Genomic DNA, 72,089 nt, shown 5'->3' with positions numbered 1-72,089 from the left:
CAGTGCATACCTAACCCAGTCATCATGAAACTGATTAGGAAAATTGACAACATTAGACAAACCCTTGGTCTTCAGAGGCAGATATTCTGCCTTCAATTGATCGTTAACACAGAACCCCTTAAACTCATTCCGAATGAATTTGTTTCCAATTTTTTCAAGCTTGCAGTCAATGTAGGAATGAATGTCTTCAACCAATAACACACCAGAGGGCATAGATGATAAGGCACCAGTCATGTCGATCTCACCGACTTTCATCAGATGCAACTTGAACTCAGGTTGGGGTTCTTTGATAGATTCAACCAACACATGAGTCGATATCAGTGCTGCCATGATGACCTTCAAACAAACTTTTCTCAAATGGGGTTTGAATACCTTTTATTATAAATAGCAATCATCACCATCACTCTGCTTGAACATTCCGCACAAAAATTACTAACAAGATCTCAATCGCCTTTGATCGTGCAAGAGCTCAAGAAAGTTCACAATAAATCAGTGTAAATGAAAATGTGTTCACATTTATTTATTATTTCAGATTTATCAGCGTAATGATACAATGGTTAGTTTTGAAACTTACAACTTAAAATACACCAATTTGCCTTTTACTACTTGTTTGTTACCGATACCGATACACAAACAATTAATTTACAAGGCATTTCTCAAACAAGAACTTTAGTCTAACTTTTATGCATCTCAACTATGCTGATAGACATAACTTTATATTGGTAAAGGGGAAAAAAAAATTATTTATTTTTTTAGCATATGTGCTCCCCCTGGGCATTGGTATGCCTAGTTAGAAGAGGAACTGTCATCATCGATGGATGATGATGATTTCAGAATGACCTTCTCCTTCTTTTCTTTCTTCCTTCTTGATCCATGTTTTTTTCATTTCATTTCTCACTTCTTCAATTGTCTTCTTTCCTTTCAAGTCATTTTTCTCTTTCTTCTTGCTAAACCAGTTCTTGTCTTCAAATTGGTTATAGGATCGGTTCTTGCACTCTCTGGCTAAGTGACCGATCTTATGGAAATTAGAATATGCCATACCAGTTGTCCTCCATGGTCCTGGATTATTTCTTTGGCCCATTCTCATTCTGCAATTTTCTGCAACATGACCAAAATTACCACACGTGGAACATGTGGCATTGAATTGATTATTCCTTTTATTAGGACTAACCAGTTTGAATGGTGATCTTGATACATTTGACTTGATCCCGCATTCTTTAGATTTGTGTCCAAAATTATTGCATGTGAAGTAATGTCCATTAAATCTTCTTCTATTTGACATAATGCTAGATTGTGATCTACACTCATAAGCAGTGTGGCCATACTTATGACAATTATGGCAGTAACCATCAAAGGTAAAAATATTCTTTTGACTAACCGATTTATTTCTATAGATATTAGTCTTATGACCCTATTTACCACAATGATTACAAGAGGATTTAAAAAACATCATACCTTTCACTTCAAAATGGTTCCTTTTATCATCTTTCATCTTTTTAGATTTAGACGATTCTCTAGTTTCCATAGGATTTGTATCAGGGTAACCAAGACTGATTGTTTCTTTTGTTCTTTTTGAGCCTTCAACTATTTATCTACCTTCTCAGAGCTTTCATTGAATTTCCTCAGCTTCTCATTTCTCTCATTTTTAGTTTTCAACTCACTCTTGAGTTGTTCAATCTCTTTCATCATCTTCTCCTTTTATTTTGTGTTGTCATGCAGATGCTTATGTATGCATTCATTATCCTGAGTGAGAATTTGGATTTCTTCATCTTTCTCAATCATGATTGCATCATTTTCTCTCAGAGCATCTTTAGCAAGTCTTCTGGATCTTTCAACTTTTGACAGATCTTCTTCTGCCTCCCTTTTCTTGCATTAACACTTTTGTTGGCTTCCAATATCTTAGTCATTCTTAGGGCCTAACCTTCATGTTCTCTTTTGAGATGTGTGATTTCTTCGGTCAGCTTATTGTTATTTTCCATGAGTTCTAAGACTGCTTCTTCAGCTTCTTCAGATCCACTCTGTTCAGAGAGTTGATCTATGATGTCCTGACTCTCATTTAGTTGTTGAGCTGATTTCTTTCTTTTTGCAAGAGATCTTCTCAGTCTCTCTTTCAGCTAAGTAATAATTTCATTTGCTTCATCAATCTTCTTTTCATACTGGTATTCTTCCATGATCTTTATCCTCAAGCTTTCAAGCTTCACTTCAAAGGAATATGGCTCTGATACCAATTGTTAGTCCCAACCGGTGCTGAGAGGGGAGGGGTGAATCAGAACTATATTGATTTTCACTCAATTAAAACTTTTACTTTAAGTTTGTACTAACTTAACATTCATCAATATAAATAATTACTACAGAAGAATATGCATGCATGAAAAGATACACAGTGACACCAAGATTTATCTCATGGAAACCCAAATGGGAGAAAACCACGGTATGAGTGGGAACTCAAAAAAATTGTACTTTTTTGGAGTACACCCGGTGAAGGGCCATCCCTATTAGGAGATTACAAATACACTATTAGGTGCCACCCGATTAAGGGATTTTGATTAAGGCCTGTGAGTGCCTTTACCTTGTTAAAGGTAGCCTTGTTTAAGGTCTTAGGATCATAAATTAAGATGACACCCAGTTAAGGGATTTCTTACAATCAGACCTGTTAAAGTCCACTCTATTAAGGGATTTTAGTTGCAATGGTTAGAAAGAAACATAAAGATGATCTACTGGAGTAGGTACTGATAACTTGATCAGATCGCACTGAAAATTACACTATATCTGTATCGATTGTGTCTGCTCTGCATAACACCAGTTTCCTGAATATACCTTTGGCTCTACACTCTATTGATTTACTGATCCTTGGCTCTACACTCTGCAGGTCCTTTGTCACTTAGCTCTACACTCTGTTCTACTCCCCCTGTGTTTACTTTCACATGTTCACTTTTCACATAAAAAACAACAACCTCATCAAAAATAAGTTATGTGAATTTATTATCCTTTCAATCTATCACCAACTTTCCCTCCAAAACATTAGATTCAAAATTCTATTACCACACCATAAATCACGCTCCAGAAATCATTGTAGGAAACTCTGTCAAAATGATCATTCATGCTGATAAGTCCATCGGTTGACTGGAGAAGACTACTCGTTTAACTAGATGTTAATTGAACATTACCAAGTCTGTTGATTATAGACTCTACTGGTGTACCGATCAAAATCTACCTAGCTGATTACCTTCTATATATTGATCTGTTCACTGTTTGGCTGGTCTGCTCACTACTTGTCAGTTGACCTCCTGTGTGCCAGTCTACTCATTGCTTAGTCGGTTAACCTTTGTATACTGATCTACTTACTGTCGATAGACTGTGAAGACTTGGGAGATGATGTTATTAACAATAACAACCATATCATTCACTGGACAATCATATCATTCATCGGTCATATAAAATGCACCAGAATACCAATATAAACCATGTGTCCATCAATCAGGAATTAGTAAGATAACAACAATAGAGAAAAGAACAAAAATAACATCATCATAATATAGATCATCCCATGGGATCTCATATCGACCTTGTATGGATAAATCCTCCTCTGAACACTCGAAGAAATCACACAGTCCGACAACACCATCATCACAATCAAAAGTAACTCAGGCGCCATGAATGGGTATATGCAAAATGCACCACACATCTTCCAATCATGGCCCTCTTGGCCGTAACTTTTGGCAAGTGCAATATATGATATAAACCTAAATGTCTGATCAAAGCAGTCTCCTCATCGATAAGCTCATAGTGATGCTTGAGACCATCTGGCCTCATCTGCCTACCAACTAGGATAGAGTAATGTGCCTACAAGATGAAAAACATGAAAATATCGGATATTATATTCACATGACAAAAATCAAATCATTATTGGGAAGAAAATACAAAATATCAATTGTGAATCAGATATAATGCATACAGTCAAATGCAAAATGTTTAACACAAATGCAAACCAATAAATTCAAACGTGCACCATTAATATCAATCATGCATCATTAAGATCAAGTGTGAATTATTAAAAACAATTGTGCATCACAAAACCCATTTGCAAGCCAAATTAACAAGTGTGACTTATTTCTCAAATCCGCAATCCTTTTTGGAATAAAGTTTGGAACAACATCCTGATCCCAAAAGTCAACATGTTCTTTTGGCTTGCTTCCTATAATAGTATCCTTACTATTGATAATTTAATTCGAAGGGGCTTCAATTTCCCTAACAAATGTGAGCTTTGTCAGAAGGAGGAGGAATCAGTTGATCACCTATTTTTTCATTGCTCCTACACTTAGGAAATCTGGTGTAAAATATGGGAAAAATGGAAAATTAATTGGGTCATGAACAAAAGCATTAAGGATATAATATGGCAATGGAATTTTCCTACCAATTGCCAAATTATTAAAAACCTATGGTCCTTGACCCTCCCCATGATATGCTAGAGCATTTGGAAAGAAAGGAATAACAAGATATTTAGGGAAGAAAAGTGTAATACTCAGGTTGTCTTTGAAAAAATATGCAGGGCTATAAAGGAGAACATCAACATCCCTCACAAGAATAATCAGCAATGGGCTATTATAAATTTGAATGATATGGAAAAAGGCATTATTACTGAATGGAACCTGATTGATAAGGTCTACAAAGTGGATAACAAGAAGAAGAGAGAAAACATTGTTTGGAGGTTCCCTGATTATGACTGGATAAAGGTTAATTTTGATGGGGCTGCTAAAGGGAACCCTAGAAAGGCTGGTGGAGGTGGAGTTATCAGAAATGCTTAAGGAAGGTGTATTGCTGCTTTTGCTTCCCCTTTTGGAATCCAAAACAACCATGTGGCTGAAGCTATGGCCATGCTTAAGAGCCTCCAGTTAGCCCAGGAATTCAAATTTAAAAAAATCTGGCTTGAAAGGGATTCCTTAAATATTATACAAGCCCTCAAAGGGATTAGTTCAGTCTCCTGGAATATTGCTAATATTATTAAAAAATGCTAAGGCTATCCTTAATAACTATGTTAGCATTATTTTAACCCATACTTTTAGAGAGGGTAACAAGGTAGCAGATATCCTTGCTAATGAAGGGGTTAATTTGGAAAAGGGGATCAAATATATAGGGGAAGACCACATTAAGTGGGAGATTAAGGAACAATTATTTTTTGATCGCCTTAATGGAGCAAGGAAATATTATGATTGAATTCTGGGGAATGAGTACCAATGACAGAGTATGGAGGTGGATGAACTACCAGTCGATGAGTGCTTCTAGACATCATTACCAAGAACACATGTGTGCGAGAGGTAAGTGTAATAATAGCTAGGTTCATATGAACATGAAAGACAATTTCAAATTTGTGAAAGTATCTTTTCAAGGAGAAACCAGAAACACAGAGTTTTACTTGTGGGCTGAGAGCTGTAACATAGGTGATTGTGACCTGAAAAGTAGAATGGGAGGTAGCCTTAACAGAAATGAACCATCCAGGTGTGAGCACTATAAGAGTGAAAGGAAGGTGTGGAGAAGGCTCCACCAACATGGGTTCATGGATTACATGGAGAAGCTCCATGGTAGTAGAAGCTCTGTTTCTCAGGGGTTGGCAAAAAGCTGGAGCAATAACAGGGCTACCCTCTTTGGGGAAATATGGCACATTGATGAAAGCCTGATATCGGAGGTAATGGGGCTCAAGATGGAGGGGACCAAATTCTATAGGGATAGAAAGTACACCACTGAGGCCTTCAAAAACTTCCCTAAGATGGAGGACGCGAAGAGCAACCTAGAGAAGAAGGATAATATCTCTTACTTCACCCCCCAACAGGTAAAACCTTTCTGGCAAAAAATTCTTAGGGCATTAATGGAATATTTAACTGTGGATGGTAGGTTTATGGAAATTTACAATTACCACTTTGCCATCCTAAACCACTTCTGCCATGGGGTGAAAATTTCTTTGCCCTTCTATCTTGCTTCTTCTCTGAATGAGAGTTTGGCCGACCACATTAAAAAACCCAGCTCCTACCCTCTTGTGCACCAGGGTCTCATCCTGTTGATTTATGAATATATGAAGAATAAGAATAGGGCAACAAAGGATGACCCTTTAATTCTCAATGCTCAGACTTCTGAGAAAAGCATAGACTCTGGTTCAATTGAGGAGACCAAAACCCCTTCCCATAGAAAAAGGAAGATTAATGTGCAGGAAGAAACGAATGTGCTTTGTGAGGAAGAAGAAGGAAAAAATAATGAAGAAATTTCTGAAAAGGAGATCAATAAGGAGGAGGAGTATGGGGAAGGAGAGGAAGGGGGCACTTCTAAGAATTGTCAACATAATATTGTCGGCTTGGAAATTGAGAAAGAGGCTCTGAAGCCTAAGGAAGATGAAAACCCTAATGAGGAGGAGACGGAACAAAGCAAGGATTCTGCGGAAACCATACTGAATATCGCCCGCAATTGCACCCTTGAATTCTTCAACTTTCAGAAGTGGGTGGTGGAAAACATTACCAGCATGCAAGGTAAATAGAGGGAGTTGGAAGTTAAGATCAACAAGTTGATCAACATGTCTGATTCTGGGAAGCAGCACGACGAGATGGAGAATAGTGAAGTGGAGGAAGAAATGGAAATGAAAGACTGGCAGGAGAAAGACTTGATTAAAGGCGACCTAAAACACCTGGAGGACGTCATCAAAATTCTGAAGGAACAGGTGGAGGAGGATAAGGACAATGTTAATGCTCGGATGGCTAGAAATGAGAAAGCCCTGAAAAGCCTTATGGATCATAGCCTCCAGGTTCTAAAAGTCTCCTCCCAGAACATGAATGCACTGGTGAACCACCTGGAAAAGAAAAACTAGGAGAAGGACCTTGTGGTTATTGAAGATGCTCTTACTTCCAGCCTAAAACACCAAACCTCTAGGTGTAGAACTAGGCAGACTACGGCGGAGAAGGAAATGAAGATGAAAGATAGCCAGACTGCTCAGGAAAATACTGATTTGAGGGAAGTGGCAAAAGCTATGATGCTTTTGGTACAGGATGCAGAAGAAACCATGAAGAATTTCTAATTGTTGTCTTTTGTTGGGCTTGAGGCCAATTTCTTGCTGGCCTTTTACTGTCCTTTCCTTTGTTGCTGGTCTTTTTGCTGGTGTTTTGCTGTTGTTGTATTTTGTTGCTATATTGAATATCTTTCTTATGTATCTGTGTTTCGGGTCCCTTAAAACCTGTTTTTAATTAATCAAAAACAAGTGTGACTTATTAAAACTCATTTGCGCATTAATATAATCAAATGCAAATAGAACGATACTCAATTGTGCATAAACTAAAAAATTTTGCTCTGACATAAATGAATTTTTTTTGGAAAAACAAGCAAAAATGAGAAATTTTTTTGGAATGCGTACCGAGCCTCTAGTGTTGGTCAGTCTCTGATATGCATGCACTCGATTGGACAAGTGCAACCTCACTCTGTGGTCTGCCATCTTTCTCCAAAGTCACTGGAAAGCACTGAAATCAAGAAGATCTCCACAAATCAAATGAATGCAAATGAGCAAATTAAAAGGGCTAATTCACTATTTATAGCAAAAATTAGGGTTTCTACCTCTCCAATGATCGTGGTCTAATTGAACTTCAGCGCACTTGTAGCACAGTCAAATGAACTTGAAAATGTATGAAAATTCACACAATTGCTCATTATCATGATATTGAAAAATGGTCTCAGTTTCATAATTTTTTGACCACTTTTTCCAAGGGGGCATATTTACACTATAAAGCGTCACTAGGGCATACTCAGGTAGAAATTTTCTTTTTCTTTGAAACAATGTCATTTCGACATTGTGTCAAAGAGGGGAAAATGTAGATATTGAAAAATATCTTTTTCATCATGTACTAATTATTCATCCTAATTAATTAAGTAGTTCTTTCATTATTTAATTAAGCTAATTATTCTTCTAACCTGACTCAATCATCATTCCTCATCTTACTCATTATTCAATTCCTATTCTCTAATTAATTAATCAATTAACCCTATCTCAAATATTAATTAAATATTATTTATTTAATTAGTTACAATTAATTACTTAATTAAATAATCTTTATTATTTAATTAATCACATTCCTAATGTTTAAAAAAATATTTTAATTATTTAAATTAACTAATTTATTCCTCCAAATTCCCCAAAATCAAATTTCAAATAATTCCATCTAATTTCATTTCCCTCAAATTCGAATTTCAGTTCATTTCATCTAATTCCAAATCAACAAATCTGAATTTCGGTTAATTTCATGTGCATTTCAACATTCGAAAGTCCAAATTCAGATCCAAATTGAAAATGAAAATCAAATTCAATTTCAAAATCCTACATCACATGTTGAAATCATAATTGATTGATCAAATCAGTTGACTAATCTATTAACTTTTCAATCACCCTTTTTCACTCCAAATCACCTTTTCTAACTAGTCAATCAATTTAGTCAACTAGCTAGTCTATTCAATGTACTGGTTAATCAATTGAGTTCACTCTCCAATCAATCTTGTTAACAAATCAATCAAATGAGTTAACAAACCAACCAAGATGAGTTCATTGATCAATCAATCTCAGTCAACTATCAATCAGGACTTGAGTTCAAATCCTCACCCCTTCTATGTTGAAAAACTATATAAACAACATCAAATTCTCAAATCAATCTAGAATCTATAATAATAGAATCATAGAATTACAGTCTTCAAAATAGTTGTCTATCTATGCAAGAAATCAATGCAATACCTGAGAGCCAATTCAACAACAACTAAGGAGAAGAGCAATGGAAGCTTTCTCAAATCGATTGAGGGAGTCTTAATTAGATTCATTTATTCAATTCAATTGATTTTGCATTATTAGATTGTTATTTAAGATTAATTCTAATTAGATTAGAGTTTGTGATTTTCTCTTTTAATCTGATTGATTGTGATGATTTTAACCCCAAGTACAATAATAATATAATATTAGTTACAATATAATAATATAATTAATTTTTAAGTGGAATAATGAACAAATATGATATCTTTCAGCATACTTTACCTATATTCTTCTAAAGATAGGTATGTTAGTTTTTATAATTACTCATAAATATTTATTGTTCACACTAGAGATATTTGTAGAAATATTGAATTGAAGGCACCAAAAGCATCAAGTATGCATAATATGCATGTTTTTTGAGAGATTAGAGTTCTTTCCTTCCAACATGCCCATATCATATCATTGGTGGTTCCCCCACTAGTAGAATAATCATTAACAAATAGAAATGAAATCCTTTTATAGTGCACAATACTTAGTGATTTGTTTATATGTCTACTATTTTATTGTATGTTAGTGAAGATGCAAAAATCAAGCTTGAGATCTTATGAAAGAAGACCAACACTAGTACCTTCGGGCCTAATTTCCAATGGCTCATTGTCAGAATTCTGACAAATGTAACCGTTGAAAACTCATCGTCGGTCTTCCCGACGATGCCATTTGCATTGGTAGTTTGATGACGTTATGAACTCTTCCGACGACTACTATGTTTGCTCCTACGGCAAAAAATGTCATCAGATTATGGTCGGAATTTCGACGCTCTCCCACTACCATGAATCGACGACTGTCCGACAAGGAAGTGACGTCAGACATACAACATCCTTGTCGGATGTTTCTTTAGTTGTCGTCAGAATTCCGACGGTATCAGATACAGCGGGTCAGACGGCTTGGCCATCAATGCATGAAAGCATTGCATGAGTTCTACTTTTAAAAATTGCATAAAACATTTTTAATTTATTTCATTCAGTGTTATTTGCAAAAAAATATTATCAATGACATTTTCATTTCTCCAAGAATTGTCTAGGATCTTTCCATTAGATAATATGTAACATCCAATGACTAAATCTTTTCCTTACAAATTCTTATTTTATTTAATTATCATCTAAGCGTGAATTATAATTTATATCTGTGAGGAAGAAGAAGATACAAGATGAAGACTCATGTGCAAGTAAATTTTGTAAAAGAAAGCAAGCAAGCATTATCTTGAATGACATGAAAACAAGCTCACCAGCTGCTTAGAAGAGAGCAATTGGAGAAAAGCAGAGGAAAGTGTTAAAGGGTGATAAATACATAGAGAGTGTGCAATACAAACAAACAATGTCTGAAGTGTGTGATGTGACATCTCTAATTTATGTCCCAAGGGACTAATTGGTTTTGGAGTTCTTGGGAAATCTATTGGGCCATGCTTGCAAGAAATCAATGTGTTCATGCAAGGACCACCTTTTTTCTATTATGAGAATGATGCTTTTGCACCGAAGGATATTTGGAAGGCAGTATCCGAAAATTTCTATAGTGCATGGAACCAGAGTTGGTGGACTCGAAGAAATTTTCAGCTTCTAGAAGACCAAGAGGTTATGTACACAATCTCCCAATAGAAGGGTGATTTCAAGCATTACCTCTCCCCCCCATGACTATTTAGGAAGCACTTCCTTAGACAAAGGACTATTGGCCTCCATGGGATCAAAGAAAAAAATTGAATTGCATAGACTCTAGACGATGTGGTGGTGTCCTTCATGCAGAACTCTGCACTATAATTGAAAAATCATGAGGGAAACTGCAAGATAGTGAACAAAAATACATTCTTGAAAAGTGTGAAGAATGGAACTTGGTTTGGGTGGGGCCAAGTCAGGTGGCTCCTCTAGAGGTTGACGAGATAGGAATTATATTAGGATTTGAAAAACATCACACTCGTGGAACTTCATGTGCGACTGATCAATTGCGTTGTTTGGGTAATGCATTCCAAATAGATATAGTTGCATACCATTTATCTGTCTTGAAAGCATTTTATCTTGATGGCATTAAAGTTCTTTCTCTTTTTTTGGTGATCTCTAGAGCAGAGGTTGCTTTGCATCAACCTGGGATACATTTAAGTTGTGTTGTATCTGCAGAAATATGTATCTAAGGTCGATGCAATGCGACCTCTGCTCCACCAATACCAAAAAATAGAGAAAGAACTGATTAAGGATGTTCATTGTCTTAACATTATTATTTTGTCATTGATGTCAAGAAATTGATTTTCTGATTCAGTATGATGTTTCCATATCTTAAGAAGTATGTTTTGAAAAGAGTTAAGATGTCGGTAAAAGACACAGAAAGAATGTAATGAATAAGGGGAAGAATAAGTTATTCAATGGGCAACTATTACCGAGTTAGACAATGATGAGATCATGATGTTTAGATTTTTTTGATATCCTACATATGCTATTGTTTGTAAGGTTAATACTATACTATGTTACCGAGCAAAGAACCTAGTCGGTAAACCCTAAGGTTATTGCTATCAGTTAATGAAGGTAGAATGTCTACCGAGTAATAATAGAATGCATTGAATGTATAAAAGCATTATTTAATGAAGGAAGCTGATGAGCTGGAGTTGATTAAATGATTGGTAAGTCATGCATAAAGTTTGTTAAAGAATCTATCGCAATAGAAGATCGGCAGGAAGATCTACAGCTCAGATTGAACCGCAATACCTTAGCACAAGTTCCAAGAAATGTATGCAAGTTCCAAGGCAAGGTAAAACATTTTCAGATCAAAGGATACATTGAGCTTGGTCGAGTTTGAAGATCCGATGGCTATGATTGATCATGGGAAATGTGATCAAGGAGATTAATAGGTTGGCAAATTGTTTATAAATAAAGAACTGTTGATAAACAATGTATGCGGGCAAGTCTATGCACAAGGATGCTACATAGTGATTACCAAGCACAGAAGCTTGAAGATCTATTTTGATAACAGAGTATAGAGCCCAGCAAAGGGAAAAGATAAGTCCTATGACTAAGATTGTATTGAGAAAATAAGAATCTGCTTTAGCATTTGTAGATGTGAAGTTGCAGATATATTTTATTATTGTTATTTTGTGAAGTGACAAAAAATCTCTTAACCGAGTGGACTTAATAGTCTTATTTATAAAACACTCTAGCAAGGTGACATTCAGATTGAGTGTTTGAAATCCTTTAACAAGGTCACCTCTAACAAGGTGAAGATCCCAACAAATCTGAGGGAAATCCCTTAACCGGGTCAAATCTAGCAATGTGTTTGTAATCTTTAATGGGATTCGCTTTTAACCGAGCATACTCTAGAAGAGTATATTTCTTAGTGGGTCCGAAATCCCATAGTGGTTTTTCCCTATTTGGGTTTCCACATTAAATCTAGTGTTATATGTTGTGTGATCTTATCTATTTATGAGTCTGCATGCTTTACAGTTTTTCTGATAAAGTTTACCGAGGTTGAATCTATTGTTTTTATGGAAGATTAAGTTTGTATGATTCACCCCCCCCCTTCTCATCTTGTTAGCTTGGCATCTATACTAATCATATTAGTATTAGAACTATCAATTGGTATCAGATTTTTGGACTTCGGGAGAAAATTTTTAAAGGTACTTGAGGCAAATATCCAAAGATGTATAAGAGGGATGCACCAAAGTTGAACAAGTCTAGTTTCTCTACATGGCAGAAAAGGATGAAGCTGCACCTATCAGGAGTTGGAGACTATGCTGTATATTATCTGGAGAATTATTTCATCACATCGAGCACCTATCCATTGATAATGGAAGAGATAAAAGAAAAGCAAGAACATATCCAAGCAATGATTGAAATAACATCTGCATTGACCGACTCAGAGTTTAATGACCTAGAAGGCTGCAATGATGCAAAGGCAATGTGGGATAAGCTCATATCTGTATATGGTGGAGATGAACATATTCAAAGAGAAAAAGTGGATAGTCTAAGAGGACAACTTGAATCTATGAGGATAAATCAAGGTGAGAACATAACCTAGTACAGTACAAGACTAAAGGAGATTGTCAATCAAATCAAGGGAGTAGGTGGAATTGTTGAAGAAAAGGATGTAACAAGTAAGTTTTTAAGAATCCTTCTACTAGCTTATGCAATCCGAGTCTCTGCAATCAATGAATTGAGGTATGTACCCAATATGCCAGTTTCTCTAGATGCTACTATTGGTAAGATACATGCATTTGAGTTAAGTAACTTTGATAACAGTGGGTCATCGGTAAATAAAGTTGAGTTTGCATTTAGTTCTTTCCATATTGATGAATCTGATGATTACAATGATAGAAAGTATAAGTATTCTGAAGGGAATCACAGTGGAGCAAGTGAAAGATTTCGCAAAAACATGGAGGAGGTACACAAACTGTATGAGAAAATCAAAAAGCAAGAAGAGTTTGAAGCACTATTAGCCAGAAGGTTACCGAGAGGAAAAGGTAAGTATAAAGGAAAGTTACCATTGAAATGTTTTAACTGTGATAGAATTGGACATATGGCTTCTAACTATCTTGACAAAGAATCTAGTGAAAAGAGAGAATACCAAGATGACAGATAGAAAGATAATCATTATAGAGGACACCGAGACTTCAAGAGAAGAGATAAAAAGACATGCCTAATAGCTAATGAGGAATCTAATGATGATAAATCAGATGACACTGATACGGAGGAAGTTGTTTATGTGGCTATCAAAGATGGATTAGATGAAGAAAGGTATGAAGAAAAAGTTTTAATATCTCATATAAATACTAATGATTCTTGGATCATAGATAGTGGATGCTCACATCACATGACAAGTGATAAACACAAGTTTGTTATATTAGAAGATTATGATGGAGGCTATGTGAGATTTGGTATGTTACTACTTATCAAATTGCCATTAGTTTTTATATTCAAAGTCATACTATACATTCTAGTCGGTTAGCACTACCGAATCATGCAGTCAGTATACACAAAGAAGTCGGTATGCATAGTCTAGTCGATTACAGAGGAAAAGCAGTCACAGAATGCAGTATACATCGAGCCGTCTACCAAGTATCTTTTTATGTCTATCAAGCAGTAAAGATGACACAGCGAGTTGATATACACCGAGTGAAACGTGTTACTAGATACATTGAACCTGGACATACATATGAAAACGTGTTACAAGATCGAGGCACATCTAACCGTTATCACATTGGAAATTACACCAGAAGATTGTGTATGATTTTGAGGTCATCTAACCAATGAAATAATTTGCATGGTTATTCATTCAATAAATCATGTTTGTAAGATCGAAGCAATGAATTAGATCACCATCATAAGAGATCTATTTATACAGCATGAGTTAAGTAAGTAAAAATGCATGAGAGAAGACTGTTATAGAGACACAGAGGTCACTGAGAAGGTTTTCAGAGAACAGTCGAAGAACAGAGTAAACAAAAGGGTTTACCGAGTTACTATATGGGTTACCGAGGTATGCTATAAGCAAGGTAATCTTATTCTAAGCACATAGAATCTGCTATAACATTTCAGATGTAAAGTTGCAGATATTTGTAATGATTTTATTGTAATATTGTGAAGTTGTAAGAGATAAATCTAACAGGGTAAAAGACACTAATCAAGTCTATAAATTGTAAAGCCTCTAACTAGGTGCAGCATTTAGATTAAGTGTTGTGAAATCCTCTAACAAGGTAGATCTAATAGATCTTGTTACTCCTAACAAGGTAAGCTATCAGAAATAGCTAAAATGTAGCTCTAATTGAGCATCTTTATTATTGCAGTAGTGAAGTTGTGGGTGCCATCCCCATCACAGTTTTTTTCTCTAACCAAGAGTTTCTGCATAACCAAAATATGTGTTATGGAGTGAATCATGTATGATTGGTATCTATTTATTTTAGCTTTATTTTATGTTGCTCCACTATTCAGTTTATGCATAACAATAAAGTTATTAGTTGAGAAAATTTTTGAAGTACTAATTCACCCCTCCCCTCTCAGTACATTAGCTTTCCATATTGGGCCTAACAATTGGTATCAGAGCTTTAATCTTGGAAAAGGGTTTAACTACCTAAAGAAAAAGATCTTATCAATGGAAGGCTATAAACAATCTCGGAGGATTGTATATCTGTAAGAAGAGCTGGATCATGCTAATCAAGTGATTACAGACATGCAAAGGCAAATGCAAAAATATTTGAAAGTAAGAAGAAGATTATCTGATGACTTGCATGACTCTTAAGAGTTAGTGGAACAAATTGAGACATCATCTGAGAACAGTATATCTAAAGAAACTGAAGAAATGATTGGAGTATTGAAAGAAAAGAACAAAGCACTGGCTGATCAAATAAAAGCAATGAAAAGAGAACAAGAACATTTTGGTACATAGATGACTGAAAACCTAGATGTATTAAGGACAACCGAGGATAAAGTAAGAGATCTACAAAGAGAGAAACAACAACTTGAAGTCTTGGTATTTGATAAAAATGATGAAATCACAAGATTGACTGGGATTCAACAAAATATGACAGATCAACTAGGTTATGCACATCATGAAGCAATTCTGAAAGATGATGAGAATCAAGCATTGAAACTTGAAGTATCAAGATTGACGGATGAACTTCAAACAAAGAAGAAATCAAAAGAAACATTGAAGAAGAATTATGAAGCATCAAAGATGTTGGATGAGCAATTGAACACAAGACGACCCTACAAAGATGCAGGACTCGGTTACAAAGGAAAAGACTCTACCGAGAAAGGAATTCATACTACCAAGAGAGGAGAACCATCAAAGCAAGATGGAAACAAGAATAACATCAAAAGGAAGAAGCTTATTTGCTACTATTGTGGAAATCAAGGTCACACTGCCAACATATGCCAAATCAAAAAAGGTAAGCAATCGAATGTCACTAAGTCCAATGGTTATTGTTACAATTGCAATAAATATGGTCATACATCTAATCAATGTAGGACAAAGTCTGTTAACAACTATCAGAAGGCAAAATTCAAAGGGTTTTGTAGAAACTGTAGTAGATATGGACATAGTACCGAGAAGTGTTAGCTTAAGCAAAAGAACCACATTTGGTCTGCACACCAAGCAAATACTAAAGGTTACCGAACTCACCCAGATCCTTACCGACAATATGCAGCAGTACCATGGGATTACAATACAAGGATATGGTGTGAATGTTGTGGAAGATATGGACATATAAGTGCCAATTGTTTTATAAGGTTTGGAATGAACAACCGAAGATCATGGAGAAATCCTGGTATGGCATGTTTTCACTATCACAAAGTTGGACACTTGGCTGGAGATTACAGAGATCAACCTAGAGAAGACACTGAGGAAAAAAAAGAGAAATTAAAGATGATTTGGAGAAAGAAGGAAATCATGTTAGATGAAGAAAGCACCTTACCTACCAAGTTGGGTGCACCTATTCCAAATTAATCAGCAAAGGTATGAAGGGACTGCATTCTTTGAAGGTTAAAATCATAACAGTTCCTATTCTATTATGTACTAAATTCAAAATCTGCATAGTCAAGATGCATTAGTAAGTTTGAAATTCTATCAAAAGTACTGTATAGGAAACTTGTTAAGTTGATGTATACAGGAAGCTTGTCAAGTCAGTAAATGAAGGAAATTTGGTTACTCGGTTAAAAGGAAACAAAAAGGAGGAAATCGGTTAAAAGGTGAACCAAGTGCATTTAATGTTTTACCCTAACCCACACAGAGCCCGATAAGGTATTTTGTGTACTTAAAGGTATTTTTGCGGTCATTTACATTCACCAAGTTTTCGAGAAGCAGAGCAGAGCAAATCAAGGTGATCAAACCTCCTTCAAAGTGAAATTTAAGGTATTTACATCAAATCTCATCTCATTACTAAGCTGGTTTATTGAACGTATTGAGCATTATTATCTGCTGAGTGTGAAGCATCTGCCATTTGTTAAGTTCTCAAACCCTAAGGTTTCTATGTCAATTTTTATCTAAATTTTACTTGAAACCTACAATGGCGCCCAAGATCCAAGATCCCGTAGTTGTCAAAAATGTGGAGAAGCCCTCGCTGAAATATTCTTTGACTCCCAAAGTTGCCTCTGAACCAGATGACAAAACTACCTTTTCACTCATCCCAGATCGAGTCTTGTTAGTTGAAGATGTGAGATTCTTCACCAAATGCCGTGTTGAAGAACTCGGTCATGTTGAGATCAAAGATGCATATGATGAGCTATGCACTGATGGCAAAATGGATAGCAAGTATGAACACATCAAAATCAAGGGATTGACTGAAGCCCTAACCTACCCTCGTGTGTTCAAACCCCAGTGGGTTAAGTTTGTTTTGAGTAGAATTCATGATGATTTCATGTGGCTAGAAGAGAAACCATTCAAAATCACCAAGGAAATCATTCATGTGATCACCGGTTATCCTATCTATGATCATGCACGAGCACAAAAGATGATATCATAGAAGGAGTTAATCAGTTTAACCGGAGTAGAATCTGACTACAGAGGACTAAAATTGAACAATGTCACTGATGTAGAGCTTAAGTTTGCTATTAGAGTAATTGGTTGCTGTTTCTTCCAATCGGCAAGGGAAAACAGTGTACCCTGTGCAACAGTTGACTTGGCCTATAAAATTGTGAAAAAGGGAATGAAGATTGACTTGTGTGAAGCATTATTGAAAAACTTGTTTGAGAACCTGAACACAATAAGGAAGCCAAAGAAAAACAACTCGGCAAATACACTGAAGTTTGGTTCACTTATTGTATGCATGTTTTTCTATTATGAGAAGTTCTTTCCCTCAGTCGGTAAAGTAGTTTGGGAGCTACACCAACCAATCACCCATCAAATTAATGACTTTATCAAGAAATTGGGAGATAACTTTAATGATATCATGGATGACTACTTCAACAAATTTCAAGAGAAGATGCACAACAGGTACCGGATTCCACCACAGCTGGTAGAAAAATATAAGGATGATATATGTTTTGAGGTAAACACTGATTACTGTTATGTGAGTGCTATAGAACCAAGGACTCAATCTTTTCCACCAATGGGTTATGAGATTGACTATGATATCACACAACAACAAATTGATGCCTATCTTTCATCACCAAGGCATGCTACTGAGCTAAGATATGGAACTTTTGAAGAATTTAAGGAAAAGGTTAAAATGAGCATTGTAGTACCCAAAGCTACAAGGAAGGCTACTAAGATGATTAAGGCATTGACAGAGAAATTTGGAGAAGAATCTACCTCTACACCTATCAAAGGCACTCTTGCAATTATTGTAGAGGAATTAAAAGCTCAAGAGGCAGCAATAACATTAAGTACTGCCTAAGGGTAAAGTGTTAAAAAGAAAGAAACAAGACACTTCCAAGGCCTTACCGACTCCACCAACAAAAAGACCTAACACTAGAGCATCAGTTGCATCACTGAGTAAGAGACAAAAGAATGTTACTGCTCCCAAGGTAACCAAGACCTACAAGAAATCTACTCGGAAACTCATTTTGGAAAAAGAGTCTAGTGATACAGTGTCTGAGGATGCAAACAAATTCCAGATTGTAAAAAGCCAGAAGGTAAATATACATAGTGTAGAAAACTTCTGTGCAAATCTGAAAGAACATGGTGGATTCAGTTCATTTAGATTTGTTAAGTATGAAACCCGGAACAATGATGAGAAGAGACAAATTGAAGAAGTTGTCATTTGCACGCTTCTAAAATTCTGGTTAATTCCATTAGAACTAGCAAAGTCACTTCTAGATGAACTTTATGTGCATATTGATAATAGGTGGAAGTATGCAATGGACTCAGAGAAACAAATTAGAGAAAGAAGTCTAGTCCATCTATTTCTTGATATGTCTGTAGCAGAAATAAAGGAGCATTTGACAACCTACAATTCAAGGTTTCTTGTCAAACAAAGCACCTTAAAACTGGTGAATGGGCTATACATTGAAGTAGAAAAAGAGGCAAAAGCAAAGTGGCGGGAAATACTCAAACACAAGGATGTCGGTGAACAATCTCAAATTGAAATTGTTGATGTCACTAAGCATGATCCCGATGTCACCAAGCAAGGTCCTGATGCTACCGAGCAAGACCCGGTTGACACTATCCAAATTGATGAAGATGTCATGGATACAGAAGCACTGGAGCAGGAAATGATAGAAGGCACAACCTTTGCAAAACTTGTATCTAGTGAATCAGTTTTAGAAAAAGTTTAGCCTTATCCACTGATGAAGTCACCTATCTCTACCGAAGCTCCTAAGGACACAGATCAAGGTACCAAAGGTCACAAGTCTGAAGCAGCAGAAGATACAACCAAAGATCAGACATCTCAAGCACCATCAAACACTGCCAATGTTACAGCTAAGACCCCTAGCACTGAGACACCCAAGGACACTACAATGGCTACAGGAATAGACCAAAGTGTTGCATCTACCAAGCAACCTACCGAGGGTCAGCAAGCCTCCAAAGTTGTTGTCTTTGTCCACCTGACCAAAGGTAAAGAGAAGAAGGTGAAAAAGCATAGTTTTAAAGTTGATCTAACTAAACCGATAGTGTTGCCCAATGTGGATATTTCTAAATTAAAAGGGCAAGCACTTACTAAATTCGGTGAACTATGGAAATCAAAGGCCAAACAAGAAAAACAGATGGCCATTCAAAAGAAGAATAAAGTACTACAGAAGGTGAAGACACTACTGACCGAAATGCTACCATCAGCTACAGTGTCAACTGATGCAGCCATCCACATTCAACTGGATGAACTCCTTAGTCAAATAGAAACATCCAGAGTCGATGCATCTGAGTACTTGAGCAAGCTAAAAGACAAAGAGCTTACTGCCAAAATGATAGAAGAAGTGCAGAAATCCATTGTTGTTGGCAAGGTAAAACTTGTATAATTTATTGTCGAGTTGTCCCCTTAACTCAAGCACATTCTTTCATTATTTCAGAAACTCTGCACATTTTCTTTATTCATTAAAGACATCAAGAATAAAACTGATGCAATTGAGAAAGAGATCATCAATCTCTCAAATAAGTTGACCCTAGCGCCAAATTCTATTCAGAATTTTTATACAAGGTTACAACAGCTCATGGCTCAACAGTTAGAACTTAGAAATGAAGAGCATAAGATCAAGATGGACATAATGACACTCCAGACATTATTCCTTCCTCATCTTTCATCAGTTCAAGAACAGATCAACAGAGCCACTTACCTCTCTACCACACAAGAGGAACACACTTTAGATGGCTTAATTTCATTATTGGCTGATATTAATGCACACAATTGTTTAATGGATAGTGTAAAGGATGCACTCTCTGTCGCCCTCACCGAAGCCCAGAACAAGTATAAATCTAGTTTTGATCAGTTACTACCCCTAGCTAGAAATTAAGTTTTTGATGTTTGTCAAAAAGGGGGATTAATATTATGATACTACATAGGGGGGGTAATACTATATTTGGAGAGTGACACAAGTTTTTGGCAACACAGTTTTGAGTATTGTATACAAGGGGAGTATACCGAATAGAGTATACAGAGTATGCAGAGCAAGCATAGCACACAAGCCACAGAACCGAGCATGCAAAATCAGAGTTATGTACAGTATAATGACAAGGGGAGTATATCTAATTATACTATTACTTTGACTATTGTATATATTGTCAAGTATAGTCATTTTGCATATATATAGATTTTTGAGTTATGACTTTGAAAGTAGTTTTTGTCAAACATCTCAACTAATGTCAAAAGGGGAGATTGTTACTACTTATCAAATTGCCATTAGTTTTATATTCAAAGTCATACTATACATTCTATTCAGTTAGCACTACCGAATCATGCAGTCGGTATACACAGAGAAGTCGGTATGCACAGTCTAGTTGGTTACAGAGGAAAAGCAGTCACAGAATGCAGTATACACCAAGCCATCTACCGAGTATCTTTTTTATGTCTACCAAGTAGTAAAGATGACACACCAAGTTGATATACACCGAGTGAAACGTGTTACTAGATACATTGAACTTGGACATACATATGAAAACGTGTTTCAAGATCCAGGCACATCTAACCGTTATCACATTGGAAATTACACCAGAAGATTGTGTATGATTTTGAGGTCATCTAACCAATAAAATAATTTGCATGGTTATTCATTCAATAAATCATGTTTGTAAGATCGAAGCAATGAATTAGATCACTGTCATAAGAGATCTATTTATACAACATGAGCTAAGTAAGTAAAAATGCATGAGAGAAGACTGTTACAGAGACACAGAGGTCACCGAGAAGGTTTTCAGAGAACAGTCGAAGAACAGAGTAAACAAAAGGGTTTACCGAGTTACTATATGGGTTACCAAGGTATGCTATAAGCAAGGTAATCTTATTCTGAGCACATAGAATTTGCTATAACATTTCAGATGTAAAGTTGCAGATATTTGTAATGATTTTATTGTAATATTGTGAAGTTGTAAGAGATACCTCTAACAGGGTAAAAGACTCTAATCAAGTCTATAAATTGTAAAGCCTCTAACTAGGTGTAGCATTTAGATTAAGTGTTGTGAAATCCTCTAACAAGGTAGATCTAATATATCTTGTTACTCCTAATAGGGTAAGCTATCAGAAATAGCTAAAATGTAGCTCTAACCGAGCATCTTTATTATTGCAGTAGTGAAGTTGTGGGTGCCATCCCCACCGTAGTTTTTTTCTCTAACCAAGAGTTTCTACGTAACCAAAATATATGTGTTATGGAGTGAATCATGTATGATTGGTATCTATTTATTTTAGCTTTATTTTATGTTACTGCACTATTCGGTTTATGCATAACAGTAAAGTTATTAGTTGAGAAAAGTTTTGAAGTATTGATTCACCCCTCCCCTCTCAGTACATTAGCTTTCCATATTGGGCCTAACATGGTAGTGATGCACCATGTCCAGTAAGAGCTAAAGGATCCATAACACTTCTTGACAATGCTAAATGTAATGATGTTTATTGGGTTGAAGGATTAAAATACAATTTGTTGAGTGTAGCACAACTAAACAACACAAGTTACCGAATAGAGTTTCAAAAAGGAATTGTCAAAGTTTATGACAAGCATGGAAAGTTAGCTGCTACCGGGACACAAACAAAAAGTAACACATTTCACCTTGACTCAACTCAAAATAAGTGTCTATATGCAAAGATAGATGATACCTGGTTATGGCATAAAAGGTTTTGTCATGTAAATTTTGATAATCTGATCAAAAGAAGTAAGAAGCATCGAGTAAGAGGGCTACCGAGTCTTGAAAAACTTGAGAATGCTATGTGTCGAGGATGCCAGATGGGAAAGATGACAAGATCAAGCTTTACAAGTAAGTCCTACACTTCTAAGGGAATTTTAGATCTTGTAAATACTGATCTTTGTGGTCCTATGAAAGTTCAGAGTTATTATGGTGATAAATATTTCATATTATTTGTGGATGATTATTCAAGGATGATGTCAGTAATGTTTTTAAAAGAAAAATCAAAAGATTTTCAAATGTTTAAATGGTACAAGGAAAGAGTTGAAAATGAGACAGGAAGACAACTGAAATGTCTTAGATCAGACAGAGGAGGAGAGTTCACATCTGATGAGTTCAACTTGTTCTGCAATGATTATGGTATTAAAAGACAAGTCTCTACACCGAGAACCCCACAGCAAAATGGAATAGCTGAGAGGAGAAACAGATCTATTGTGGATTGTGCCAGAACCCTGATGATTGAAAAGAAAGTGCCACAAACATTTTGGAGAGAAGCAATAAGCACAACAGTTTACACCCTGAACCGAGTACAACTGAAGAAAGGAACTTTGAAGACACCTTATGAAATCTGGTATGACAAGAAACCCAATGTGAGTTATTTTAAAATCTTTGGAAGTAGATGCTATGTACACAAAGATGATAGAAATGGTAAGTTTGATCAGAAAAGTGAAGAAGGAACATTTCTTAGTTATTCTTCTAGAAGCAAAGCATATAAATATCTGATCAAATCATCTAACAAAATAGTAGAAAGTGCAAATGTGAAAATTGATGAATTTACAAACAGAAATGATGAAGGAAACTCCAAAGAACCAAAAGATTATGAAGGATTTGTCTATGTTCAACCGAGAAGTCCTACCGAGATGACTACTGAAGGAAATGAAGAGAATATCCAATTACCGAGTGATGAAGAAGAACATACAGAGTCTACCGAACCTGTATAAGCCAAGTATGTCTGAAGGAATCATGCATCAAGTCAGATTATAGGAGATAAGGATGATCCAGTGATGACAAGGAACAAACTGAGACAAAATACATGTCTGATATCTGAATTTGAACCAAGGATAGTGAAAGAGGCATTTAACAGTGAAGATTGGATAAATGCTATGATAGAAGAGATTGATCAAATCTAGAAGAATGACACATGGACACTGGTCCCAAGACCGAAGGACAAAAATGTAATTGGTACAAAGTGGATTTTCAGAAACCAGCTAAATGAAAAAGGTGAGGTCATTCGAAATAAAGTAAGACTAGTTTGCAAAGGTTATGCTCAAGAAGAAGGAATTGATTATGGCTAAACTTTTGCACCTGTGGCAAGACTTGAAGGAGTAAGAACATTGTTGGCATATGCTGCATTCAAAAATTTCAAGGTATATCAAATGGATGTCAAATCTACATTTCTGAATGGTATATTAAAAGAAGAAGCTTTTATTGAACAACCTAAAGGATTTGTTGAAGGAGAAAATAATGATCAGGTATGCAAATTGAACAAAGCTTTATATGGTTTGAAACAAGCACCTAGAGCATGGTATGAGAGATTGCATTCATATTTGATCAAAATTGGTTTTATAAGAACAAGTGAAAACAACAATATGTACATGAAGAATGTTGAGAATGGAATACTGATCTCAGCCATATTTGTTGATGATAATATCTTTTGTGGAAATGACTCTCTATGCAAGAACTTTGGAAATGAAATGAGCAAAGAATTTGAGATGTCATTAATCAGTGAGATAAAGTATTTTATAGGTTTACAGATACTGCAAATGAAAGATGAGATTTTCATTACCCAATCCAAGTACATAAAGGAAATCTTGAAGAAATTTGGTATGGAGGATTCAAAACTAGTAAGTACTCCTATGACTACCAACTGTAAACTATCAAAGAATGATGAATCTATATCTGTTGATGAGACACTTTACCTATCTATGATTGGAAAGTTGCAATATGTTGTTCACAGCAGGCCAGATATAGCACATGCAGTAGGAATAGTTGCAAGATTCTCTGCAGATCCCAAGGAAACATACATGACAACAATCAAAAGAATTTTCAGATACTTAAAAGACACTGAAGATTATGGCTTAGTATATCGGAAAGGAAATGTCTTTGATTTAAAAGTTTATACTGATGCTGATTGGGTAGGCAACATTGATGACAGGAAAAGCACAAGCGGAGGAGCTTTCTTTTTAGGAGAAAGACTAGTGAGTTGGCTTAGCAAGAAACAAGGATGTGTTTCACAGTCAACATCAGAAGCTAAATATGTTGCTGCAACATTGAATTGTACTAATATAGCATGGATCAAACAACTATTGGAAGGTATAAATGAGCAAGTTACCGAGCCAGTAACCATATTCTGTGATAATACTAGTGTCATAAACATTTCAAAGAATCCTGTGATGCACTCTAAGACAAAGCACATCTCTATCAAATATCATTATCTTAGAGAAGAAGTTCAAGAGAGGAAAGTGGTGTTGGAGTTTGTTAGCACAAAGGAGAAAATAGCAGATATCTTCACCAAGCCACTACCAAGGGATACTTTTGAATATCTCAGAAGTCAGTTAGGGGTCCTACCCCTATCTTCCATTCACTGACCGAGTTCGGTGAAAGCATCAATTCGATGACTCTACAAAATATCTTTTAAGAGTTGATGCTAATTTACACACTTTAGGAAGTTTTCTAAAGGTGTGCAGGAAACAATAAAAGGGAACAGGAATTGAAGACAAAATGCTCAGACCGAGACTAAGTAGATACATGACAGCAAGGAATTCACTTCTAAGCGACAAAAATTATGTTTTAGTTCTTTTCATTTTTGGCATTGTTGTCAAAGGCGGAGAAGACTAATGACAGGGGGAGAGCATTTCAGCATTTCAGAATTTCACAGCAATCTGAATCATTTAAAGTCAAATCAATTGGTTTTGCCATCAATGCCAAAGGGGGAGATTGTTGGCATTATAACAGATAAGGGAGATTGTTGGAATTCCAATTACAATAAGAGATTGTTGGTATTTCAATAACGATATTGAGAAGGTTGTTGATGACTATGGATATAACTGATTAAGGATGTTCACTGTCTTAACATTATTATTTTGTCATTGATGTCAATAAATTGATTTTCTGATTCAGTATGATGTTGCCATATCTTAAGAAGTATGTTTTGAAAAGAGTTAAGATGTCAGTAAAAGACACAGAAAGAATATAATGAATAAGGGGAAGAATAAGTTACTCAATGGACAACTATTACCGAGTTACACAATGATGAGATCATGATGTTTTGATTGTTTTGATATCCTACATATGCTATTGTTTGTAAGGTTAATACTATACTATGTTACCAAGCAAAGAACCTAGTCGGTAAACCCTAAGGTTATCACTATCGGTTAATGAAGGCAGAATGTCTACCAAGTAAAGTTTAGTATTTACTGAGTTGCAACCGAGTAATAACATAATGCATTGAATGTATAAAAGCATTATTTAATGAAGGAAGCTGATGAGCTGGAGTTGATTAAATGATTGGTAAGTCATGCATGAAGTTTTTTAAAGAATCTATGGCAATAGAAGATCGACAGGAAGATCTACAGCTCAGATTGAACTGCAATACCTTAGCACAAGTTCCAAGAAATGTATGCAAGTTCCAAGGTGAGGTAAAACATTTTCAGATCAAAGGATACATTGAACCTGGTTGAGCTTGAAGATCTAATGGCTATGATTGATCATGGGAAATGTGATCAAGGAGATTAAGCGGTTGGCAAATTGTTTATAAATAAAGAACTGTTGATAAACAATGTATGTGGGCAAGTGTATGCACAGGGATGCTACATAGTGATTACCGAGCATAGAAGCTTGAAGATCTGTTTTGATAATAGAGTATAGAGCCCAGTAGAGGGACAAGATAAGTCCCATGACTAAGATTGTATTGAGAAAATAAGAATCTGCTTTAGCATTTGTAGATGTGAAGTTGCAGATATATTTTATTACTGTTATTTTGTGAAGTGATAGAAAATCTCTTAACCGAGTGGACTTGACAGTCTTATTTGTAAAACCCTCTAGCAAGGTGATATTTAGATTGAGTGCTTGAAATCCTTTAACAAGGTCACCTCTAACAAGGTACAGATCTGAGGGAAATCCCTTAACCAGGTCACATCTAGCAATGTGTTTGTAATCTTTAACAGGATTTGCTTTTAACCGAGCATACTCTAGAAGAATATATTTCTTAGTGGGTCCGAAATCCCATAGTGGTTTTTCCCTCTTTGGGTTTCCACGTTAAATCTGGTGTTATATGTTGTGTGATCTTATCTATTTATGAGTCTGCATGCTTTACAGTTTTTCTGATAAAGTTTACCGAGGTTGAATCTGTTATTTTTATGGAAGATTAAGTTTGTATGATTCACCCTCCCCCTCTCATCTTGTTAGCTTGGCATCTATACTAATCATATTAGTATCAAAACTATCAACATGAACACACTAATTTCCTCCAAGCATGGCCCAATAGGTTTCCCAGAAATTCCAAAACCAGTTAGTCCCTCCGGACATAAATTAGAGACGTCACATCACACACTCCAGACATTGTTTGTTTGTATTGCGTACTCTCTATGTATTTATCACCCTTTAACACTTTCCTCTTCTTTTCTCCAATCGCTCTCTTCTAGGCAGCTAATGAGCTTGTTTCCATGTCATTCAAGATAATGCCTACTTGCTTTCTTTTATGAAATTTACTTGCACACGAGTCTTCAACTTGTATCTTCTGCTTCTGCACAAATATAAATTATAATTCATGCTGAGATGATAATTAAATAAAATAAGCTTTTGTAAAGAAAAGATTTAGTCATTGGATATTACATATTATCTGATGGAAAGATCCTAGATCCAATTCTTGGAGAAAGGAAACATCATGGATAATCTTTTTTTCAAATAACGCTGAATCAAATAAATTAAAAATGTTTGATGTAATTTTTAAAAGTAGAACTCATGCAATGCTTTCATGCACTGACGGCCAAGCCGTCTGACCCACAACATTATCCATAATATAAAAAATCACCATAATAGGCTATTATAAAGTATCTATACAAAAATATGAAAGAACATTAAATTACCATTACAAACCAATAAACCATAAAATAGTGAAAATACAATCATAACCAAAAAAATTATAAATAGCAAGGGATAAATAAAAACTCAATAATTTAAAATTATTGAATTCACTATACCACATTACAATCCACTAGGTATTCAACCTCTATGCCCATCGTCTGAACACATTTTAAGCTATCCTGATGCCCGATGAGACTAGCGGGATAACTCGCATCGATCAACAAGAAGAGAGGTCATCGACTTATGTTATCTCGATGAGTACAAAAAAATCAGTGACAACACAAAATCATATTTAAAACATCTCCCCCTTTGTCATTTATGGAAACACTCATGAAACCACCAAAACACCAATATATCTCTCCCCCTTTGACATCAAAGATAAGGACGTCTCTTCATCATTTTACAAACTCCATCAATCTCTACAAAATTTCTTCCCCTATCTTCATCATCTCCCCCTTAGTGTATTAACAAAACTAAGAACCAAAATTGTGCTCCAAAAATCTTCTACTCATCTACATATGTTTGTACAAAAACAAAAAATTCTTACCCACAAAAACTAAGTAGCTTGCATGGCAGGGGGCATAATGCCCTTGCAAATGAAATTGAGTTGATACCAAGAGGTCTTCCAATCTTCTTACGTAGAGGCCAAAATATTGCATTGACTTTAAATAATCAAAAGAATATCCTCTACCTCCCTAAAGTTATCTGAAACCTTCACCACCAAATCAAGCTTCTAAGAGTCTTCAAACAGTCTCACCATGCTGGTGAGTTGCAAGTCTACAACATCTCTCAGATGATCAAACCATTTCTTAATTTTGTTCTTTTGATTAGTCAATGGATTTAGTTGCATGTACAAGTTTTCTATTTGAAGCCTTTCGTTTCCTTCTGCATCATTCTTCATGTCTAGAGTATTGGATAGTTGTACAATTTGTGATGCTATAATATCTATGTGACCCTTAATGTCCTTAGTATATTTAGGCCATTGCATTTAAAACATGTATGCTGCCACTACATCCTTTACACTTTTCTAAAAAAAAAATTATGCTTTCTTGTAGTTGGATATGTGTTGTTGCACATCTAATCACCAAAACTTCTAGTCTTTTCTCTTCCACCTTCTTCTCTACATCTTTCGAAACTTTGGCTTCCAATTTGAAAGAACGTTCCTTAAATCCATTAAGAATCAATTTTATTTTCTCTGCACTTGACAAAGACTCATCCAAAAATACTTCTAGAATTCCTTCATGAAGGACTTTCACTGCATCATTAATAAGTTATGAGCCCTATATTTGAGACTTAATAAAATTCTTGTGAGTAGAATGGTGAAGTATATCACCCAAACAAATCATATGCAAGGGAGACAATCACTTAAGGTCCATCTGATCTTGAGACATTGATGCCCACTTTAGCATGTCCCATCCTAAATATTCCCTAGGCATGTTTTGCTTTGTGCCCACTTTGATTCTACTCACATCGTCTTGAAATCTGCATTTTCAACTCCTTCCTCAACCTCTGTTCAATTTTAAGTCCTCATTGACAAGACTAGGATGCCTTAGGTGCCATGGTACTCTTTATTGGGACCCAAAATAGGACCCCTCATTTCTTGCCTCATGTGTGCGAAAAAAACATTAGTTTCATGTCAGTCGGCTCCAAAAATTCAAACATTTGAAGGGGTCTACCTACAATTCAAGTGATCTCTTGATTATAAAATCAATTCAATTCCAAGTGAACAAGCAATCAAGCATTCATCAAGCATTGAAGGAGAATTCAAGTTAAAGCACAACATTCATGATCAACATTTTGCAGGACATCCTAAAGCCTTGTGTGAGGATTCAAGAAAGATTCATCAAGGTATCATGTTCAATTTCAAGCATTTTTAGATTAGATCTATCATTTCCCTCAAAAGGAAAACATTATACTTCAAGGTTAATTCACAAGCCGAGGTTTGACCTAGGAAAGCCCCCATCAACAAACCTATTTTTGTCATTTTGTGTGTAGGAAATTGATTCAGGAGTTACATGTGAAGAATTTGGTAAATTAAATGATGACAATCAAACTCAAATTTGATGGCATGAAAAGCAGAAGACTAGGCCAGTTCACACCTCCTACTACCAGGAACTTTTGATAGCCTTTTGATAGTAGATTTTGTGTACCATCCTAATGCAAAAAGCATTCATTTTGTCTACATTCAACAGGTGGAGGATCTGGTTAATCTGCATCTCCTAGTCCCAACACTTCTACTTGAACACTTTGTCATAGGAGAAGAGATATGACTTCTAGGCCTACTAAGGAGATGCTTACTATTAGTCATATGATAAGAGAAAAGAGAAGAAACGTGAATACTACTAGCTAACAAGTTGTGTAATGTTGGGTGATTCATTCTACATCATGGATTTCAATGGCTAGCAAGTTGTGTTATGCTAGGTGATCCATGATAGAGAAGATTAACAAACAAAACTATTTGTTCGCAAGGCAATCCAAAAAATATACTACAAAACGGTTGTTGTAGGGACACTAAACAAATAACAACAATAATAACCAACACTTGCAAATGTGTAAACAACAAAAATGATCACACTAGCGATCCATGTTATTCCAAGTAACCTTTAATGAATCTCAAAAAAATGATAATCATGCCCTAGGGGGCACTATGTAAGACAACACTTCTAGTTTGAGGATATAACATAAATGAATTAACATGAGAAAAAAGGAGAGCTCATATGCCTCCCCTTAAGATGTCAACATACCTCTAGGTTGATATCTTAAGGTAGATAGCAATCAAGGATAAGCACCTTCAACACCAAGAAGATACCCTTAATAAACATACATGCATTCCAAGATAGGATGAAAGATCCTTGTACATGCCTCATTGCTATAAGAAAGGAAGAGATAGTTGTAAAAGAGATATTTTTAAACAAGTGTAAAGGGATCATTTTAAAGAGGGAGGAAGAGATATTTTCCTAAAGATGTCTACCTCCAAAAATAGAGGAGATATTTAATAAAGATATAATATTTTAAATTAAGAAATAGGCAGGAGATTAAGAATACAAACCTTCCATATTGCTAGGAAATGGTATCCTTGATGAATGATTGCACACTTTCTATCACTAAGGAGAGATCTTTCATAAAATACATATCATTTCAAGAAAGAAAGATGTCCTAATCAAGGAACACACACGTCCAAGCAAGGAGCGAATTTGGATTGAGGACAATTCTATGCAAGAAAGGATATCAAGTTATAAAAGATAAAAATCAACAAAGGTAAAGTGGATCCTTAAAAAGAGGAACAATTGACAACTATTATTCTTGCTCCACAATGTAAAGACAAGAAGAAGTAGTCTATTATGTTACCTCCCAAGTATGATTGCACATGAAATTGTACATAGTACCATGAATGACAATGAGCCCCTAATAGGTAATTTTGTCCTAATTTTGTTTATGGTTTTTTCTTCAAATTTTCAAGGGGAGAGTAATAAAGTTGTCTTTAAGAAACTCATACAAAATTATCTCTTATTGTGATTAAAAGTTGTTGGAAAATTCATAAATATATTAGATAATGGGGGAGGGGATGTCAACAAAGGAGGAGGATAGAAACCTAAATCTTCTTCAGAAAAATGTAATGTATATTTCTCATGAACCTCCACACTTCATTGCACACATCCTAAATCATGTCCATTGCATCCATGTTTATAATTAATGTGGTATTTAAATCATGTCTAGAGGAGTGTGTTCATTCATATTTTCAAAGTTTAAAGATCCTCAACCATCATCAAGACATGTTTTGGAAGAAGAGGTTGGAATAGATTTAGAAGAAGCTTGAATAATTGACACATACAACTCCCTTGAGACTTCATATTTGGATAGAGGGACTTTATATCAAATTAAGGAAGACATGAGAGTGATATATGTATTAGTGTAATTATTATACTTTTTGAATATTTATCCTTAGTATAATATTGGAAATAGTATCTTATACTAACTAGGGAGTCGTAATTAGGATATTATTTTCCCTTTTTTAGTTGTTGATCTCATTATTTAAGACACAAATGATTTTCATCATTTTTAGATATGAAATAAGAGGAATTTGAGGTTGCATCATCATACGCCCATTTTCTAAGGACTCTTGCCAATTGTTTGACATAATGTTAGCAAGCTAAACATTCTGAATTTGAGTCTAATTTGGTGTTAGATCATCATAATTTGATTGTGTATGCATTCTTGGTTATCATTCTTTCACTTGCAGTCAAATTGTAGTTGTACATTTATGAGAAATATGTGATGGTTCATCTCTATACCAAACTGAAAACTTCTGAGACAATAGTCTGCATAACATGCAACAGTAGTGAACAACATAACACACAAATTTGACAGCGAATATTCCTTGTTTTTCAGTCATCACTGGACAAGGGATATTACACAATCATACTAAATAAATTTCAAACCCCATAATTAGTATAGAGAACAACAAATTTGGACTCAAGAGATTCTAGAGTAATTTTTGAGGTTAAATGAATCTATGAACAATAGTTTAAACATGAATAGTGTTTATTTACACAATGAATATTATTTGATGTTGTGATTAATGTCTTAGGCATGGACAATGTTTTAGGTGTGAATAATGTTTTCAAGTATGAATAGGTTTTTTTGGTAATAAAGAGATTTTCTAGGGGCTATGAATAATGGTTTAAGCCTTGTGTAGTTTTTTAAGGCTTTTTTTGCTTGCCTAAAGGAATACTTTCATGAAAATAGACATCAGTTGGGAATATGATATCCAAATTTTAAAAAATAAATAGACATTGGAATGTTGATTCTATGATATAAAACATCTTTAAAACATGTACCCCGGCAATTGCAGCTACAACATGTGACCAAATTCCTCTATTATTTATCCTATGATAGATGTTCATACCTTGCTCCAAAACTTCCAATTTCTCTGAGGCAGTTCGTCAAATAGTCGATGTGCCATTTCAAAGCTCCCATTTTCGCACAGGCTGGGGGATGTTGACAAAGCTTTACACCTGCACCCAGGCCAATGGAGAATCAGAAACATCACTATCTACAGGTGCAAAATAGATGGGTGACTGATACTAATAAATGAAAGAAGGGGAATGAAGCCTATTGGTCTTTAGCCCTCGAGAGCATGCCCCTATTCCACGAGCCAACATTGCTCCCATTTTTTGCACAGGCTGGGGGATGTTGATAGAGATTTACACCTGCCCTATTCCATGAGCCGACATTGCTCCCATTTTCGCAAACCCTATTCCATGAGCCGACATTGCTTGGAGCTGGCATTAATCGGTCAAAACGGTTCACGTGCCTCATCCAAAACCTGGAGTACGCTTACTCTGGGAGGGAGTACGCTGCTAGGGTGGCAACATGAGAATGGGAAGAGGCTGCGAAAATGATGTTTGAAATGTCTTGGTCTTTTTTTTTTTTAAGTAATGCCCGCGGTCGTTGAAATTTTGACGAAGGCAGACACTTTTTGTAAAAAAGAACAAATTTCATTGCCAATTCCTTCTCTGTCAAAAACAGATATTGAATTATCGTTGGAAACCTCCATCATAATTTTAGGCCAAATGTATTAGTGCAAGTTGATTCAACATCAAACAGTAAAGTACCTACAAGAGAAACATGCATGCAAAACCAAAATAAATAAAACACACACATGCATTAACAAGAATTTGCCTTCATTTCCTTCCTACCAACCAAGATCTTGTGTTTTTAAGATTTTGATCTCAGAGCACTGCACACAAGAGGCTATGATGAATGGATATTTGAAGAATGATTTGAAGCTACACAAGATAAATGTAAGATAAACAAAATATGTGAGATTTGATCAAGAAAGAAAAATGCAAGAATGCATGAAAGATCTCAAAAGATGCAAACAATGGATTAACTTGCTAGGCTTAGAAATGAGGAGGAGCAAGGTATTTATAAATGTCCTCAGGGAGAATCTAAGTTGTAAGACAAATGTGGAATAAAAGGTCGGTTGTGGAAATGTAAATGTTTATCCCATATTGATTAGGTGGATGCAATTGATGGAGGTGAACTATTATAAATAGGGGATGCATTGGGTATGCAAGAGATTTGGAAAATAGATGAATAATATAATATATTAATGGATTAAATAAATAATAATATAATATTATGATATAATAATAAAAAATGAGATAATATATTGATGAATGAATATTATAATGTAATCAAGAATAATAATGGATAATATATTATGAATGATGGATAATAAGAATATTATATAATAAGGATCCACCTGATAATGGGAAAAATTAAGTCTAATTACGAGGACATTTAAATGGGAATTTTTATGTGTCTACAATTAGAATATCACATACTCCCAATTGCAAGGGGCGCCAAACTGTGCTTCTAATACAAGATATGCATACCCTACATCCAAGATAAATTTTTACTTTTGACCTTTCTTTCAATAGTACAAGTTCTCCACCATTAGACTAATTCAGATATACAAACTAACAAACACCTAATTGAAACTTTTTTATTTGTTTTGAATAAAAATAATAGGTTTTAGTGAAGCATCCTAGTTTGGAATGAAAATATGAGACATTAAAAATCCCTTAGCTTGACAAATAATAAGTTTCAAGGTCCTATTCCACCCTAGGTGTTTGAGCTAAGCATCTTCAATTCTTAGATTTGAAAATTGCCATCATTATGGTTTGCTTCTTCTTCTTCTTGTCATATAGTTTGTAATAATGAAATCTTAAATAGTTTGAAAGTGATTTTAGAAAATAAAGAAATTAATAATTTTCTAGATGCATCTCACTTGTCTGTATTTTGCAATTTTCATGAGTTTGGAATAATATGTGTTAGTGCATGTTATGATTTTTTGCAATCTTCAAACATAGCTTTTTCCTTGTTTTATAGGTGTTGTTGCCCATTTTACTCTTGTGTTTGGTTAAAAAAATGTTTCTTAGATTCTAAGCTAACTAAGGAGGATATCAAGCTTTCAATATGTTGTTTCCAGATTTGTGGCTTTTCTCTCTTTTGTTTCCAATTCCACCCCTCTTTTCCTCTATTTATGCTTTCACAGAGGCTTTATATTTTGTAAATTCATTCATTTGTAAATCAATGAAATAGTTTTACTCTCATTCTTGCTCTCAAATTTTCTTTCTATTCTATAAGTTTACTTCTTTGTTTCTAGATAGATCTTACTGTGTTGTGCAGGTTTAGATAAAAATTTACATGGTATCAGAGCACACAGGTGCTGGAAAGAAGAAGCATTAACAATCTTTTGTAGTTTTTGAAGATTAAATTTGTTTTAGAATAAAAAATTTTATTGTCTTGGGGGTTGTTTGTTAATTTATTTTATGTATTCATGAACTAAAATAAAGTTCCAAAAGAGGGTAATTCAAGTCTAGAATGGGAAAAAAATATCATCCATCTGTCATCACTTTGGAAGAAGGAAACTACAAGTCTGGGGATGATGAAATCCTAAAGCATTGTCAATGGATTCATCTATTACCATATTTGTATGGACTTATTCCTAAACCAAGTACTTGCTGACAGAAATTTGAGTGGGAAGGTAGAAATGACCACGTCTTAGGATTAATTGGTTTAAGTGTTGGGGACCACACGTCATGGGCTCTATCACACATTGAGTGCCCTCACACTCTTTGGAACACTTTATGGGAAACACATGGAGATCCCATTGAACCTCCATTTGTTGGCAAGAGACACTAGGTAAAAACACAATGTTGTGTCACACCTTTATATAGGAAGTGGCCAACACAACTAAAACTGTTTAACTTCGACTGCATATAAGTGACATTTCTAAATTGAATTTCAAAATGATGTAAACTAATCAAACATAGAAATATTAATGAAATTTATGTTTGTTAATTTTTAATTTTATTTTTTTAAAATTTTATATTTTTTTTATATATTCAAAGACAATTTTTTTATTGCTGAAAAATGTTGAAAATCAGGGGTTCTAGTCGACATCACAAAATAAAATGAAAATGAACTTATTTTTTATTTTATTTTAACTTTCCAAATAGAGGACATAGATATGCAATGTTAAAAAAAACTTAAATTTTGATGTATATTTTTCTTGCAATAATTTTTTTAAGTCCAACATAGCTCAATTTGGTGGTTTTCATTCAATGTCACCTTTTGTCTACTAAATTTATGATTATCAAAAAAAAAAATTATACCCTTTTGGAGAAGATTCTCTCATCTAGTGAAAAACATATTTTTTAATTTTTTTAAATATCATTTAATTTAATTCTTTAATTTCTAATCAGCTTCTTTTAAAACTTAAAAAACCTAATCACAATGTTTAATCAATAAAAAATATTAAAATTAATTTAAATAATAAAAAACATTATATGTCTAGATTCGTGACTTCGAGCTCTACAAAAGTGTATTTTTTTATTTTTGAAAAAAAATATTCTACCTAAAGAAAAATTAAGTAGAAGTAAAAAGTTTTAGAAATACAGACAAAATAGGTGATTTTGTTGCCACATCACATGCCAAATAGGTGAGTCTGGCTGAACTCAATCCGACTGGACTGAGTTCGACTGAACTATTTTATTTTATTTTTTTAAATCTAAGCTCAAGAGAGCACAAAAGGGGGATAATATAGCCAATAGTTTGGCTGAACTTAGTTTAGTCGAAGTCTTGGCGCCATTTAGGAGCCACACCAACGACATGAGGCACCACATGGCTAGGTGGTAGTCTACTTCGACTACCTCCAGTTAGCCCCAAGTGAAACACAACTTCATTCTTTTGCCTCACTGCACAAGTTATCAGGAGTTGTCATTTGATGGCAACTCAAGTTAGTGCACCCATCCGCATTGCATGATGTGATCATACCGAAAGTCAATTTGAAGATTTGTTCAAGTGCGGCAAGCTAAGAATAGAGCATCTGATAGTGTTTAGTATTTGGGTTGGTACTTCCTTTCAAGTTAACTTTTTTTGTTGCAGATGTCAGGGAATCTTGATGAATGTCTGGACTACCTTATTCCAAATTTTTGGTCTTCGATGATGATTGGTGTGCAAGTTAGAAGCTTCTGAGTATTGGTTTTCGATTTGACAGTACAAAACTATCGACTTGTGTAGTTAATCATTGTGCGGATTTGTTGAAGCAGTTTTGGTGATTGGTTTTGTGATCCAGGAGGTTTGGGTGACACTTGTGGTCACATGTGAACAATCATTTTGGTCTGCATAAGCATTGGAGGTTGGATTTTGCCGACAGGTTGTACATGTTTGAATAACGTTCTTAGTCTTCATGAGTTGACTAGTGATAGATTAGTTTCTTGTTGCAGATATATATAATCAATGTATTTGATCATTTTGGATGTGTGAAAGGCATCAGTGATCGATTATGCGCAGTTTCACATGTGTAGGTTATAGATTTGTGCTCTGGATCTTTGACAAAATAGTGTAATAGAGAAATGAGAGATGAAGTGTATGAAATCCATGTGTTATGCCTAACTAAAACTATAATCAGTCATTTGTAGATGTTATTCTTCAGTTCAATCACTCCAACGATCTTTTGTAATTGAGTTGTAGGTAGTGAGCCTCCCTTTTGAGAAGTGAGCTTTAGGCAGTCTGCCTAAATGCATGTGCATTCCCATTGTAACATTTTTATCCGAGTATACTCATTTTGTGGGTCCATCCCCACCGTGGTTTTTCTCCTAACAGGGTTTCCACATACAAAAATTGTGGTGTTATGGTTTTGTGGTTGTTTTTCTTTTGTTCTTGCATCCTTCTCTTGATTAAATTTGTTAAGTGCTTAAAAGAACAAGTTAAAAATAAAATTTGCAAAACACTGATTCACCCCCCTCTCAGTGTTCCTTATTTCCAACACCATTCCCAGATAGTCCAACTATAGACATGCTTCTCTCCCTTGATAGTGATGATGATTCTATGTATGATGACACTAAAGAGGAAGTTGCTTATTGGAAGTGTCTTAATTGTGTTGATTACGTAGAGACATCTCCTACTGCTTCTCTTCTTTCTACACCTCCAATATTGGTAACTATTGAGTCGCCTTTACCTACTAGTTTGACAGAGGTTTTGGCTTCTTTGAATGCTACCTCAAAATCTCTTCAGTAGGTTCATTCTTATCTTCTTGATGAGTGAGATATCATCCTATCAGACAGATATCATTTATTTGTTGAATCTCTTCTTGATCATGATGACAATATTGAGGACACATCTCATCCCTCCAATGTCAACTCACATCAAGATGCATATTCTTTTGGTTTGGATTCTCTTATTCTCTCTCAACCACTCTATGCTACTATCTTACCACATCTTGATTCATATCTAAATAAATCTCACACTCCAATGGTTACTGTTCTTGAGTCTTGTATGGCAAAGTCATAGTTCAACATGAAATTGGAGAAATATGAGTATTTTTTAGAACCATTCATCTTGATTTCTTCATACACTTTACTTTAGTGGGAATTCAACAGTTTGGCAGCTCGAGGTGTTTATCTTCCAAAAGGAAGACGCATCATTTGTTGCAGAGGAACCTACTACAACATTCACCATGCTACATTATGTATTGACATTATTTCTCTTCTTTGCAGAGGCACAAATGGGCCTTATATTTTCATTTTTTGTTTCAGTGAGACCTTCTTGGGGTGAAGAACATTGCACCATAAAAGATGCTATGTAGAGCTAGTGTTTTTTTTTTTGCGGGGGGGTGTTTGTTCCCACTAAGTTTTCTCTCTTTCCTCTTTCCTTTCCTTAGGATTTTGTTCCCACATGGTAGTCCATTATGTTTAATTTGGGTTTTGGAATTTTAAAAAGTTTTATAATTTTCTAGATGCATCTCAATTGTCTGCATTTTGCAATTTTCACGAGTTTGGAATAATATGAGCCATCATGAATTTCACATCGCAATCTATTATGTTTCCCATCAAATTATTGTCACGTGGAAATCACATGGAATATTGGGCCGCAATAGACCAAAATGTACGAAATTTAAAACACGCTAGCCTTTCATGACAAAAAATTCACTGAGGGATATTTAATAAAAGATGTTTAACTCCATTCCAATATTCACTTTACTCTTTACTCTATTTTCTTTCTTCTTTCTTCATCATTTCAGAAAACTTAGATCCAAATCCAAACTGCTCTTCCACTTCATTGCATATTCATCCTTACCCAAAAGCCTATTGAGGTGTTAAATAAACTTTAATAGTGTCTATTGAGATTTTGAAGAAACTGTATATTATTATTAAGATTATTATATTTAAATTAATTTTTATTTAGATTTGAATTTGTAATGGGAGAATGTCCTGATATATTTATCTAATGATAAATGGTGTAATCTTATATGAAGTTGTGTTCATTCAACTAACTTTAACATATCTTATACACACATATACATACATATTTAGGTCCTTATCTTTAGATGGAAATACTTTAATATATTAAAATATATCCCACATTTATAACACATTTACAGCCAACATACAACAATTAGCCATTAAGATTTGACAATTTTCTTTCCTAGAGTCATTTCTATAGTTGCAAGGTCATTCTCTAGTATAGACTAATCCTTTTTATTTGTGTAGCATAAAGTACACTTTTAGATGATGTAGTCTTATGTGCAAGTATTTTAATGCATTTAATTATATTTATTTCACATCTCTCATCTTGCAACCATTCTCTCTCATCCTATAGAATTAAAGAGTAATAAAGAAAAAAATTCTTGGATTTTTTGATGCACTGTAAAGAGTAAAGAATATATGTATTATAATGATATTATTTGTTGTCTTTGATCTTTTTATAGTTTCTGAGATTGACCTAGGAGAAATTGTCTCTTTGAGACAAAATGACAACCTTTCAAAGCGTTTTTGAATATTTCTAATCTCCCAATCTTTAGGAAGACTGTAGTAAACAAATATTCATTAGTTGAAAGATAAAGCACAACCAAATTTGAATTTGGTTTAACAATCAAAAGAAAGTCAAAAATATAATTTTTTTTGAATATGAAGTAAAGCTCATATGGTCATATAGAGGATAACACAAATAGAGGACATAACCACAATTAGATGATGACAACACAATCACACTATATTATACTAATTATAATTTCATACCTTCTAAATTACTTGCCTAAATTCATTATGTTAGTTCTAGAATTTAACTTTTACCAATAACATTAACATATTGTATAATTTTATTTTCTTGCACACTTAGATAGAATAAGTTATTATTTACATTTTTGTGAGCCTAATATACCTTCACCTAAATCTTCTAATTGTAGGTTCCCTAATTATATTTTTCCAACCTACCACTTCAACACTAAAAAATTTTAGTTTACATTCCTTTTTCTTCTAAATTTAAAAAAAAATCCTCAATTTTTTATGGGCCCATCCCATAATCCTAGCCTTAGGCTAACCCATTCTTCCATCTTATTTATCCAACCTTAATATTATTTGATGTATTTTTTCCTAACATCTCATTTACCATTCTTTACATGTTATTATCCACACCTTGCTTGATGAATTTTCTAGCTTCCATAGTTTCCCATGGAACCTTTTATCTCTTTCTCTAGGGAACTCTTACATTCATTATCATGGACTGTAATTTATTTCACACCTAATTGATTATTATTGGGTACTCTTTGATTATTTATTTTATCTATGATATAGATACACCTCCATGTTCTAAGTATAAGATCTTGATTGCTTATCTAACCTTTCCTTCTTTATTGATCATATTCATGTCTACCCATCTATGTTAGAAGGAATTATAACATTTATCTTCATCACTCATCATGACAAAAAAATATTATAAAAAAAATTATGATGTACCAATTATATAATATTTTCTTACACTTCTCATTCCATTGTAAATCCTTCTACTATCCGCGTCATGTCTTTGTTTTTTGAACCTCCTCTTGCTACATGTTCAATACCCATGGATCTTTTAAAGAGTGTTGAATTCAAATCCTCTTCAATCACTACCCTCGAGAATCCTATTATTACAACTAATTATATTCCTTCACCACTAAGCACTCAAAGTTCTAGTGACAATCTTTATTTTATTCCTTTTGGCAACTCTACTTAAAGTGATAATGGGTTTCACTTTTGTATTGATTCTTTCTCATGGAAAAATGAAACCTCCTCCTATTCTTCCCCTTTTTCTTTTTCTCTGAAAGATGAATTCCACCTTGTAGATAATATTGAGCATGCTATCATCATTGATCACTTAACATCGCATTGGTTTAACTTCCTCTTATAGTAGATATTGATCACACTTCTTTAATTCTTTATCCAATATTCCCTCTCTTACATTTGATTTAAATTCTCTTCTATATTTGTACCATTACCATTATATGTCCTCAAATTATTTACATCCTACCCCTTCTATTCTATTTAATTTCCTAGAGAAATTGCCATGTACTTCTTGTAAGTTACATCCTCCTATATCCAATTTTATTAACAAAAAGGCCCATCCCAATTGTTTCTCTAGATTATACCTCTCACCCAACCCATGAGATGTCACTCACTACCTCTTTCCAACCCACATGTTACTTTTTCATCCTCTTCACCAACCTTATACTCTAGCTATATTACAAAATATAAATACTTTCTTCAAATTTAGATGATTACTTTATTGTATGATTACTCCTATATCTATATTTCTATATTATCCATTTTCCATTGGTATTGTTTCACTTCCCTCTTGTGTCTATAGATAATAATTCTTTTAATGAATATAATTGTCATAATGAACCCTTGCAACATATGGGATAATTATCTATCATTTTCCTATCCTATACCTATTATAATTTTATCTTAGCTAAATTATATTCTATCAACTTGATAGACATAAATTCCAATTGATCCTATACCTTACCTATTGGTTTTGTGCCCTCCTATAGCAATGTTATGCATCTCTCATTTTAGCATAGTAGGGAACCCAACATCTCCCTAATGCACTTAATGTGATTCAAACAAGATATTCATGAAAGTGATAAGGTTTATAACTCTAAATTATTTTCCTTTCACATCCAATGTAGTTTCCAAATTACTAATAACCTTATTGTATCTCTTTTCTAAGAAGAGTTTTTGTGGCATATCTAAGAGGCTTTTCCTTTTCAACAATACTTTTATCTTTGTAACTTAGTTCTTTATAACATTCAATTCAACCAAATCCTCCTATATCACACTCACCAAAAATATGAAAAAACCTTTAATACACTTTCACCCATGGATCCACCTAGTGATGTTTCTCCACCTATCTAACCTTCTTTCTATTTGTTAAATCTTGAAACTATACACCTTTTTTAATCCTCCTAGGTGTATTTTACCCACTCTTACAGTCCAAAATTATAGCCATCCTAACTATCGAATTCAAAAAGCATCCTAATCATGGCCCCTCATCTCTTTTGGGTTAGTGCAAGATTAAGGGGGGCCAAAAAGTGGCGATGTGAAAAAAATAGCCTTCTTCACTCACCTAAAAACGTGAAAATCCGTGTTGACTTTTTGCTTGGCCTGGGTGTTAGTACACCTTGGCCTGGTAATTACCTATGCAAATCGGATATCTGATTTTTATTTGTAATTTTAATTTAAAAAATATATTATATGTTACATATTATCTAATATATAATATATTATTATATTATATAATATATTATTACATTATATATAATATATAATATAATAATATATTATATAATACAATATTATATTATATTATATTATATATAATATTATATTATATATTATAATATATATAATATAATACAATATGTATTATATAATATAATAATATATTATATAATATATTATTATATTATATAATATATTATTATATTATATAATATATTATTATATTATATATGTTATTAGAAAACAATTTAAGTATAAAAATCAGATATCTGATTTTATCGGATATCCGATTTTCTGAGACTTTTATATTTCGATAGTGACAGCTCGTGAGTCATTTTTAACTCACGGGTCATGCGATTTCATCAAAATCCGATATCCAGTGCACTCGATATCCAGTGTTTTGACAAAAAATTGCTAAAAAATAGATTTAGAGGTAAGAATTTTATCGTTTTGAATCATTTTCATTCATTTTTTGTATTTTTTGTTAATGTTTATTTGATTTTTCATTGAAAATATGGTTTTTTTCATGAAAACTAGGTTTTTTAAATCAAATACCTAATTGTTTAAATTTGTTAACTAAATTTAATTGTTTACATTCAATTAGGTTAAAAATGGGGGATAACAATGAAAACACTGACCAACCACAACTGCAACAACCAAACCCTCATTTGCCAAACCCCCCCTCAATTCAGTATTTGATTGCACAAAATTTGAATGAATTGAGGGGGATTGCAGAAGTATATCGTAGGATCCCTCGTCTAAACCCAATGTTTGATCCTCTCACGTCGATCATAAAAAGTATGGAAACCATGACTGAGGAGCACAATGCCGCCCTTTTGTGGTGAGATTTTATCAGGGAAAAATATGTAGATGGCTTGTCGTATAAGGATATCAAGGATCTCGAGATATCCAAAGCCGAAATCGCCTCATTGTTTGTCAATCCCCGTACTGGTCAGCCCATAGATCCCAAAAAAATAAAACTTTCTATTAAATGGTGCACAAATGATGGGATTGTGAAAAACTTTTCGGATCATTGGTGGATGGTTTTCGACAAACCACCCAACAAAAATCTTGATATCCCCTTCTATTTCATAAAAAAATTGTATGCTGAGTTTGTTTTACACAAACATGTGAACTACTTTGACATCCAACCTTTCCAGGATGTAGGTTTAGGTATGCCCCAAAATAGACCTAGGGAAGTCAGAGTAGTCTAGGGCCCATATGTCCCCCCTCCTCCTGTTGATCCCCCACCTGCAGTGTAACATCCTGATATCATTTGTGAGGCGACTTCACAGACCATATTGGCTATTCACTCTTTGAGTAGCCTTTTGGTTTCTCAGGCCGCGTCAGTAGCTCAGCCTACTCTTGATGGTAGCGGTGCATCCGGTGGCGTTGACACATCATCCTCGGCTCCACACATATGTGTGCCCCATAGTTGTGTCATGTGTGGGCACGTATGCTTGGGTCCAGTTGGATAGCCCATTGATCCTCTTGTGGATAGTGCAGATTATGAGGTGCATGAGATGCATGATGCACCAAATGTTATTACACAAACTGGAGGATACCCTGGGAAGTCCTCACATGCTAGAGGTGAGGAGGCACTGTCATCATACATTGATGATGTAGTGGTAAGATTTGTATTTTCACAGTTCATGTTATATTTTAATTAAATATTTATAAATTAGGTAATATTCTGATCTCTCTTCATTCCCTTGCAATGCAACAACTGCAAAAACATGTCTTGGTTGTACAAGATCTGATAGACGATCATACTCAAGTGAACTTTTCATGTCATCGTTTGACAAGGATATTGTTTGAGATAAAGAGTTATATAGTGGGGAACCCACGTATCAACCCACTCACTTGACTCGCACTGATCCCAATCACACCAAACACAACTCTGACAAAAACAAGCCAACACTCATGTCCAAATGGTCCATGTACTTGCATCTGAGCTGATAAATGAATGCATCTTTGAAGAATCTTTAATTGTTTGACAATCCAATCTATCTCCCACTATTCCCTCCTCAACCAACCAAAAGAATCTGCTCACTGCTAAATCAAGAGTAACTCCATGTGACAATGTTGAACTACACCAATCAACAATAGAACGTGCATCAGAGAAATTTGCACCTGAAATCCTCAATTTATCCTTAACTAAAGCTCTCTTCAAACACGCACCTGCTCCATCATGCTCTCCCTTCCCATGCCCTGCCTCAAAAAAACACCAAATATGAGGTATACGCCTCTCTACATGCATTCTACTCAACCAATAAAACATGCGTGCATTCTTGAATTGACCCGTACAGTTATCTGACCATATTATATGTCGGTCAATTGCAACATCTTTCTCATGTAAGAACTCAATAAAATTCTTGAAAGAATGTTGCACATACTCGGAGGAGTGTGATCTATCATCACTCATATAAAAATGATACTCCCTGATTATCTTCCTGCCCTCTTCTGTACTATCAAGAGCATGTCTATATGTAATGTGAACAAAAGTAGCAATATGGACTGAATTTTAGTACTGAGACTGTACCTCATTCTGTGGTTGCAATGTATAGTTCTCTGCAAAATCAACCACCGATACAATAGTGCCAATCGGGAAAGAGTTCTCACACATCCTGAACTATTGATCCAACCACTGAGACCTATGGGTGTGCCTTGCATACTTGTAGAAAAGATTTTCCTTAAAATCCAAAATAAAATCAGCAATACTCACTTCTCTTGAGACTATTTCGCATCTAGAACCTTCACCTCCACTCTTCAAAGTATATTTCACTGTCTCGTATCTTTTTCTCTCAACATAATTATTTCCAAACTCGTGTTCGCTGCCCTCATGAAAACATGAAACAAAGTTTGACAACCCACTGCATTCTAAGCACTTCTCATTCAAACAATCATTTCTATAGAAATAGCAGCCATCATATCTAGGGCATAAAAATAGATCTTGCAAGTCTCTTGATGATCTTGGAAATAGCATTGCACCACATGCCTGCAACATCTCATTAGTATGCATCATAGAACAAATATGACATAAAAGTTCATGGTACATTGAAAACTCCACATGGTACTTGCAACAACAAGTATTGCGAATCTTAAGAGGAACACAATAAAATGGTTTCAAAGATTCAAAGGCCCTTTGTGATATTTGCAAAGTTGGGTGTAATTCACAAAATTTTTTGTATAACATTGTTTGGCTTGATTCCAAGAAATGTTTACGATGTGGTGTGCGGTCTCGATTGCCGATTCTTAATTTCAAAACGTCCTTTACATTGGGTGGCACTCTAGAATTAGAGTGCCAAAATTGTTCAATCTCTTCCTTCACATTGTCAGTCAACTTTCTATCAACATGTGGAAGCCTCCCACCAAATGCCCATGTATCTTGTTGAAGTGGATCGTCAAGTCTTTGTCTTCGTGCAAGTGGTCTATCCAAAGTTTTACGATTTATGTTAAAATCAACACACGTTTGTCTCATTTGACGAGCCTTCCTCAATTGATGGCTTACTAAGGAGGTTGTAATCACTCTTCGAGCGGCTCTCTTATCTCTTTCTTTGGTATTCTTTCCAATAGAATTGAGAGCGTCAAATAGATTTTTTGCAATAATAAAATTTCTCTCCATCTTCTTGTTCATACAAATCTTCAATTTGTTTAGAAATGGTCTCATCTTTATCATCTTTAGCAATTGAAAAAAGAGTTGGCATTGCTCGGTCAATGTCTTATTGCTAAAATTTTGGTTGAAAAGTTGTGTAGCCCACAACCGAACGGTTCTTGTTGACCTCTTGCCTTCAAGATTAGTAATAATGTTCTCATCGATTTCAAATAACCATTTCGGGGTTCTTGAAGGTCTTGGATTTGGAATTTGTCTTTCATCCATGAGAGGGTCTTCATTTCTAAAGTAATTAGGTGTTACATATGGTTCACTTAGTTCAGCAATTCCACCTTCAATGTTAAAGCTTTCCACATTTTCACCTCCTATGTCAAAATTTTCCACATGTTGAGCATTTTCATTATCACTTTCAACATTTTCAAAATTTTCAATATTTTCACTTTCAAAATCTACATTTTCATTTTCAATAACTTGTTGCACATTTTCAAATTAAATTTCCTCTTTAGTTGAAGTAACATTAGCAATATTTAACATACCTTGTCTTCTCCTCCTATGACATTCTCTATCTCTTTCTCTATACACTTCAATTTGGTCATTTGAAAGTTTTCTTTTGCGTTTAGACTTCCGATGACTACTACTCCCCATTTCCATCCACACATATGCTCCTTCGTGATTGACAATGTAAGTTTTCACTTTAAGAATCTCCCAAAAGCACAAATTTGTCTCTAGCTGTTTGAAAACCCGTGATCCTCGACAGAAAATAGAATATGCAGATTGTGGGCCATTGGAATCTACAAAATGGCCCACAAACTCTTTTTTTCTTAGTTTTTGTACTAAAATCGGATGTCCGATTTTAGTAAAAAAATTTGTGGTCCCCAAAAATTTTCCCGTTGCCACCATTTATTTAGTAAACTGCCACATGGCAGAAATCTGATATCCGATTAAATCGGATATCAGATCTTATTAGTCATATTTTAGAGAGAGAGAGAGAGAGAGAGAGAGAGAGAGAGAGAGAGAGAGAGAGAGAGAGGGTCATATGGTGTCCCATGAACCCTTATGACCTCTTAGGATACCATATGACCCCTAAGGACAACATACGACCCCTTATGACACCATATGACCCCTTAGGACACAATATGACCCAAAGCAACCCAATATGGTGTCATTAGGGGTTATATGGTGTCCTAAGAGGTCACAAGGGTTCATGGGACACCATATGACCCCTTAGGACACCATATGACCCCTAATGACACGATTTGGTGTCTTAAGGGGTCCTATGGTGTCGTTAGGGGTCATATGATGTTTTGGGACACCATATGACCCCTAATGACACCATATTGGGTTGCTTTGGGTCATATTGTGTCCTAAGGGATCATATTGTGTCCTACAACCCCTTAGGACACCATATGACCCCTAACGACACAATTTGGTGTCTTAAGGGGTCCTATGGTGTCCCAAGACACCATATGACCCCTATGGACACCATATGACCCCTAATGACACCATATGACCCCTTAGGACACCATGGGACACCATATGACCCCTTAGGACACCATAAGACACCATATGACCCCTTAGGACACCATATGACCCCTTAAGACACCATATGACCCCTGAATGACACCATATTGGCTCGCTTTGGGTCATATTGTGTCCTAAGGGGTCATATTGTGTCCTACGACCCCTTAGGACACCATATGACCCCTAACGACACAATTTGGTGTCTTAAGGGGTCCTATGGTGTCCCAAGACATCATATGACCCCTATGGACACCATATGACCCCTAATGACACCATATGACCCCTTAGGACACCATGGGACACCATATGACCCCTTAGGACACCATAGGACACCATATGACCCCTTAGGACACCATATGACCCCTTAAGACACCAGATCATGTCGTTAGGGGTCATATGGTGTCCTAAGGGGTCGTAGGACACAATATGACCCCTTAGGACACAATATGACCCAAAACAACCCAATATGGTGTCATTAAGAGGTCATATGGTGTCCTAAGAGGTCATAAGGGTTCATGGGACACCATATGACCCCTTAGGACACCTAATGACCCCTAACGACATGATTTGGTGTCTTAAGGGGTCCTATGGTGTCGTTAGGGGTCATATGGTGTCTTGGGACACCATAGGACCCCTTAAGACACCAAATCATGTCGTTAGGGGTCATATGGTGTCCCATGGACCCTTATGACCTCTTAGGACACCATATGACACCTAATGACACCATATTGGGTTGCTTTGGGTCATATTGTGTCCTAAGGGGTCATATTGTGGCCTATGACCCCTTAGGACACCATATGACCCCTAACGACATGATTTGGTGTCTTAAGGGGTCCTATGGTGTCGTTAGGGGTCATATGGTATCCATAGGCATCATATGGTGTCCTAGGACACCATATGACCCCTTAAGACACCAAATTGTGTGTTATGGGTCATATGATGTCCTAAGGGGTCGTAAGACACCATATGACCCAAATCGACCCAATATGGTGTCATTAGGGGTTTAATGGTGTCCGAAGGGGTCATATGATGTCTTAAAGGGGTCATATGACACAATATGACCCACTAGGAGACAATATGACCCATAACGACCAAAATATGGTGTCTTAAGGGGTCATATGGTGTCCTAAGGGGTCGTAGGACACCATATGACCCAAAGCAACCCAATATGGTGTCATAACGGGTTGTATGGTGTCCCAAGGCACCATATGACCCCTATGGACACCATAGGACCCCTTAAGACACCAAATCATGTAGTTAGGGGTCATATGGTGTCCTAAGGGGACATATGGTGTCCCATAAACCCTTATGACCTATTAGGACACCATATGACCCCTAATGACACCATATTGGGTCGCTTTGGGTCATATTGTGTCCTAAGGGGTACTATGGTGTCCCAAGACACCATATGACCCCTATGGACACCATATGACCCCTAACGACACCATAGGAACCCTTAAGACACCAAATCATGTCGTTAGGGGTCATATTGTGTCCTACGACCCCTTAAGACACCATATGACCCCTAACGACATGATTTTGTGTCTTAAGGGGTCCTATGGTGTCGTTAGGGGTCATATGGTGTCCATAGGGGCCATATGGTGTCTTGGGACACCATAGGACCCCTTAAGACACCAAATTGTGTCGTTAGGGGTCAAATTGTGTCCTAAGGGGTCGTAAGACACAATATGACCCCTAACGACATGATTTGGTGTCTTAAGGGGTCCTATGGTGTCGTTAGGGGTCATATGGTGTCCATAGGGGTCATATGGTGTCTTGGGACACCATAGGACCCCTTAGGACACAATATGACTCCTTAGGACACAATATGACCCAAAGCGACCCAATATCATGTCATTAGGGGTCATATGGTGTCCTAAGAGGTCATAAGGGTTCATGGGACACCATATGACCCCTAATGACATGATTTGGTGTCTTAAGGGTTCCTATGGTGTCCATAGGGATCATATGGTGTGTTGGGACACCATACGACCCGTTATGACACCATATTGGGTCGCTTTGGGTCATATGGTGTCCTAAGTGGTCATATGGTGTCCTATGACCCCTTAGGACACCATATGACCCCTTAAGACACCATATTTGGTCGTTATGGGTCATATTGTGTCCTAGTGGATCATATTGTGTCATATGACCCCTCTAAGACATCATATGACCCCTTAGGACACCATTAAACCCCTAATGCCACCATATTGGGTCGCTTTGGGTCATATGGTGTCTTATGACCCCTTAGGACAACATATGACCCATAACACACAATTTGGTGTCTTAAGGGGTCATATGGTGTCCTAGGACACCATATGATGCCTATGGACACCATATGACCCCTAATGACACCATATGGTGTCATAAGGGGTCGTATGTTGTCCTTAGGGGTCATATGGTGTTCCATGAACCCTTATGACCCCTTAGGATGCCATACAACCCGTTATGACACCATGTTGGGTTACTTTGGGTCCTATGATGTCTTAATATCTCTCTCTCCCCCCTCTCCCATAATCTCTCTCTCTCCCCCCTAATCTCTCTCTCCCTCTCCTTCTCTCTCTCTCTCTCTCTCTCCCCTAATCTCTCTCTATCCCTCTCCCCTAATCTCTCCATTTATCTCTCTCTCCCCTAATCTCTCTCTATCTCTCTCTCCCTTCCCCCTCCCCATCTCTCTCTCCCTTCCCCCTCCCCATCTCTCTCTCTCTCTCTCTCTCTCTCTCTCTCTCTCTCTCTCTCTCTCTCTCCCTCTCTCTCTCTCTCTCTCTCTCTCTCTCTCTCTCTCTCTCTCTCTCTCTCCTCTCTCTCTCTCTCTCCCCCCTAAGCTCTCTCTATCCCTCCCCTCCCCCCCCCCCCCCTCCTCTCTCTCTCTCTCTCTCTCTCTCTCTCTCTCTCTCTCTCTCTCTCTCTCTCTCTCTCTCTCTCTCTCTCTCTCTCTCTCCTCTCTCTCTCTCTCTCTCTCTCTCCCCCCCCACTTCCCCCTCTCCCTCTCCCTCTCCCTAATATCATATACTAATTTATTTATAAATTAATATATTAATAAATAAATCTAGTTAGAGAATTTACTGATTAAAATCGGATATCCAATTTTTGCTGTCAAATTTTTAAATTTCAAATTTCGGCTTGGGAATGCTTTGGTATTTGGCTTGGAAGTGACAAGCCTGGAAAGTCAACTGAAAAAACGTGTTTTTCAGTATTCCTTGATTTTCCAGACTTTACACTGGTGGCTGATGACTTTTTTGAAGCCAAAATTGATAAAATGAAAAGGGTTTTTTAAGGACGTTCCCAGCTTTCCAACAATATAAGGCTTGTTTTATTTCGAATTTAATAAATAATTATTATTTATTTTCTAATTGAATTCTGACAATATTCCTGATAGATATACTGATTGAAAAACACTCATAGCTTTCAAACAGTATAACATTTTTTGAATCTGAAACATGCATCACATCCTTTGCTTCGTCTACTATCAAAAAAATTTAAAAAAAAAAAAATTTCATAAGGTTTTGACCAAGTTATGGTGGTCAGACGTAGGAGTTTCTGAATTTTTGAAAAGCTGTAGTAAAAAATTCATAAATAATTATTTACTTTATAAATTTTTTTATCACATCTGGACATGAGTCTAATACTTATATTATAAATATTATAAAAAAATATTATGATTTGATTGTGATTAGGGTGGTCAGACATACGTGTACTTCTTTCTTTTTCCCTGAAATTTTAGTACCACTGTATTGAAATTTGAAATTTTCATCAAATAGGATTTTTGTTTTCCAAAAAACAACTAGTAGCTTAGAAACTACATTCAATTTTCTATATATTCTCTTCTTACATATTTTAAAAATAATGTTCACAACTTATTCAAATTTTCATGTCAAGTTGCATAACTCTGATTTTCTGAAATTTCATTGCCACTTAAGCGCCTATTTTGGCACACCATGATCCCACACATACCCTTCTATATTGTCTATTTTCTTAGACAAATTCTTGATGTATTAATCATTATTGCACCTAAAAATAAAAAATCAAAGATTTTTGTGTTGAGTTTGTTATCATCCTTTATTTTAATACAAATCTTTCATCTTCTCTTGATCATAATATTATTTTGGTAGATGAAATCAAGGAAACACAAAACACATCTCTTACCTTTTATACATTTGATGTTGACCATTTCCCCTTTTCTATATAAAATTTTAAAAATCATTATATTTCTATTACTTTCATGACATCCCTACCTTCATTTATTTGTTTGGATTCCATTTCCGTTATTCAAGCCTTTCATATACTTACCATGTCCTCTATTCCCACTATAACTAACACACTTCTCCCTTCTTTTAATGAGAAATTGTTCATTATAGTGTAAATGCTTATTCACTCATAATACACGTTATCATTCAAAGTAAACTATTATTCATTTATTTACAGAAGCTTCAAGACCTTTCTTATGAACTAAAACATCTAACTTCACTAGATAAAATTTAAAACAACCCACTATAGTATGAAACATTGACTCCCCATGTTTAGAAAGGATAAATAACTCATTACATGTATTATCAAAGACACCTCTTTCAATGTCATAGATGATTTGTACACATAATAATTAATGGAAAGATTCATTTTCCACTTTTTAACTCCTTATAATAATGCTCTTGTATGTGACATAGATCTATCCTATGCAATTTTCATATCATACACTATTCTAAAGACATTAGATTATATTTCAACTTCTACAAATTTCACAAGATTCCAACATAAGGATGCTAGTGACACCTTAGAGTGTGATGTCCCACTAACACCATGGAAAAAAATAGTAAATAAATAATATATGTGAACATGATGAATGAGAGGTTGGTGCACCTAAATTCCTACCAATATTATCATCTAGTTTTCATGATTTCTAGCAATAATGCAAGAAAGATCTTGAATCATACATTTTTGTTCATTTTAACTATGTTGTTTTCTCTCAAGTAGTTTTCTTATTTTTTTATTTTTGCAACACAAGCACATACATGATCAAACAACAAAAGAACACCTTCCACAAATGAGAGCAAACAAAACGATATGCTATATTCCTTAAAAGAAAAAAGATAGAGAATTAATAATATAATTCATAATGACTTGCTTTATAGAAAGCAAGAGAATCCCTAATCTAATATTAGGAAATCTAGAAAAGTATAAAGAAGATAATTACACTTATGGAGAAGTAATAAACCTCTACATTCATGAAATGCAAGAATGAATCCTAGCATCTAAAGGCCAAATGAGTTACCCAACTCAAAAAAGAAAGTCTCTCATAAGCTTAAAAAAAGGAGAAAAACCACGTGGGGAAAATCCCCTCTCTAAAAAAGAGTTACAATGCGTGAAAAAAAATGAAATGATGAAGGAATTAAGGTCTCATAATGACCCCCAAGGATGAATTTGTTTACCCCAAGAATTGACCACAATTAAAGTTAATGTGGGGATGTCAAAGTTTTAGTGAAGATGTTTGCAACTTGCTCCTCTATAGGTATGTAATCCAAGGTAAGAAGATCATCCTAAATCAACTGTCGAGTGAAGTGCATGTGGATGTCAATATGCTTGGTTCACTAATGTTCCACTGTGTTGTGAGAAACGTGAATAGATCACTTTGTTGTCACACAAAAGAATAGTGAGACCATCAAGAAGAAAACCAAACTCTATAAAAAATTGACAAAACCATAGAGCCTCCTAACTAGCAAAAATAGCTACTTGATACTCATCATCAGTAGATGATAATGCAATAGAAGATTTCTTCTTGTAAGACCATGCAATAGGGCCATAACCAAGACAAAATAAAATCCAAAAGTAGACTTTCGATCATTAACATCATCAGTCCAATATAAGTCAACAAATCTAACAACCCAAGAGTCTACTAATAAATAATGGATGCTAAAATGAGATGTGCCCTGATTGTACCTCAAGATACATTTGGCAACCTTTTAGTGACTCTCATGTGGATTATGAGAGAAACAAGAGACTAGACCAATCACAAAGAAAAGATCAAGATGAGTGTGTGTCAAGTACAAAATACTATCAATCAATCATCTATTTAATGTAGTATCAAGTGAAGGAGAACAACAACTAGAAGACAAAAACAACGCTTGACTGGAATGATATGGGGTGGGCTTGCAATCAAGCATGCTAGCTATGTAAAGCATGTCAAAAGCATACTTCTACTAAGAAATAGAAATCCCATCTAAAGACTTAATAACCTAAAAACCAAGGAAATTTAATATAGAAGACCAAGATATATCATGTCAAACTGCTCCATCATTTCTCATTAAACACTCTAAATCATATAAGGAGAGCTAATTGTAAGAATTAAATCATTTGTGTATAGAACCAATATCAAAAGATCGTCATCCTATCATTGAGTGTAAATTGTGGAATCATAATGGAAACATTAGATACCAGAAATGTGTCCATATTCTTATACCAAGCTTAAAGGGCCTTCTTGAGACCATACAACGAATGAAGAAGCCTAAAAACAAGTGAAGAGTCCTGCACAAAGCCATCTAGATACTCCATATAGTTCTCTTCATGAAGATCACATTGTAAGAAGGCATTTTTTACATCCATTTGATACATTGACCATCCCTATGAAGCTACAATTGAAAGTTCAAGGTTAATAATATTCATCTTGGCAATATAAGAAAATGTCTCTGAATAATCAATTCCTTCAACTTGTGAAAACCCCTTAGCAACAAGATGGTCCTTATACAAGTATCAATGGAACCATTTGCAACATATTTGGTATGATATATCCACTTGCACCACACCAAATTTTGTCCCTTAGGAAGAGAAACAAGATCCCAAGTATGATTCTTCATTAGTGAAGAATACTCCTCTTCCATAACCCTATCCCACTCATCAATACCTATCACATCTAAAAACACATAAATACAAGTTGAGTAGAATTCCCCACTATAATCTATGAAGTGCCACAATTTAAAAGAGAGACAATAAGGACCTAAGAACGTGTCATATGGTGACAAGCACCAGAATCAAGTATCCAAGTAGCTATTGAAAATAAGGCTTTGCAGAAAGAGCATGACCTTTGCTTATTTGTGAGGAAGAAGAATTAGAGGCTGAAATATGATGCTATTGCATGACCTCCTCTAAAACCTCTAGTTTGTTCCAACACTTGGAGATTGAGTGTTCCTCCTTGCCACAAAAAATGCAAGCCTCACTTGACTTCTTCTTCTTTGTCTTGGAGGATGATTCACCACACTTAAAAGAATTAGTAGGTGGTGGAGTGGATGGCAATCTATGACTTGACCTTTGAGGGGACTACAAGGAACTCTCACTACTTAGTGAAGATTGTGTCTTCGGCTTCCGTTTCTTCTTTTGTTTCCCCTTAGATGGAATAGAATCACACCGAGTCAACAAATCTCATTCCCTTTTCAAGTACTCACAAAATACCTCAAAGGAAGTAAAAGTGTAGGCAATACACACAACATCCATGATGGATTAAAATGTAGAAGTGAAGACCTAAAAGGACCCTCAAAGCTTAGACAAAATAACGAATATATATTCTTTATCAGTTTTATCCTTTCCACAACCCTGTAACAAAGATCTAATTGACTTGAATTTATTCATAAAGTCCTCAATAGAATGAAAGGAATAAAGTACTGATGTATTCAAATCCATCTCAAGTTGCAATGCCCTCAACTCATTATAAGACATTTTTTATTTGAATAATATTAGTCATGAATATAAGTTTTAAATTATTTGTGTTCTAGCTATATAAAATTTAAAATAAGTAGGAGGATATATAAAATCAATGGTGAGCCAATGTGTACACATAAATAAATGCTAATAGCAATATGATTGTAAGGTCAAAAAGATAATGAAATTAATAATTATTGAAAAGATTATGTTAAAAAGATGTACAATAAGCTAGATAGATAGATAGATAACATAAAATGAAAACTTGACTTTGTAAATTAGATTATGTCATTTACAATATAAATGTATCAAAACGCTCTCCTTACTATATATATATTTATACACTTCTTAAAATAAAGAAAAAAATTAGATAAAAATATTTAAAATTCACTATTACAATTATCGTGCGAAGTTTCGAGTGAAAACATGGTTTTACTTTTGCTTTTGAGATGATATCTTTTCTTTTTAAATGCCAAGATGCTGCCGTGAATGTAAAGGGTTTTAGTTTTGCTTTTGAGACGATTCAATTATAAGGGCGTGAAAATAAAGTTGGAGAGGACATCTTTCTTTTTTTCTAAATGTAATTATTCCACTTCCCTCGTGGAAATAATCTATTGCAAGAAAAAATGCTTTCGCTATTCGTTTGAGATGCTATCGCGATGCCCGTCTCACTTTTTTAAGTGCCCATTACATCTTTCCTTTATAAGTTGGCCCCACGATATTCTTTGCACCGAAAGATGTTTACAAATATCCTTCCATCAAATCTACTCTACTCTCCTTCAGACAGTTTCATACATTTTGCAGTTCCAGTTTTGCATTCATGGCTTCCTCCTCCTCATCGTTTGGATCTCCTATATTATATGATGCATTCATCAGCCACCGAGGCCCTGATGTCAAGGAAACCCTTGCTAAACAACTCTATCACCTTCTTCAGGAAAGAGGATGCAGGGCATTTTTAGACCGTGAAGAGATACAAGGGGGAGATTCTATTCCTTTTGCCATTCGCAATGCCATTTGCTCATCTCTTGTGCAAATTGCCATTTTTTCCAAAGGATATGCAGACTCCTCTTGGTGTTTCGATGAGCTTGTTCTTATGCTACAACAACCACCTGACACCCTGTTTATTCCTGTGTTCTACGATGTCCAGCCATGGGAGCTACGCCACATCGAAAACGAGAAGTCACAGTATGCTGCAGCATTCTCTGATCGTCAAAGGAAAGGTAGGAATCTTGATAAGTTGGATGAATGGAAAAAGGCCCTCGAATCTGCTGCAGACATATCTGGTTATGAACTTAGCCATTCCTCACATCAAGAGTAAGATTACTGTCATTTGTTTTGAATCGATTCTGATTCGTCATGTTTTCCCTTTTTTCTCCAGTTCTTGACATTCGTTTTACCTTAGTCGGATGACTTTGTAAAGAATTTTTGGTTTTGGATTTCAGCAATTTGTGTGAAAACATTGTGTCTCGTGTGCTACAAGTGGTGCAAGAAAGGAAAAATAGGATACCATTAGATGTTGCGAAATATCCGGTTGGACTTGCTGAACTTGTCCAGGATTTTGAAATGAGTTGTTCACAGACAAAGAGGCAAAGAAAGGTCACGAGAGAATTGTTAGGGATCTATGGACTTGGGGGGTCTGGCAAGACTACCCTGGCAAAAGAACTGTTTAACAGAAAGCGTTCGAGCTACCATGCATCATGCTTTCTCTCTGATGTGAGAGAATCGCATGCCAGAGGTGAATTGCACTGCACGCAAAGCCAGCTCTTAAAAGATCTTTTAAATATTGCAGATCTAAATTTTAGCAGCGTGCACCATGGAATTGGAGAGCTGAAGGATCGTCTGGGAAGAGCAAGGCATTTGCATTTTCTTATAGTCTTAGATGATATTGATCATCAAGACCAGTTAGATGCCCTGTTACCTCAAGGTATGCTCAGCTTGAATAGACTGGTAATTATTACAACCCGTGACCAAAGTATGTTAAAAGGTGCAGATATCTGTTATAAGATGAAGGGATTGAACAGGAATCAGGCTAAAGATCTCTTCTGTAGTCATGCTTTCCTTGAAGGGGATCCACCCATTGCATATGAGAAATTGGTTGAAAGTTTCGTGGAATTCTGTGGAGGTTTACCCCTCTCCCTCAAAGTTTTGGGCGCCCATCTTTATGGTAGGGATGAGTATTATTGGGAGCTACAATTGGAAAAAGTTAAGAAAATCCCGCCTAAGGATATAATACAAAGACTTAAAATCAGCTTTGATGGTTTGGATCAAGAGGAGAAGCAGATATTTATAGATATTGCTTGTTTATTCAATAAGAAAAGCGAAGCAGATTTGAAAAGTATAGCTATATCAATCTGGAATGCATCCGGTTGGAGCGCTGAACATGCAGTTCAAATCCTGCAAGATAAGTGTCTAATTGAAGTGGGTTCGGGCTTGTGGGCTATGTTTCGAATGCATGATCACCTCCGCGATCTGGGAAGACAAATGGCAGATGAGTTGGGGCCTCCTCGGCTGTGGAGACCACACATTCTTACATCTATGGTATGCTGCTTTAAATTTTTGAAGTTAAAATTTTAGAAAGTTTTTGGAAAAACATTTCAATTTATGAAACCGTACATTTAACCCTGATCCTTGTATGTAGGAAGCAAAAGGACTTAAGCAAATCCTAGCAGAAACAAAGGGCAGGTGTTTCCATTCATTCAAGGATTCGTCCCTCAAAAGCACAATTACTTTTTTTATAATGAATTCAAATGATTCTGCTGAGACTGACCTCCTGTGGCTTGAAATTCTAAATGAAAGTTCCAGCTTAAAAGAAATTCCTTCATGGATTCCTCTACGAAAATTGCAATGTTTATCTGTTTACCGCATGGAAGAACTGTGGAGCACTTTTCAGCAGCAATTGCAGATCAATACCCAGGTATTTCGCTCTTCTTTCCTGCAAATTAATTCTCCTTTCACGGCAACAGCAGTCATTTCAGAAAACTTTGTCTGAACTTCGGTGAAGATTGTTTAATCTTGAGAACTAATTCGGTTTTTGGGTGAAATTGTGAATGTCAGGCCAGTTTCGAGTTGAGAATGCTGGAGATTTACTACTCTGCCGGGCTGCAAAAGCTTCCAGATTTAATAGGAATGTTCAGTCATTTGCAAGACTTAGGAATAAGGTGGTCCTTAGAGAAGACTGATATAACATCCCTCCTAGAATCGCTTAAACAACTTAGTAATCTTAGATCATTATGGTTGCGGGGTAAGGGTGGCATCTTCTTCAGTAAGAATTTGAATCTGAGCAAAGTTACAGACTCTACAAGCAGCCGCATGACTAGCCTTGAAAACATAGATTTTCGTAGATTTAGTAATATATCTAAGCTGCTAATTAGTGGAGAGATTTGTCCTAGACTTCGATCATTGAAAGTTGACAATATGTGGGATCTAATTGAAATGGACTTAAAGCAGCTAGACAGACTGAATACTCTTGACGTGAGCCACTGTGGTGAATTGGAAACAATATCAGGGTTATCTTCTCTAATAGGGCTTCAGTTTCTTAGACTGTAGGATTGCCCCAAATTGGAAACAATAATAGAGTTGTCTTCTGCAATAGGGCTTCAGTCTCTTATAGTGCAGCATTGTCCCAAATTGGAAACAATATTAGGGTTATCTTCTGTAACAGGGCTTCAATATCTTACATTAAAGAATTGTCACAAATGGATAACAGTACCAGGGTTATCTTCTCTAACAGGGCTTCAAGTATTTAGAGCAGAGGAATGTGGCTTCAACTCGTTGCCCACACTTGCACATCTACATCTTCTTGAGCGAATCACTATTTCAAAATGTTATTGGCTGCAGAGTGTGGAAGGTTTTGAAGGGTTGCAAGGTTTGAAAAGCCTGATAATTGATCGCAGTGGATATGCTTGGGTACGGAATTTCTTCTCTGGACTGAGGGTAATACTGTTTTTCTCAACGCAAACAATTGATTTTGAGGGGAAAGCCTGTTTATTTATATTGTTGTGAAAAGTGAAATAGGTGATTTTTCATTGTGTTTTGGATAGGGAAAAAGAAACATTACTACTTCAAAATTGTGCTTTACTTTTCTGATATTTGTATTAATTATTTAATGTTTTATGTTGAAATTTTAAATGTTTCAGAGGCTTCCATCAGACTATACTATTTTAACAGGGGTGTCATTGGATACATCATCGTCCAGATTGGATGTAAATTTGTTTTCTGAGGTGATGGGCACCCAAACAGTTATTGAGATTGAGAAATTGGATGAGAGAAGCTCATCAAACGCAATCACTATATATGCTTTCCTTGGAAGATATAATCATGATCCTACTTACATCAGAGATAAATTTATATGCTTGACATTTGTAGGTGAACAGAAGATTGGAACAAGAATAGAGTGCATTAGAATATCGGGCTTCAACATAAAGAAGGGGTTTAAGGTGACAATGAATGAAGGGGAAGGAGGACAGGCTTTAATGTTAATGCAAAGAATTTTTGATCGATTATATGGAGATCTCGACTTTGAAAGAAGAAGGATTGGGAAGTGTAATTTGCTTTGACTATCTATTTTTGAAAATCTTTTGTTCTTTGTTTCATTCAAGTCGTTAATTTCCAGTATTCTTTATTCAATAACATAAAGGTCTTTCAATATTTTCTTATCACTCTTGTACAAATGTTATTTTTTAAATTAATAGTAGATTATATTTCTTTTGTCTTTAATTTTAAAATAAAATAACTGTAAAATAATTTAGATAGTTTAGATTGATTTAATAATATATGTAAGTATGATATTAATTTAGATTGATAATTAAATATAGTTGAATATTGAAATATCAATTTAGATTGAGTTATTAAATTTAGTTGAGTTTTGAAATATAGAATAATTAATGTACGCTTTATTAAGAAAGTAAATAAGAGGATATGGATGCTTAACTTTATAATATGTAATTATTCAAAAATTGATCTAGGTACTAAATGTAATGTGTCTTGAGATTTGAAATACAATATCTCAGATCATCACTTATCTTATAATTAAAACATTTTATTTTTCGCTATGTAGAATCAAGTTTGGGGGTTGGGGTTACATTTACAACTGTAGACGTATAAAAATGACCATATTCCTAAATGAATATTTTATGTTCATTTCTATGTTTAATTAAATCCAATTTAATTAAATTATCCGCATTCCTCTATTTAATTAAGTAAATTACTCAATTAAATTCACTATACCATTTAATAGGATAAATCCATTTTATTCAATTAAAGCCCCTATCCACTTTTTAATTAAATTCAAATTTAATTAAAATAGTTATCCTAAATTAAATAAATCTAATTTATTTAATTGCAACCAAATTGAAATAAAGCAATTTATTTTAATAAAACCTATTTTCCCTCACCCACTTGCAAAATCCTACACCTCCCACTTGCATCCTAAATCCTATTCCTAATTCTTCTAGAATCCATCTAATCCTAATCAATTAACCCAAAACCCATCCATTATCCCTTTCCCCTAAATTTGAGGAGGTCACTTCTCAAATTTGGAGCAAAGTCTTCAAAATGCATTAAAGCCTTTATCTGAATGCCCCCAAATTTGGAAGGACTCTTACAAAGTTATCTACTAAGTCTTCATAACCATTAATGGTTAACTCAAACCCTCTTACATGGTTAAAGAATTTCCATAAACTCAACCTCCATCTAACCCAAGGGTCTCATCAAGCATTTATTGCTTTGACCATGGTTATCCTTAAACCTTTGCACAAGAGTTTATCCTTAGGGTAAAAGCTTTATCCAATGGATAACCATGAGGTCTTCTCAAGCATTTAATGCTTCTTACACCTCCTCTCAACCAACCTTATGTTGACAGTTGTCACCATTTCATTGGTGCCAATTGCAAACATGGATTCCCAACTTTCAAACTTGGCCCTTGATTAAACCTTTCAATCCTAGCCATCCATTGCCCTATTTTTTCTATAAATAGAGCTCTCATTCCTCCATTTTAAGGAATCCAAGACTTTAGCATCTCACTTATACTCAAATCCATTCAAGCTTTCATATTTTATATGCTCATCATTTAGCTTCTCTTTTAAACCAGGAATTAATCTAAATATGCTAATTTAGAATATGTTCCTTATCATATGGCTTAAATCATGAACTAATATAGTATGCTAGGATAGTTTTGTTTACTAACCTTGTCATCTTATAGTTAGTTAATTGCATTTGTAGCATCATGTATAGTTTAGGATGCATCTCATATTAAATCAACAAAAAACATCCCTCGTTCTTGCATTTGCCATCCCTAAACCATTTTGCTCAGTGATCTGAGAGCAAAAACATTGGTTTGAGGGACCGTGCAAGATAGAGAACCATGGAACCAACCTTGGGAAGCTGAGTTATAATTCATGACTCCGTAGCTTGCACCAAGAAGTCTTGTGGGTGTGTGAGCAAGGCTCCCTAGAACTCCATTTTTCACATTTCAAGTTCTATTGACCCACTTTTCCCGCATACAACAACCATAGATCTATATGTACAGCTACAAAATTTTTCTAGTAACTAACAAAACTTAAGTATCAAAATGTTTGAGGTATTTATAATACCCTAAAACAAGTTCTCCATGATCAACCCCATAAAATAAAGAGGAATAATGAAGACAACACTCTTAAGTCATACAAATAATCTTAGAAATGCACATGCAATTTTGGATTCCCTTTAAATCACCTATAGAAGAATCCAATCCCCTAAAACAATTTTTAGACACTAACCTACAAGAGATACCAATCCCCTCTTTAAGATTATTTCACAAACACCAACCTAAAGGAGACTCCAATCCCCTCTTACTAAACCCCAAAATAACTACTATACACCAACTCAAATCAAAAGACACCAACCTCAATGAATTACATAAAAATATTGTGAAAATAACAAATAAATCTGTAATATAGATCTTCACATCATCACCAAACATATAAACAATTCAATCTGAATCAACTGGCGAATTATTCACATCATTATCCACTTCCTAACACTTATTTTATGAAACCAAGAAGGAAACCACATTTGAGGTTTATAGTCAATGAAGTGCGTGGTCGGCAAAATAAAACAAGAGATTATAACAATAATAAATTGCACATTTTAAAATTAAGATTATATAATTAATTTCCAGTTTTAAAAAAGACTTTAAAAGTACTGTTATTTTTTACTCATCACTGTCATTCATACACTTTTCAATGGCAGCCGAAGTCTTTGAGAGTGTGGAAGATGTAGCGAAATTGTTCAAATTTGAGTGGCAAAGATCTGGTCAAACTATTGAGATATAATATTTTAATCCTTTTTGTATGTATAAAATATGGATAAGGTTGGTAGATAGGGCTTTTAAAGTTTTTTCTTTTTTTAAAACTGGAAATTAAAGATATAATCTTAATTTTAAAACATTTATTATTGTCATAATTTTTTCTAAATGGTATATATGATTTTGTTTTTTAAAAATTTATTCAACAGATTATTACCATTTATAATCTTGATTATGTAGAAATGACAAGGATTCACAATAATTGATTTAGATTTCTAATAATACTTTTATAATAGGAAGTGTCAATGTTGTAATGCAATGTATCCTTCCAACATGCCCACCTTCGTTTGTGGTCACCCACTGACACAATAGTGTTAGAGAGAAGTCCTAGAAGAGATAAGATGAGATTCCACATCTAGTTGGAAAATTTCAATAGTGGTTGATAGAATTAGAGTCTATATCATTGACATTGTCTATTCATTTATATGTTTAACTCAACTCCAAGTTATTTCAGTAGTGCTCGATATTGCTTTACCCTTTACTCTTTATTCTTTATTTTTTCTTCTTCATTTCACAAAACTTAAACCCCAATTCACATTGCTCTTTCCCTTCATTATAAACTCATTTTCTTGACATTTGTGTAGCATCTTCACCCTCATCCAAGAGGCCTACCTAGCTACTAATTTAATTAATTTTATATTATTGTTGTTATTATAATTATTATAGATGTTATTTTTTATTTAGATTCAAATTTGTAATTAAGAAACTTTTTGATATATTTATGTAGTGACAAATGGTGTAATCTTATGTTATGTTGGGCTCATTCCTCTAGCTTCTAAATATTTCTATGCACAATCATACTTGCATGCATAGCCTACCCTTACATTTATATGCATATACTCCAATACATAACATATATCCCACATTTAAAACACTTATTTACACCTATGTCCACATAGCAACTAGCCACCAAGATTTGATTTTTTTTTTGCCTAGAGTTATTTCTATGGTTGTGAGGTCATTCCTCAAACATAGACTAGCCTCTAAGTTTTATTTACCTAACCTAAGTCAACTTAGTATACCTTTGCATGTTTTAGTCTTAAGTGTAAGTATTTGAAGGCATTTAATTACGTGTATTTGACATCTCTCATCTATCAATCATTCCCTCTCATCCTATAGCATTAAAAAGCATTCAATAGGAGAATTTGGTGCACTACAAAGAGTAAAGAATATGAATCATATCTTCAATATAAATGTATGCTTTTTAAGGTTGACCTAGGAGAAATTCTCTCTTTGTGACAAAATGACAACCCTTTAAGGTATTTCTTGAATACTACTAATAGATCCAAATCTTTAGGAATACCAAACTGAACAAACACTAATTGTAGGTGTAAATTATGTCTCATAATTACACTTTACTTAAGTTAACTTAGGGTAATACATTTCATAGTAGTTTGCATATGAGACACTTAGAGAAGTTTACACATAGGGATGATGTATGTAAGAGAAATTCCACCTTTTATGGTCTTATCTTGTTACATTCTACCTTCACTGGGTGATCCACCTCTTCTGAAATATTTTATTATTTCTCCTACCTACTCCTACCTACCCTTGTTTCTCATTGAGTCACATGTCATGATTGTGTGCTCACATATCCATATTGTCTTGCCTTTATAAGCAGACTCATCTACATTGTATGTAATGATCCGGTTGATCTTATTTTGCATCTTGATTAGAATACAGTTTATTATTATCAATATTTTATCTCTCTTTTGTGCTATTCATTGTGCTCTTGATGTTCGCTATATTTGACAGATTCTTACATGGTATCAAAGCCATTAGGGCTTCTTTGAGTAGTTTATTTGAAGACATTTTGGAGCATTTGATTTGCAGGTTTGGGGAGTTGAGAATTTTGGAAGCATCCTATGGCAATTTAAACCTCACCATTGCATCCAGGAGGCTATTTCCATGAATTTTGAGTATAAATTTGACTATATTTGGTGAAAATCGTATTTTGGACCTTTGAGGAAAGTTTTAGCCAATTAATACAGTACAAATTATATATATATATATATATATATATATATATTGTAGTTTTTAAAATTATCATTAATCATTGTCTGCAGTTTTTTATTATATTGTAAAAGTGTTTTATTTATTAAAAAAATTATATATATATATAGGGGGTTTCACCCCCCCATCTCCCGTACTATCTGTATCCATTTTTGCAGGGTTTATTAGATTTTTCGACCGCCACTGTTAAACCGACTTATATACATGCCAACGTTGAAATTCGTCGGCACCTCCACCTCACTGCTCCAGCTGGGATCTCCTCCACACTATTGTTCCTTCTGGTAGTTCCAACTCTCGACAACCATCTGCCCACTCCCCGACCTCCTACAATGTTGTGTTCCCACCGATTCCCATTGGCAACATCTCCCAGCTGCTTCTCCCCCGAGCTCCGCCCCTCCTCACTGATCTATGTGTTCTCTATGACTACTCCACCACCAACCAGTGCTCCATCGCACTGCTTGGCCTAGGTTTCTTTCTTCTCCAATGGAGCCTACCACTTGGCAGTGTACTATTCGCTCCCACCGTCACATCCTCTGCAATGTGGACAATTTGGATTTACCCACAAGGAGATTTTTTTTGCCACTAGAAGGACATGTGACACTCTACCAATAGTTTGTACTGTCTACTCATCACATAGTCAGCACCACTGTACCGACACATTAACATACAACATAGGCCACATGATTGCCACACAACATATCCATACAACCACATCATCATCTGTACTCCAAGTGGCAATTTGTGATTGGACCACGTCATTCAGTCCATATTGTACGAACATGCCACACAACGGGTGCGACAATCATACAACCATCAATTTTAATGCATTGAAGTGCTAACACTAGCCTGCTTCAGCACCTTTTTTTGAAATTTTTGGACCCCCTTTCATTGAGCTTTTTGATTTTGGAGGCAAACTTTGAAGGCCCATAACTTTCTCATCTTAGCTCCTTTTTTAGTGCATTTTTTTTATTTGAGCTATTTTTTTGTGCTCTTCATAGGGGTGGTGGTATTTTTTGATTTTGGTGGATACATTTTTCATAATTTTTATTTTTCACAACTGTACCTATCCAATCCTCGATTTTGCAACTCCAAAGGCTTCGTTCAGACTCATATGTCCTCCTTTTCATGTGTTGTTTTTTTGAAAATGCATAATTTTTTGTCTACTTTCACATGGTGCTATCAAATTTTCACCACTTTGAGTAGAAATTGTACTTTCAATATTTGATCATTTTTTACCTATTTGGATCTCAATTTAGATCTCTTGCAGTGTTTCTTGGAGTCTCTTATAGCCTATTTAAGGTATTTGTAAATTTAAAATCAGAAGTCCACTTTGTCATTTTTTGCAAGTGGCCCATTGTTCACGCACCAAGTATAAAGTGCCCAATCATCATTTTGGGGGGGTTCTTTGATTGAGTGAATTTGGGGAGGTGTCCTATGTGATTTTTTCTCTCTATATCTTGTGTTCTTTCATTTTGTTTTCATGGGTTCTCCTAAATTTTGAATTTTAACTCCACATAACTATGCTTCATGGAAATTGATGTATGGAGTAAGCTAATGGAAAAAGGATTAACTCGCTATATTGAAGGAACCATAACTGCACCATCTAATCCTAAAGTTGATCCTAATGTTGACATGGAATGACTCACTAAATTTTTTATGACAATAGGGACATTGAGGAAGTATGTATCAAAGGATCTCATCTTTCACATTGAAAAGTGTAAAACAATTAAGGATGCATGGGATGTCTTGGGAAAATTGTATGGCCAAATTGATGAGATTAGGGGCTATCAACTTGATAATGATCTCACCATGTTGGATCCCAAGAACTTTGATATAATCCAATATTATGTTACCAAGTCAAATGAGCTAAGAGTGAAATTGAAGGATTGTGGCATTGATAAGAAGGATGCATAGTTGGTCTACAACCTATTGGGAAAGCTTCCATCAGAATATGCAACATTTGTTTCTAGCTTCCAAACCCATCACTTGACAGTGGGTAGTTCCTTCACTATGCCCATATTTGATGCATTCATAGAAATGTTTATATTAGAGAAATCTAAGTTGATGAGCATGGGGATTCTCAAGTCTTCAAAGTCCATGGCTTTGGTGGCTAATCAAGAGAATCAAGGAAAATATGCCAACAAGAAGCAGAAGCAGTTCAAGCCTAAGAATCAACAAGATAGAGCACAATATTCCTCTCCACCACAAAAGGATTCTACTTCCTCACTTAAGGAAAAATCGTATAAGGAGAGGCATTTTTATTCATATTGCAAGAAAAATGGTCACAATGAGTATCATTGCCACACCGAGTAGATTGATGAGTTGACCAACATCATCAAGAAGAACAACATTGATTTTCCATCCACTTACAAGAAGAAGGATTCATCTCCTTCCCCTTCCTCGCAATCAAAAGGAAAGGGACAAGCTCTTTGTGCTACTACAAGTCATTATTTAGGGAGATCGCTTCTAGATTGAGGAGCTTCTCATCATATGGAATCTTTACAATCTATGTTCTTTTCATTTGAGCCTTGTAACATGCCATCGATTTTGATGGGAAATCATACATTTATGAATGTGGTTGGGAAAGGATCTATTACCAATGGGGATAACTCCTTCAATAACATGTTGTGTGTATCCCGTTTGACAAACAATCTTCTTTCCATCTACCAGATCACTCATGGGGCAACAAGGAAAACTGTGGAGCTCACACTTGATTCAATTATCATTAGAGACTTGGAGACTAGAGCTATTATTGCTATAGGGGTGGTGGATCATGCATCTTGATTGTATTCCTTTGTAGATTTTGTTACTATTGATGAGGTTGATTCTTCATATGTTGATCACACTTCTTGTGTTGATTTAGAAATTGAGGAGAACTTTGGTTACTTCAAATTGGGTGTTGTCACATGCGACCCCATTCTTGAGCCTTGCATTTCATCTCCTCCCATTGATATCACATATCTTATTGCACTTGATGATGTAGATGTTGCTATAGTTTTGCCTTCTTGTGATTCAGTGCAACAAGGTATATCTTGTCTTCCAGCTTTAGTTCCTTGGGATGACTACTTGATAGACATTGCAGGCTTTTTTGTGGAGTCCTACATTGCAAATTTGGGAGACATCATTGATGACACTCATCTTCTCTTCGATGAAGATGAGCCTTCTTCGATTGTTGTGAGGGAAGACTCTCACCCTTTTGTCCATTCTCTACATGATCATTCTTTCAAGGTTGACATGATTGTGGATTCTTATGTACAACATTTGGAGGAGGTCTCTTTATCCTTAGAGGAGATATGTGAGTCTTTGGATCATGTTCTGCATTCATCTCCACTAGATCTTGGATTGCCTTTTTCAACAATATGGATTAGTACACCTGATTTGGAGGGGGTAACTTTCAGCATCAACATGGGGACACTTGAGCAATTTTTGGAAACTCTATTCATCTTGATTTTTTTTCCTACATCTTCCCTTCATGATTGGAGAGAATTCATGGATATACCTTTGGTTATGTTTCTTCCTAAGGGGAGGAACATTGTTTGATGATCATGGAGCAGTTTCTCCATTTAGTTTCAAGCTTCTACCATTGGTGTAGATTTTACATTGAGGGGGGGCTACTTGGTCTCTCTTCTTATCTCTTATGGGAGGGACTTTTTTCTCGCATGGGTTTTTGTACTTCTTGTAATACCCCTCCCTTGATTAGACTTTTAGATACTTATTTTGACCATGGTTGACTTTTTTAGTGGATATTTGTGGATACATTATGTGGTGATGTTTTATTTAGATATTATACTATGTTGTTTAATGCTTTGATTTGGGATTCAGTGAATGTTGTTTACACATTATTTCTTTATTGATGATTAGATGTTAATTTTATTGGGTATTTGACCATGGATAACACATTTACTTTATGCATGAGATGTGTTATGTATATGTCATCATGTATGTGTGGAAAGTGTATGGGGTGCAAGGAGATTATTTTCCTTCACTCAGTTCGGTGAGACATGGAACGTCATGATTCTCCTTCGTCGGTGTGTCTACCATGTTTGAATATATATGTATGCATGGTTCGGTGATGGAGGAATTACCGGTACAAGGTACTGACTTCACCTAGTTCTATAGGTTTGAGCATACCTAATTAATCTGATGGAAGTGGAGGAGATAGTCTTAAGGCCCTAAATTTCATCCCTAGTCATGCTCGATAGTGAGCATTGTCAGTTGTCTATCAACCTTCCCTATGTTGGTATGTGGGTCGTGTCTCTGCTTTGTTTTGTTGAATTGTGTGTTATGCGTTTGTGAATTTAAATTATTCTCTTCTTATGATTTTTAATGAGAAATTAATTATTAATACCTTATGGTTATTAATAATTAATGGATATTGCGTTTATGAAATTAAATTAGAAAAAAATGATTTAAAAACATTTTTGTGGTTAAATAGATTAATCAATTATGTTAATTGGTTAGTTAAGTTTGATTGTTGATTTATTAATGAAAAATTTATATTATGTTTTTTTCATTTTTTTTTTTTAAAGATAATGTCATTTTTTACCTTTATATATTTTAAATGTTTAAATTGTTTTTTTAGTATGTGAGGAAAAATGAACTCAAAATTTAAAAAATATATATAAATGCAAATGTATTGTTTGAAAAAAAATATAGATTTTTCAATTTTCATTAAAAAGCATGAATTTGACCTAAAAAAATACATTTTGTGGGAAAAAAAATCCTTTATAATTGGAAATTTTTTCCAAATTAGGCATCTTGGCATTTTTTGGAATTTTTTTTTCTTGACTCTCTGTTTTTGAGGTGGTTTTGGCTAGAAGATTTGTTTGTTTGGAACTTGGTTTCCTGTGTTGAAGGGGTTTCTGTTGGTAGAAGGCTTGCTCTCATCTCCAGACTTCTCTTCCAAGAAAGTATTTAAAGGTTGGAGTTTCATACCTCTGTTTTGGAATTTTAGTGTAATTGAATAAATTCGTGAGTTATTGTGTGCTATGTTTAGTAAGGGTAAATTATTGTAGAGTTTTGAAGAAAGAGGAAAAAGGGTTTGTAATTTTGTTTGTGTAAATGAAAATTTCTTGTTTGGTTTGTTTTAAATTTTCCCAATTGAGTCTAAGGAAATGAATCATTGTTTAAATCTGGGCTGAGAGTTGTTAAATTTTAAAAAAATTTATGCCCATCCTGGGGCTGGCTTTGGGAAGAACTTAATTGCTTGGAATTTGGTGGTTTTCTATTTATAAGTTTTTTAATTTTTTTGTCTGGTAAATTGTTTTACTCCTCTGTGTTTGCATCACAATTAAGGGGGAAATAAAATTTTAATTTATACAGTTATTGAGGGTTATGCTGTTGAAATTTTATTAAAAAAAAAGAAGGGGCTGTTAAAATTTCCTCTATAAATTGATTTATTCTAGGCATGTTTTATATTTCTAGTTGTCCTGTTTAAAACAAAAAAAGATGAGAAAAAAATATATATATAAATAAAAAATTAAATTATATTAATTTTTTGTTTGGAAGGAGGGGGGCGGGGGTGTCCCTATGGGGAGCTCCCCACAGTTGTGGCATCCATGGCTATGGGGTGCCACAACTGTGGGTAGCCATAGTGTGACACTCCCCCACAATCTGTGAGGAGCTCATGGGCTATGGGGTGGACCACACGTGGTCCCCACACCCCCTTCCCCATTGGCTCGGTTTTTTTTTTTAAAAGATTTTTTTAATGTTTTTTTATTATTTAATTACACACACACACACACACACACACTATTTTGGAAAAATAAGGGAAATTGAGATTCCTAGTTTATGAAAAACAAATATTAGATTTATAATATACATGATTTTGTTTATATATATATATATATATGTGTGTGTGTGTGTGTGTGTGTGTGTGTGTGTGTGTGTGTGTGTGTGGTTCAAATGTGATTAAGATGGTTTTGATATTCTAAATGGATATAGAAAATATTGATTTGAATATTTTAACTGTATTTGTCAGATTATTGTTAATAAATGGTTTATTTTGAAATTTTGAAATTTAGAAAACTTGATCAATTGTGAATTACAAGGAGAGAAAATAAATTATTTATTTTGTAATGAGCGAAGGTGTTTGTTTCATTTTTTACTGTCTTCACACTAAATTTATAGTGCAAGTCCTTGGTATAGTGGAATTAGACATTTTGTGTTGTCTTTTCTTTTTGGTCATGTCTCTTGAGTAGATTGTATTTTACCAGTTGGTTTAACCTATATGCAAGGGCTTGTATGACCAAATGTTTCTCAGTTGTTTTGAACTCCTTTTTGTAAATTGGTTTTGGTACTTTTGCCTTGGAGTTCTTTTGGGAATTTTTGTGTAGTGTCATTAGGGAGAGTGACTTTCGAGTGGGGGTCATGCCCAAAGAGTTTAGCAGGATAACCCCTCAAAAGTTGGATAAATAAGTGATAACCTAACAATATATTAGGGGTTTGGGTAGCTAAAACATTAATTAAGATAATTGTACCACACTCATGGTTGAGTACTAGTACAGACTTAGGATGCAGTGGGAAGACTTGGAATGGCAAACCAACAACCTTGTCTTCATGAAAGGATTGTTTGGATCCACATGAGACTTGGATGGGGTCGGGGGCTCAGGAGAGGCTACCAGGATAACCCAAGATGGGGGTCGGGGCCTATGGGGGCCTACTGGGATAACCATTCCAAGCTATGTGATGACACTCTTCCCTTATGGTCACTAATGTGTAACCTTTTTTATATCACCCAGAGTTTGGCTGTGGAGTCATGTTTGTGAGTATATACTTTATGTGAGATTCCTGATGTCATGTTTGGACCATGTGTGCATACCTTGTATTTTACTAGTGGGTCTTATTTCTATCTCCTAGCATGGTGGGGTGGTTATTTTTGAGTCACATAGTCGGATGCTAGTGCCACTTTCCATCGGGTGTGTTTGTTCCTTCTTGTGGGAATTGGCTTTACAGGTGTTCCAGTTGGCTCTTTTGGATTCAAGCATCTTGTATTTCCAGTTGATTCTATTTGTCTTCTTGGATCCCCTTTGTAGTTATTGGACCTTATATGGTCAGTTGTATTATTTGTTATGTATGTCTTCATGACAAAATGTAATTTTAATGTAAAAATTATGTGTTCTTATGAGACTTAGTGGTTAAGTGCAATGTAATATTATTTCAATCTTGAAATGTAAAAGAAATGTATTGATGAGAATTAGATGGTTAAATGTATATCTTTTATTAGAATCAATGATGTAATGTAATGGAAAGTATCATCATGAATGAAACATAGAGATGTTAATGATATCACATGCAATTGAATGAAACAATCATTGTATAGTGTAATTGTGCTTTTATGATTAAATCATCTTAAGTAGATTAATTAACATTGAGCAATGTTTAGTTTGATTATGTAAACCATGTTGGGAAACCCTTTAGGAGTTTAAGTTAAGTCTTTCATTTGTGAAAATTAAATGTAATGTTTATCTTAATGCATCATTTAGTTTATTAAAGTTTTGTTTTTAAAATTATTTACACTCTTTTTCAAGTGTTTTAGTTGAATCCCTTCGAGGTTTCCTGGTGAGGCGTTACACTTCTCATACTTCTTTGAGAGTTTTTTTGTATAGTTTTCATCTCTCTATTGGGGGGGGGGAGTTTTTTTCCATTTTTTTTTCTCTTTCTCTATTTGTGAGAGATTGCATTGGTTTTTATTCATTTGCATGTGTACATGGGTACCTCACATGGCCTTGTAGCTGAGACCCATCTTGCATTGTTATCTTGAGTCTACATTCCCCTAAGTTGCACTTAAGAAGGGGTGTTGGTGTAAATTATGTCTCATAATTACACCAAATACTTAATTTGACTTAGGGTAATGCATTTCATAGTAGTCAACAACTAACTCACTGAACTTCTCATTTATTGTAGCAATGTATATCTCTTTCATCTAAGACATAAAAGGAATAAACAATGTCAACTATTTTTCTCCTAATTATGCCAAATTGATAGTCTAACTAGAATTTTAACATATTATATAAATGAATTTCCTTGCACACTTGAGATACATTAAGTTATCCTTTACTTTTTTGTGAACCTAAGAAATATTCACTTAAACCTTCTACTTTCCCTTATTGCATTTGGTGAACCTAACCAAAATATTTTATCTTTTTTCATCTAAGAAAA

General features: G+C 35.0%; 1 protein-coding gene across 3 annotated transcripts; it reads left to right on the top strand.

The window, feature by feature from the left end:
- Nucleotides 1-55,285: 55,285 nt before the first annotated feature.
- On the top strand, nucleotides 55,286-59,232 carry LOC131856069 (disease resistance protein Roq1-like). Of its 3 annotated transcripts, none has more exons than XR_009358171.1 (5): nucleotides 55,286-55,888; nucleotides 56,017-57,112; nucleotides 57,213-57,488; nucleotides 57,629-58,480; nucleotides 58,711-59,232. XR_009358171.1 is itself a non-coding variant. In XM_059207286.1 (4 exons), the coding sequence occupies exons 1-4, from the start codon at nucleotides 55,395-55,397 to the stop codon at nucleotides 58,118-58,120; spliced, it is 2,358 nt and encodes a 785-aa protein (XP_059063269.1). In that variant the 5' UTR covers nucleotides 55,286-55,394; the 3' UTR covers nucleotides 58,121-59,232. The 3 variants fall into 3 exon arrangements, 1 of the variants encoding a protein (XP_059063269.1); XR_009358170.1 differs by having other exon boundaries at nucleotides 57,629-58,507; XM_059207286.1 differs by having other exon boundaries at nucleotides 57,629-59,232.
- Nucleotides 59,233-72,089: the final 12,857 nt, after the last annotated feature.

Source organism: Cryptomeria japonica, chromosome 6 (assembly GCF_030272615.1).
Source record: "Cryptomeria japonica chromosome 6, Sugi_1.0, whole genome shotgun sequence".
In the NCBI taxonomy this organism is placed as follows: domain Eukaryota; kingdom Viridiplantae; phylum Streptophyta; class Pinopsida; order Cupressales; family Cupressaceae; genus Cryptomeria; species Cryptomeria japonica.
The sequence above is the reverse complement of the archived record's forward strand: the minus strand, read 5'-3'. Positions and strand labels throughout refer to the sequence as shown.

Excerpts from the sequence above, each read along its gene's own strand:
- LOC131856069 (XM_059207286.1), top strand. The coding sequence starts at position 55,395 with ATGGCTTCCTCCTCCTCATCGTTTGGATCTCCTATATTATATGATGCA. Across the intron at positions 55,889-56,016 it reads AGCCATTCCTCACATCAAGA|CAATTTGTGTGAAAACATTG; the intron begins GTAAGATTACTG and ends TTTGGATTTCAG. Across the intron at positions 57,113-57,212 it reads CACACATTCTTACATCTATG|GAAGCAAAAGGACTTAAGCA; the intron begins GTATGCTGCTTT and ends CCTTGTATGTAG.